Raw genomic sequence first — 72089 nt, 5'->3', positions numbered from 1 at the left:
ATACAGTAGAAGATTGCGAAATGTTTTGCTGAGGTCGCGATCTTGCTACTCTGAAATTGGAGACCGAAATTAATCGGCTTTGTTCATGCTTCAAAAGGTAACTTGCTAATTGTTTAATTTACACGTGAATATGATACTGAATTGCTTCCGCTGTGATATATAATACAACACTTGCATCTCCCTACAGAGGCACCGGCTCGCAGCTGCAAAAGGATTAAAAGAGGACGATATAGATCTAAAATCACATATAAAGAAAGTTGTCTCAAAATACCTACAAATTCTTGAAATCAAGTCTAGTTAGGAATAGACTTTAAATTTGTTAGAGAACTTTTATTATTATTATTATTATTTATATGTATTTCACTTATTTTCACTATTACTCTTATTTTGGCATGATGATAGTATGAGTTGAGCATAAACAAAGAAGTGAGGATTCATATCGTCGAGCTCAAGTTTGTTTGGGAAAAGGCATACTAGTAGTAGTTATTGTTGTTTTCCCGAATTTGTATTCTTGAAAGTTGATACTCTCTCTATTAATTTATTTGGTATAATTTGACTCGATATGTATGGTTTAAACATACTCTAGAAGTATAGAAACGTGTCAATCTTTTCCGGGCGAACTAATAAGGAGTGCCAAACAAAGTAGAACATAGGTATAGTACTTCACAAACTATGGGCACCAATCGGTAACGCTACCACACAAGGTGTAATTATATATAAAGAAAATGGCAAGGCACCAATTACGTACTACTCCCTCCATTTCGTTGTGTCTTATTTTGACTAGGTAAGAATTTAAGAATGTATAGAATTTTTTTGATTTTGTTGCCTTAAACTAAAGGTATGTATTATATATAAAAGTATTCTTTGAATTTTGTGGTTTTAAGCATCCATGTCATGGCATTCCTATAAGATAGTATCATCAAGTAAAATTAAAAGTACTGAAATTAAAAATTTACTAAATTATAAAAAGATAATATTCTTTGAGAAAGAGATTAAAAATAATTTAAGATACAAAAATTGAAATGGAACGAGTAAATTAAAATGTCATGTGGAGATGCGCCTATTTAAAATAGGCACTTTCACGAGTAATGGGTTCTTTTATATATAACATGAAAAAGTATATATGAAAGCATGTTCGACTTTTGTAGTCTAAGGATACGTTTGGCCATAAATTTTGTCAAAATAAATTTGGGTTTTATTTGGCAAACACATGTTTGGTCATAAATTTTGCCTACATTTTGGCCAAATCCCAAATCCCAAAATATCACTATTATATTTTTTTAAATGCCCCAAACTTTTGTATTTTATAAAAAAACTCACCATTTATTATTTTGTAACGATGTTGCTTCGTCTTCTCGGTCATCTGATAGTGTATCATGTAGTTCATTATAAAAATGATAATTTTGTATCAAATTTATTTATGTTCAGGACTATGGTTTGCGATAATATACTATTGGGTATTTGTGATAGATTTTAGAACTTGTGGGTATAAGTCATGTTTCATGTTTTTCCAAACCAAACTTCACCCAAATCAGATGTCCAAACACATTTTCATCTTCAAACCAAACTTCACCCAAATCAGATTTTTCAGAATAAATTTGGGAATTTATGGCCAAACGTTAGCTAAGAGTGGTTAGTAACCTACCAAAGAATTAAAGATTTATTTTAGACTCCTAGTACATTTTCCAGCTGGCTATAACCTGTTACGGACACACAACCCTAAGGCGGAGTAATCCTTCGTTATTTAGCCAATTTTTGTTTAGTAAATACTCCTTCGGTTTCGATTTATTTGAACACAAAATTTAAGGAAAAAAAGACATTTGAAACTTAGATCTAAAATAATTCATAAAAATTTGTGTGTCTATAAATATTTCATTATGGGTAAAAGAAAAATTTTAACATTAAATTATTTGTAAATTTAGAGATGATTCATTCTTTTTAAAATGGCCAATTACATAGACAGCATGCCACGTCCTTAGTAGTTAACTAAGTACACGTGTGACACTTGACAACTCGCTCACGATCTTGCATAATTTGCTCACGTTCTTGCTATGCCAAGTCAACCTTACTACACTCAAGATCGCTAAGAAAATGGTAGAAAGAACATAAGAGAATTGTTAAAGGAAGCTTTGTACTAGAGAGAATTTGAATTGTTTGCTTGGTGAATTACAAATGAATTGCCCCTTTTATATACTAGTCTCCTAGGGGCTAGTGTGTAAATATTAATTGTTATACAAGTCCTTAATATTTACAAGATAAGGGCTTTCTCTAGAATTTTCTACAAGCCTAGAAGATTCCAAGGACTTTCCTAGCAAATCCATAGGGATTTAGGGTCTTCCAAAGGAAATGTACATACTTTTCTAGAATCTTCTCACAAATGCTAGCATTCCTCCTATGTAAGCTTCTACGTGACTTTAATATATGCCAAATGGCACCTATGTGGCATGATGATATGGCGGGTCATCATACAACCACTTAAACTTGGCACGAAATTTTATTTTGGCACATATTCTTTGCATAGTACCTATTGAACACTTTATGTTACTCAACACTGTATCTATTAAACACATTCTCAGCACCTCTAAATATTTCAAGGAGCGTGTTGTTAATCGTCTATGACATGGACAAGGGAACAAATTAGGGGAAGATATGTGGCTCTCTAAACCTCAGCCTTATTCATTTTTTCTTCTCTTTATTTCCCTTTCTACTTATCTATTATGAAATTTAGCTTGCTGAACTCCATGTTGCTTCGCCGGAACTTACTGAATCCTTTGTCAACCCCTAATCTCACATCTGTTATTTTCTATGCTCTTTTCACTAAATAAATTAATCTAGATTAGTAAAGAAAGTGTTGGCTGGAAAAAGATCCAAACGACAAATATTATCGATAAAAAATATTCCCGACAACCCCATTGTTTTCGATCAAAAAAATTCCGGCAATTTTTTTGCAACCAAACAGATGGCCTTAGAGTTTCCTGATAGCTTTGTATATGTCTGTCTCAAAAAAATAATTGTGATATCGGAGATCCTTAAACCCGACGTTATTGGAGCAACATCAACAATTTAGCCGGATGGACCAAATCCATTGTGCCAACCGATTTGGAAATTAACCAAAGAAGAGTGGAATCTAACATTATATCTGCGACATCAAATCGTCCCTCATGAAAACAACTTACAACATTGACAACTCCGGCAAACCTTTACAGATCTTGCGATGGGCAAGAATTTAGTTTGTTCTCGTGAGTCTGGGCATGTGGATTCGAACATAGCACTTCATCTGAATCTGGTTTTTATGATATCAAACATGAAGGATTGCGTGGATTTTCTATCCACCATTGGTTATAACCCCATTAGAATTTCACTGTTTATGAGCTATGGCTAGTTTGGGGAGTTGCCTAGGGGATCTGAACTATCTATCGCTCAAAGAAAATATTGGGGACAGGAGGAACAACCTGGAGGTTCCTAAGTTAGAGAAGAAAAAGGGGCCCACTTACATTTGTCTATCTTTAAGTCATTTTTACGCGCTAAATGTAAAGTGAGAAACACGTAATATTCCATGTCACCTAATGTGTTTAATAGGTATAATTTTTCATAACATTAAGTGTTCAATAGGTATTAGGTAAAGATAAGGTGCCAAAATAGAATTTCATGTCAAGTTTAAGTGGTTGTCTATATATTTGGCCTTTTGAAATTGATTAAAAAGGAAATAATTTCATATTTTATGAAACAGATGGAGTATATATATATATGTACCTCATGATTTTCTAAACATCACTTGAAAAATAATAGAAAGAAAACATTAATTTTATAGCAGCCACATTAATAACAACCCCCTGGAACTAGTAGATTATTTCAGTCTAGTCCGCACAGTTCTAGTAATCTCTCTTATAGGGTTTAGGAGATGGATAGAATAACCATCCCATACAAGTTTGAAGTTCGGGTGAGCACTCTGTGGTGAGCACTTTGTGCGCACTGCGTAAATCTCCCCCTGTGTAATAGCCTGCAAATCACACAGGGGATGTAAATCACACTAGGCAAGCCCTGTGCGACAAGCTCAACCTAGAAGGCATTGAGAGGGAATCGATCCCAGGTCATCCGTATGGATGACCGCCCTCCAAACCAACTGGGCAACCCCGAAGGGTTCATAGGTTTGAAGTTAGGCTTACAAGTTTGAAGTTGCTTCTTGGAATTTCAAAAGATTCATATGCTTGCTTTTATATTTGTCACGATCTTAATTTTCCTCTGTAGGATGTCGTGACGTCACCTAGTCCCTAAGACTAGGTAAGCCTAACACTTGCTGAATTAATAGAAGAATTCAACCATCAACTGATAAATATGAAATAGAAATCTTTATACACAATTTACAATCCCAAAACCGGTAGTACAAGTCATAAGCTCTACTGAGTTTGCTGGAAAATCTCTAAATACAACTGATCGGAAAAGGATTAAACAATACAAGTACAATATCAAAAGGTGACTCCGAGGCCTGCGAATGCGACGGCAGGTTTACCTTGAGTCTCCACAGCAGTGCTCGACCAGCTAGCTAGTAATCAACAATAACCGTGGCACCTGGATCTGCACAAAAATATTCAGAAGCGTAGTATGAGTACACCACAGCGGTACCCAATAAGTATCAAGACTAACCTCGGTGGAGTAGTGACGAGAGACAATCAAGACACCTACCGGACTAAATAACCTAAATAAGTATGGAGGTGAACTAACAGAGATAAAATATTAATATAAAGCTAAGAACGATAAGGAATACAAAATAATTGTCACGCCCCGACCATGGGAAGCGCGACCGGTGCTCAACTGAGATATCCCGGCCGAGCAAGCCTGAACAATACCTCCTACCCAACTCACCCATGAATAAGAGAAGATATATTTATATCATTAATTACACCAAGAGGATTCATGAACAATACCAATTTCCATCACCATTAGTTACTTCATTTATAAAGTTTCAAAATATATACACTTTCATAGTTTGGAGTGAAACAAGTGATTAAATTACAACAAGATTAGTTTGACTTTCCCAACACCCATATATACAACCCACACTATGTCTGCGGAGCCTCTAATAGATACAAAAGAGTACAATCATAGTGCTGGCAACAAGGCTCCGTCTATACCTCAAAACATAATATACTCGGAACAAAAGATGCACGACCCCGAAATGAGGTGGGGCTCACCAACTCAACTGGGAAGAGAGTGTGCCGCTATCACTGGTCAATGCCTTCTGTTGTGGAACCACTTGTATCCATTAAAGATGCAGCGCCCCCAGCAAAAGGGACGTTAGTATATGTTAAATAGTACTAGTATGAAAACCAAACACCTATTCAAGGACTTGGAAATACAACATGAATTATGATGAATTATGATAACAATAAAAGGCTTAGTTAGCCGTTAAAGCCACAACAAATTTATTAAGAGGTTTCAATAACATTTATAAATTTCAAGTCGGGGATCCTTTACAACTATCTTTACACAGAACATCCTTGCCGCCTCACCCCAATGTATACGGGTGGAGGTGCAATCACAATGCCAGAAACTCTACACAAAGCGGCCCCGCCGCCTCACCCCAATGTATATGGGTGGAGGTGTACTCATAATACCACAACACTATATAAAGCGGCCCCGCCGCCTCACCCCAATATATACGGGTGGAGGTGTACTCATAATACCACAACACTACACAAACCGACTCTGCAGTCTCACCCTAATATATGCAGGTGGAGGTGCATTCACAATACCACAATTTAGGGTCCCAAAATGATAATAGTTTGTACAAAAGAGTTCCCTTTCAAATCAACCATTTGGCACCTTTGGCCTTAGCGAGTGTAAGTTCATAAGGTTTCATCATATGAGAAATAAGTTTTTAATCACATTGATTTCATACAATACCTTCTTCCCTCAAAGGCTATAACATAATTAAGTCACAATAGACATTCTTTAACACATGAGGGTTCAGACACGTTATGAAATTTAAGAATCAATTTACTAGCTTGAACATCCCACACCAATAACGTTTCAAGTTCGACTACACGTGATAGAATTTTATAAGGATTCGGGAATTCCGTTACTAGAAGAAGAGTTTAGGATTCATACCTCGAAAGAGCTTTTCGTAATGCAACAATATTGTCCCAACACTCCTAACGATGCCAATCTATAGAGGAGGAAAGAATTACAAGCACGATTAGAGAAGTCGTATGGCAAGGGCTGTTACAACTATGACCCAACGTTTTCCTCAACCAATTCAACAACAAAACCACCCAAGATTGTTCAACAACTTCCCCACAATCCCTACTTGCTCATGCATGTGATAAATCTACCCTCATCACCCATAATCAACCCTAAACTCTAAATTGAAGAATTGGAGAAGGAAATTTTTACCTCTTTGAAGCCCTAACAAGTTCCTTTTGATGATATCCCAAGGTTCGATCAAGGTAGAGTAGTGAAATCCTTAGTCCTCCCTTCCCTATCTATAGAACATCTCTTTCCTCTCTCTAAAATGTTAGGTCATCCCCCAAATATGAACCCTTAGGCTAGATAAATGAAATGGGGGTCGGGTTATAAAATTGGAAAAATAAAGCCCCGGCACAGATTTGTGGTCCCATATGCGACCGCATAACGCTTCTGCGGTCCACAAAATGGACCGCAAAATGGTCCTCCGGAAACTGGGCACTTCTGCCTCAGTCTGCGACCAGTTTGTGGTCCGCAGACCTATTTTGCGGTCGCATAATATGCCGTAGAACTTCTCTCTGGAATTTTTTTGTGATGGGATCTACGATAGGTATGCGGTCCAAAAAATGATTATGATATCGCATAATGGACCGCATAATGGTCCAAAAACTTGCCTAGATGTTCTGCCTCAGTCTGCGGCAGATTTTGAGGTCCGCAGATTAGTTCTGCGACAGCAGAATGGGCCGCAAAAAACATCCTGCACTTTCAAAAATTTTCTTCAACTCCCCAACGCACTGTTCAACCCAATAAATTCCGAACCGCGACGAGCAAGCTCGCTGCGCAGAATCCCTACAATCATCAACAAATAAGTCTACTTCGGCACCACGAAACTTCGAATTTTAGGAAATATTTTATGAGGCCTTACAATAATGCTTGCAATGATACACTAGTAACAATAATACTTAATAGGAATCAGTCAGGTAGTAGTGTTGTAGAGTAAACTGAACACAATCTAAGTCCGGTGATACCAAATAAAGAAAAACCAGCAACAACTCAATAAAAACAACCGCTTTCACACCAGATCTGTCAAGCATTTCCATGAGGTACTAAACCTCATAATCACAGCTCGCGGATTCCAATTCATGAACCCTAATTACTTGGTGTCTTGTGTCCGCATTACAACTCATAACCGCACAGACGACTCACGTGCCAGGAGAACAACTCTCACACAGAATGCAAGTAGACAAGAGTACATGTAATGGTCAATAGCACCAAGAGTCATCTTCTTAAACCGATATGGGTGATTCATCTACGTGTATGCTTGTGCTAGTGTTCTACCACAATTCAAGTCAACAAATGAGAGCAGAGATAACGAATGTCACATAAGAAACAATCACCATGAAATGTACAGTGTAATAAAGGCAGCAATAAAGATGAAGCAATGACTAACACCACAAGATTAGCTATATAGAACTAAGCAAATAGTGCAACACGGAGGAAGGTAATTAATAGTATGCTAAAAAGATAACAATCAAAGACAAGTACAAAAGAATGGGAAAATAACAACAAGAGCCCTACCGAGGTACTGCCTCGTAGTCTCAAATCATAAAATGAATCATATCTTTCCTTATATCACCGCAGGAGCCTTTATATTTAATTTTTAAAATTATTTTTCTAGAAATAGCATCTGGCGTTTTAGCCTACCTTATCACGCCGCATGGCTTCTAGTAGTTCCCCTACTAGCCACGCGTTTTAAGCCCACCTTATCTCACCGCATGCGTTTAAATACCTAGTCCTTATACCACCGCATACGTATCAATAATAACAACAACACGGCAGAAACCTTGTGCAAACACAATAACAACCACACGGCAGAAACCGCATGCAAACACAATAACAACCGCACGACAGAAACCTCGTGCAAACACAATAACAATTCGCTCCGCAACAACATGTGTGCCAAAATGTAACAACTCAAATAAATGACTTTCACAATATGTGCCTACATGCCACAATATTTCCTCAAAATAGTTTCAATATCACAACCACGCATAGCCCTCGGCTCAACAACACTGAATAAAATAGCAACAACGACAATAATACGAGAATACGGCAAGTAAATCAAATCAGGAACTTCAGAACACAAGGAAATGGAAGAACAAGCTCACAAAGAAAGACACAACATGGAGTAATGGTCTCAACAGGAATAGCTCAACAAGGAAGAGATAATGTGTAGCAATGATTCCACAAAAGAACAATTCAACGATAAGAGGAATAACATGAATCAATGATTCCAAATAAGGATAAGTCAACAATGATAAGGGATGACAAAACTTTATTTAGGGTTGAGCAATTACGGAAGAGATACAACAAATTCAATTAAGGATAAGCAAATTATGGAAAAGATAATAATAACTTCAATCAAGGATAAACAATTACAGAAAGGATAACATGCAAATAAGAGAGGTAACAACTTCAGCAAAGGCACATAAAGAGTTTAATCGGCAATAAGGGTTAAACATGAAGCAATCAATTTCAAATAAGACACATAAGGGTGAATTCAGTAAATGGAGAATTTAACATGACAAAATAACTTCATATTTAATGGACATAAGAACCTAAGAGCCCTAAACGGTCAAATTGCCACAAATAAGTCCGAGTACGTACTCGTCATCCCGCGTACACGGCCTTCACATGACACAATTAGAACAAATGACTAAAATCCTAAGGAGTAGTTCCCCCCAAAGTTAGGCAAGATATTACCTCAAATAAACTAGACCGTTACTCTAAAATGACCTTCTCGAGTGAAACAACCTCCAAACTGCTCAGATATAGCCAAAATAACTTTAAATCATAAATAAAACTCCTAGGAAACAAATTTCGGATAATAAAGCTTCAATCTTTAACAAGAACTAAAAAGTCAACCCCTAGGCCCGCACCTCAGAATCCGATAAAATTCACAAAACCCGAACACCCATTCTGATACAGGTTCAACTATACAATAATTACCAAATTCCGATATCGAATCGCCCTTCAAATTCTCATTTTACATTTTGAAAGATTTTTTCAAAAATTCCCATTTTTTCTCAACTCAAAACACTAATTTAATGATAAAAATAAAGATGAAATTATGAAGTATAATCAATTCCGAGTGAAGCACACTTACCCCAATGATTTGCTTGAAAACCCACGAAAAATCGTTCAAAACCGAGGTCTACAACTCAAGATATGGTAAAAATGGCCAAACCCTTGATTTGGAAAATATATTCTGCTGCCCAGGTATTTGCACACCACGATCGCGGAAATGCAATTGCGATTACGAAGGAGGAAATGACTACTGCCCATAAATTGTGCTACGTGATCGCGAACAGATACATGCGATCGCGAAGAAGGGAACACTGATGCCCCAAGAAATGTACTACGCGATCGCGAATGGCTCCAAGCGATCGAGAAAAAGAAAATAATGTTGCCCCATGAAAAGGTACTACGCGAACGCGAAAGGCCAAATGCGAACACGAAGAGGAAGTCACTCACACGCACGCAATCGTGGACTGACCATGCAAACACGAAGAAGAAAATATGGTAAATCAACAAATACACTACGCGATCGCGAAAGAGGTTATCAGGCACCAAAACTTCAGCATTCCAAAACATAAAAAAGTGGCCCGTGGCCCATCCGAAACACACCCGAGGCCCCCGGGACCCCATCGAAACGTGCTAACAAGTTTCATAAAATAACAAGGACCCGCTTGAGATCTCAAATCACATCAAACAATGTCGAAACTACAAATCGTACCACGAATCGAACTTATAAATTTTCAAATCTTCTAACTTTCAAAACTCGCGTCGAAACATATCAAATCGACCCGAAATGACGTCAAATTTTGCATGCAAGTTCCAAATGAAATAACGGAGCTAATGCAACTCTCGGAATCGCATTCCGAGCCCGATATCACCAAAGTCAACTCTTGGTCAAATCTCTCAACCTTCCAAAACTTTAATTTTCCAATTTTCGGAGTCGTCTACACAAAAGTCAAAGCTTTAGTCAACTCTTACCGCTTAAGCTTCTAAAACAAGAATCTTTCTTTCAAATTGACCCCGAATCATCCGAAAATTGAACTCGACCATACACGCAAGTCATAACACATAATACGAAACTGCTCGAGACCTTAAGCCGCCGAACGAGACGTTAATTCTCAAAACGACCGGCTGGGTTGTTTCAATATTTTTCGATAGTACGATTCCTATGTTAGTTATTTTCACAACATGATGTCATTCTTATTTTACTTCTCAGCAACTACTTTATGTTGTCTAGTGTGTTCAAAGGAGCTCCTGCAAAACAGTGACTGCAGCTTTGTGCATAGCTCTTCATTGTGAAATCATAAGAGAGAGGATAGAATATCATCATTCAACGAAAAGGAAATAGGAGTGTCTGGAATGAAGACTGATCCAAGATCCTTCCATTTTCTTTCGGTGTCTTTTTTCTTCCTCCTTTTTCTGTTTCTTTTTTCTTCTATTATGTGTTGATTCAATAATATTTTGTAATTTTCCTTTTGTTTTTGTTCTTCAACATATTTTCTACTTTACATATCTGTTCTGTATTTTCGAAGTTGGTTTTGGTTAAAAGTGATCAAATTTAATTTCTAAGACATTATGGAGTGATTTCGGACCAGGCTTCATTCTTTACACCCATTTCTTATAGCTCCTGAAGCTCAATTTGCCTCCGATCCTTGAAGAAAATAGTGAAGTGGTGTGTAGTTCCAGTGATCAAGTAAGTATCAGTTCTTTTACTTCTACTTTTATTTTATATTTTATATTTCTAATTTCTAATTTTAAAGTTCCTTAATTAAGTAGATCGTAAAGGATCGGTCTAACTAGATTACCTTTTTTGTTTTGGATTCATGTTTATCTTTTTTAGGATCTTATATTCTTTGATGTATATTTCAGAAACATGCTTTCATCTAAAATTTTATATTCTTTAAGTTTGCTTTTAGGGTTCCATTTTAGCCGTTTTTAGGGGTTCAAGGTAGTAGTATTCTTCATATTCAAGGATATTTCTTAAGCGAAATTCAAAATCTTGAAATTGATAAGGGAAAAAAATAAAGAGGTTGAAGATGCTTCTTTCTTTTTCCTTTTTTCCTTTAAGTAAAATAATACTAACAAACATAAACGTATACTCCATGAATACATAATAATATTCGTTTGTATTCTCCTCATTTATATTAAACCCAATTCATTGTACTTTTTTCCCTTCTGGATTTAGCGACAGGGATCTATTAAGGTATCATTCGAAATTAATGGTCCAATGTTTTCGGACTTCTTTATTGCAGAACCATCCAGGTTAGGCAAATATCAGATTCAAAGATTTGTAAAAAAGAGCCATTGAAAGTTAAGGTTAAATCACGGAATAAGGAAATGACTTGGCTCTAAATCCATAAAATTCTCATTATATTGACATGATTAATGTAACGATCCGACCGGTCGTTTTGAGCTCTAGCGCGTTGCCCGACAGTTTGATGACTTGAATAGCTTCACTTTATGCATTATGACTTGTACGTGTGGTCGGAATTGAATTTTTGGGAAGTTCGGAGTTGTTTCGGAAGGAAAATTCTCAATTCGGAAGATTTAAGTGGAAGAGTTGACTAAGGTTTGACTCTTAAGTAAACGACCTCGGAATCGGAATTTGAAGGTTCCAATATGTTTGTGTGGTGATTTCAGACTTGTACATATGTTTGGGTTGAGTATTGGGTGGTCTGGGAGCATTTCGTCGCCTATTATGGAAAGTTGGCATTTTGAAGGTTTTAGAATTTTCTATGTTTGGTTTGAAATAGAGTTTGGTGTTATCAATATCTATTTGGGGTTCCGAGCCTTGGAATAGATTCGTATCGTGATTTGTGATGTGTGCGTAAAGTTTGGCGTCATTCCGGGATGTTTAAGTATGAATCAGACGCGTTCGTCGAAGTTTGAATATTTGAAAGTTTGGAATTTTTCCTAAGTTTGACCATGGTTTGACTTTAAGGTTATCGAGTTCGGATTTTGGGTTCGTGACTTGGAATAGGTCTGTTTTGTCATTTGAAACTTGCCTGCAAAATTTGGTGTCATTCGGAGTTGATTTGATATGGTTCGGACGACTGGTTGCAATTCTAGAAGTTCATTGTGATTTTTATGCGTTTTGGCGTCCGATTCGTGATTCTAGAGGTTATTTTGGTGTTTTGATTTATAACGATCCGACCGGTCGTTTTGAGTATTTGCATTCCGTTCAGTTGCTTGAGGTCTTGAGTAATTTCATATGATGTATTATGACCTGTTTGAATCGTTGGTTTTGGTTTTCAGATGATTCGGGATCGATTCGGAAGATGGATTCTCATGTTAGAAGCTTTGAGTTGTAAGAGTTGATCGAGTTTGACTTTTTTGCATATTTGACCTTGGATCGGAGTTTTGATGGTTCTGTTAGGTCCGGATGGTGATTTTGGACTTAGGCGTGTGCCCGAATTTGGATTTGGATAATTCTAGAAGGTTTCGGCACGAATTGATGAACGTTGAAAATTTGAAGGCTTGGAATGTTCATAAGTTTGACCAAGAGTTGACTTTGATGATGTCGGGTTCGAATTGTGGTTCCGGGAATTGGAATAGCTTCGTTATGTCATTTGGGACTTGTGTGCAAAATTTGAGTTCATTCCGAGTTGAATTGATATAGTTCGGCATGTGTTTTGGAAGTTGAAAGTTCAAAAGTTTATTAAGTTCGATTCGAGGTGCAATTTGTAGTTTTGATGTTGTTATGTGTGATTTGAGGTCTCGAGTAGGTCTGTGTTATGTTATAGAACTTGTTGGCATGTTCGGAGGGGGTCCCAAGGAGTTCGGGTGTGTTTCTGATTGACTTCAGACCATTTCGGAGTTGTATGAGACTGCTGGTTTTCTGGTGTTTCCATTGTGCTTCGCGATCGCGAGAGACGGAACGCGATCGCAATGGGTATTTTTGTTAGTGGAGCTGTTTGTTCTTCGCATTCGCACTTCAGAGATTGCGTTCGCACTTGGTTGAAGTTTTTAGTCTTCGCGTTCGCGTCCATGGCTATGCGTTCACGTAGTGTTGAGCGGGGCTGGTCAGTCTTGATGGGTTCTTCATCGCGTTCGCGATGGTTTCTCTGTGATCGCGGAGGTCTGGCAGTGTGTTTCATCGCATTCACGAGGTTGTTGCCGCAAACGCATAGAGTAAAGTGTGGCATTATGAGTTTGTGCTTCGCGAACGAGAGGCTGCTACCGCGTTCGCGAAGGGTATTGATGGAGCAGTGATATAAAGTACTCTATTTCGAAGGTTTCAGACATTTGAGCATATTTTGAGCTATGGAGCTCGGATTTTGGAGGCTATTTTCATCACATGGATTGGAGTAAGTGTCTTCTACTCAGTTCTAATTATATTCCGTGATTTCATCTTCATTTTTGGCATTTGATTCATGATTTCTAAAGGAGAAATTGAGGGGTTTTGTCTAAACGTTCCTAAAGTGAATTTTTGAGTTTTGAACATCGATTCAGAGTCGTAATTGAGTGAAATTAGTATGGTTGGACTGGTAAATGAATGAGTTGTCGGATTTGTGAGTGTTGTCGGGTTCCGAGGTGCGGGCCCGAGTTTGACTTTTTGGTTGACCTTGAGTAAATGCTTAAAGATTAGACTTTTATCGATCGGGTTTACTTCCTATGGCATTATTTGATGATTTTGAATTGCTTTTGGCAAGTTTCGAGCCGTTCGGATGATGATTTGAGCGGGATGGCGCTTCTAATGTATCGATTTGGCTTGTTCGAGATAAGTGTCTTGCCTAACTTTGTTGGAGGAATATTTCCTACTAATTGCTATTGTTTGCTACATGCAGGGGTGATGCATATATGAGGTTACGAGCGTGTATGCATGTGCTAGGGTTAATTATGCTCGGGGGTAAATTATACGATTAATTGTGCGTTGTAGAAATTACGTGACCTTCTTGTTTCATGTTTTACTTGACTTCTAGATGATTAAGAATATGAAATTAAATGCTAGAAACCACGATTTAGGTTATTATAACTTGATTAAAATTTGACGGATTTTTGTGAAACTATTGATGTGTTTAATTCGGTCACACTATGCTTAATCACCAATACATCGTTACGACCGTTATTCTTGAGATATTGGATTCTATACTTGAGTTGAAGATCATTTTGAGACTTTTTGAAATATTTGAACAATAAAGTAATTGAGGTTTATTGAATTGTTATTGGCTTGAAAGCTGTGATTGATGTTCATTTGGAATATTCGCTTAAACACTCTCCTTGATGTTATTCATGCTTCCTACCTTGCTTGTCATTGATATACATATGTTTGGTGAGGAAAAGTGTAAAACACGAAGGGTGATGTCGTGCCATTGTATATACATTATCATGTGAGGAAGAGTGTAAAGCACGAAGGGTGATGCTGTGCCATTTTATTTACATTATCATGTGGGGATGAAAGTAAAAGCACGAAGGGTGATGTCGTGCCATTTTATTTACATTATCGTGTTCTCACTTACATTATCATGTGAGGAGGAGTGTAAAAGCACGAAGGGTGATGCCGTGCCATTTCATTTATATTATCATGCGTTCATGGCACGAAGGGTGTTTCCGTGCAGGCGAGGACGAGGGACATGCATTATGTTGTGATATATTTTTCTTGTGTATACATTCATGCCTTTACCTTGAATTGTTAATATTGCCCCTATGCTTTCTATGTGAATTGTCGTTGTTGTTCTGTCTTTGTCCTCTATCTCAATTGTTGTGTTATCCGTGCCTGCTAGCTATTTAACTTGCAAATATCATATTTTTCCTTCTTGTTGTTGTATCTACATCCATGTCGTTCCTCATTTATTGCACTATCGTATAAGCCTTCTACCATGTTAGTTATTCATGCCTTCTATTAGCTCATGAAGATCATGCTTTCTCTCTTATTTGTTATATCTACATCCAGGCCTTCTACCATGCTAGTTGGTGAAATTTTTATTCTTCTTTCCTAATAGCTGTCATTACTTTTATGCCTTTTACCTAGTCTGTTACCATTGTCCATACGTACTGCCTTGTTCGTTATAGCTACCTGTGTATTTCCCACTTTGTCATTACTATTACTAGCATTCTTTCATCTCGTTGGTATTGTTATTGTCACGACCTAATTTCACCTATAGGTTATGATGGTGCCCAACATCACCGCTAGGCAAGCCAACTAGTGAATTAGACAAATTATTCCTCTTTTGATAAGTTTTCGAGCAATTAAACTTTCCTTATTTGCAAGATTCAAGAAAATAAAAGGGTCAGTGGGCCTTGAAAGGATTTTTTATACAATTGGCCTCCCTTGAAGCTATATTGCACTACTTTGGCGTGCAACTGATAAGTAGGAATTTTGACTACTTATTTGCACTCTTTTACTTTCGTTCTAGCTCAAAATTGCTTAAAGTTATTCCCGAAAACTGACGAAATGTGCTTTCTTGCAGGAGTGTTAAAATATGAGTCGAAGAGATGAAAATTAACTCAAGAAGGAGTAATTTTGGACAAGGACCAAAACAAAGCTAAAGGGGCAAAATGCGGACCGCACAATATTGAGTGCGGCCACAGAACATGAGGAAGCCTCTGACAAAATTTCAATGCAAAGTGCGGACCACACAATTATTGTACGGCCGCAGAAGATGAGGTTCAGAGAGATGGATTCTGGGGTCATGAAGAAATGCGGACCACACCATTATTGTGCGGCCGCAGAATCAAAAGTGCGGCCGCACTCAAAAATGTGCGGTCCGCAGAAGTCTTGCATGTCCAAGCTAAAACTCGATAGTGCGTCCGCATTCAGAAATGTGAGGACCACGAAATTTGAAGAAGTGCGGCCGCAACCCAGAATTGTGCGGCCATAGAAGTCCATCCTGCCAGCTAGTGTCAAAATGCGAACCGCACACATAATTGTGCGGCCGCAGAATCTCCGTAGGAGAAATTTTGTCCGATAAGTTTAGCTGGGTAAAAATATATCTTTTTGTCATTTTTAGGTTAAGTTTGAACTCCAGAAAATAGATAGCCATTTTTCTTTACTGTTTTGGGCAACTTTGTAATAGTTTATCATTTTAACATTAGATTTTATTCCCTTAATCATCTATTATGAGTTTTATCTTAGTTTCTTCTTTAATTTCTTCATTTTCTATGAGTAGCTAAACCCTTAGCTAGGGTTGTGACCCAACCCTAGTATGGGTACTTAATGGGTGATTGAATTAGGGATTATTTATGATTGGGTATATGATATTTATCCTAATTCTTGCTTGAATTTGAGAATTTATGGTTGCAAACATTGATTCATGCCTAATTGACTTAGTCTCTACTTGAGAAAGAGAGACTAATTCTAGTAAAACTTGGCTAACAAGAAATTGGAGTGAACCCCGAAAATTGTCCTTAGATCTTGAGAACCGAAGACTCCTCCAACAAAGCCCTCAATCGAGGAGCCTCCCACTTTGGAGTTAAAGCCATTGCCTTCACATCTCAGGTATGAGTTTCTTGGCCCATGTTCTACTTTACATGTTATTGTTTCCTCTTGCTTGACTAACGTGCAAGTAGATTCTACTTAGGCGGTGCTTCAAAAGAGAAAGAAAGCTATCGGATGGACACTGGCGGATATTCGGGGTATAAGCCTCGCCTTTTGCATGCACAAGATTATTTTGGAGGAGGATGCCAAACCCTCCATTGAACATCAAAGAAGATTAAATGAATCAATGCAAGAGGTGGTGAAGAAGGAGATCATAAAGTGGTTGGATGTCGGGGTAGTTTACCCCATTTCCGATAGCTCGTGGACCTCTCCGGTGCAATGTGTCCCAAAGAAAGGGGGCATGACTGTGGTCATCAATGATAAGAACGAATTGATTCCTACAAGAACGGTGACCGGGTGGAGAGTGTGCATGGACTATCGGAAGCTCAACAAAGCCACTCGGAAAGATCATTTTCCGCTTCCATTTCTTGATCAAATGCTTGATAGGTTAGCCGGGCGAGCTTTTTATTGTTTCCTTGATGGATATTCCGGCTACAATCAAATTCTCATAACTCCTGAGGACCAAGAGAGGACTACTTTCACTTGTCCCTATGGTACTTTTGAAATCTCGCGGATGCCATTTGGGTTATGCAATGCACCGACGACTTTTCAACGGTGTATGATGGCCATCTTCACCAACATGGTGGAGGATTTTCTTGAGGTCTTTATGGATGATTTCTCTGTGGTTGGAAATTCCTTCAATGATTGCTTGAACAACTTGGATAAGGTCTTGGTAAGATGTGAGGAGACAAACTTGGTTTTGAATTGGGAGAAACGTCACTTCATGGTCGAAGAAGGCATAGTCCTCGGCCACAAAATTTCAAAGCATGGTATTGAGGTCGACAAGGCCAAAATTGAGGTGATCTCCAAACTCCCTCCCCCTACATTCGTGAAGGGAGTGAGGAGATTCTTGGGTCATGCGGGATTCTATCGCCGATTCATCAAGGACTTTTCTAAGGTGGTGAACCCCTGATGTAAACTTTTGGAGAAGGATGCCAAGTTCCATTTCAACGAGGATTGTATGAAGACATTCAAATTGCTCCAGTTCAAGTTGACTACTACTCCTATTATCACCGCACCGGATTGGAGCTTGCCTTTTAAGCTCATGTGTGACTCAAGTGATGTGGCGGTCAAAGCAGTTTTGGGGCAACGTATCAACAAAATCTTTCATCCGGTCTATTATGCTAGTAGGACCATGAATGATGCCCAAGTCAACTACACAGTGACCGAAAAAGATCTCCTGGCTATTGTCTTTGCTATGGAGAAGTTCCGCCCATACTTGATGGGTACAAAGGTGATTGTACACACCGACCATACGGTGCTTCGATATTTGATGAGCAAGAAAGATTATAAAGCAAGATTAATACGGTGGGTGCTTCTATTGCAAGAGTTTGATCTAGAGATTCAAGACCGCAAGGGTAGTGAAAACCAAGTGGCGGACCACTTATCTAGTTTGGAGGAGGAGGGGAGGCCACATGATGGCCTTGAGATAAATGATTCCTTCCCCGGCGAGCAGCTCTTAGCCATTTCAATGACCGGGATGCCATGGTTCGCCGATTTAGCCAATTATCTTGTGAGTGGTATCGTACCGAATGAGTTCTCTTCAAACCAAAAGAAGAAGCTCAAACGGGATTGCCTTGACTATTATTGGGATGAGCCGTATCTCTTCTGGATTTGTACCAATGGTGTGATTCGACGATGTGTGACGGGGGAGGAACAAAGGGAAATTCTTGAGGCTTGCCACTCTTCACCATATGGTGGTCACCATGGTGGAGCTAGAATGGCAACATAAGTGTAGAGTTGTGGATTCTCTTGGCCTACTCTTTACAAGGACGCTAGCGATCTCGTCAAGCTTTGTGATGAATGTCAAAAGGCCAGTGGGATTTCTAAGAAGAATGAGATGCCCCTCACCACCATCTTGGAGATTGACATTTTTGATGTGTGGGGCATTGATTTCATGGGTCCGTTCGTAAGCTCTTGTGGGAACACTTACATATTGGTAGCTGTGGATTATGTGTCAAAATGGGTTGAATCCGTGGCTTTACCCAACAATGAAGCTCGAAGTGTGGTGTCATTTTTGAAAAAGAACATCTTCACGAGATTTGGTACTCCAAAGGCCATTATTAGTGATAGGGTTTCGCACTTTTGTAACAAAGCTTTTGATACCTTACTCACAAAGTATAGTGTCACTCACAAAGTGTCGACTCCCTATCATCCTTAAGCAAGTGGGCAAGTCGAAGTCTCCAACCGGGAGATCAAGAGTATTTTGTCGAAGATTGTGAATGCCAACTGGACGGATTGGTCAAAGAAACTTGATGATGCTCTTTGGGCTTATAGGACGGATTACAAAACACCGATTGGTATGTCTCTATATCGGTTAGTGTTCAGGAAAGCTTGTCACCTACCGGTAGAACTTGAGCACAAGGCTATGTGGGCATTGAAGAAGCTTAATCTTGAATGGGATGTCGCCGCCAACTTAAGGGTGGCACAATTGAATGAGCTTGATGAATTCCAGTACTATGCATATTCAAGTTCATCCTTATACAAGTACAAGATGAAGTACCTCCATGACAAGTACATCCGAAATAAGGAGTTCAAAGAAGGTGATCTTGTGTTATTATTCAATTCTCGGTTGCGGATGTTTCCGGGAAAGTTGAAGTCCAAGTGGAGTGGTCCATTTGAGGTTGTGCATGTGATACCCTTTGGTGCATTAGACTTGAAGGAATAAAAATGATGAAATGTTTAGAGTCAATGGTCATCGGGTGAAACATTATCTTGGAAAAGTTGATGATGGCCATGTTGTGGCGTTAATTCATTTCAAGTGATTGATGGTAACCTCGCGACGTTAAATCAGGTGCTTCTTAGGAGGCAACCCATGTGTCTTTTTCTTTTTCATTAGATAGGCTTTGTTTTATGCTAACTAGTTTTGAAGTATATGCAGGAATGGATGTGCATTGCAGGGAGTGTGTCGTAAAAAAATAAAAAAAATTGGCTAAGTGTTGAAAATGTGTGGACCGCACATTAATTGTGCGAACCGCACAATTCTGAAGGTAGCAGTATAAATCACTCTGTGGCCACACAATTATATGTGCAGTCGCACAACTGGAAGACCAAAATTGCAAGTTCTCTGAAGTTGGCCTGTCAAAATTCATAGCCAGTCAGCGGCCGCACAAATTCTGCGGCCGCACGCACTTTTGTGCAGACCGTAGAGTTGCATCAAGGTCCAGGTAAAGAGTGCGGTTCGCACTCAAAATTGTGTGGCCGCACTCAACTTAGGTTTGGGGTGACTTGGTCAACCTATAAATAAACCCTCAATGCACTATTCACAACTTTACCACTCTGAGTTCTTGAACCCTAAGCAAACACAGTGCACGTTCAATTAGTTCACAATCTTCCTTCATTTCATCAGTGTAGATTCTTACATGCATCCTTCATAACTGGTATGTTCATTACATCTTTAGATTTTGCAATTTCTTTTAGTTTTTGTTCTTTTGTGGTAGAGTTATTGTTAGACCTAAAATGTCAATTGTTAGTCATGTGTGCTTAAAATCATGTGGGTAATATCATATATATTCATTGGGGCCTGGGTAGATCATTAATACTGTTTAATTGCAAATACCATGTCTAAATTGTGCAAAACTTGCAAAACACAGAGTCAGTGCTGCGTAATCTCAAATTGTGCGGCTGCACACAAATTTGTGCGGTCCGCAGATCTTAAACTTAGGGCTAAAATGTTACATGACAAGTGCGGACCGCACTCAAAATTGTGCGGTCCGCAAAAACATTGTGCGGTCCACAGAAAAATGTGTGCGACCGCACATTGGAACTTCAAAGAACCATGTTCTGGAATTAGGATTGTGTGGTCCGCATTTCAAGATGTGCGACCGCACTTCAAAATTGTGCGGTCCGCACATGGCAGTCTACGGCCGCACTAAAAATTGTGCGGTCCGCACTGCCTCTTGTTTGTTTTCCTGCAACTATTATACATCTGTGTACACTACTTTGAGCTCTAATTGAATTATGTGCCGCATATTGCAGACAATGGTTCGTTCATGAGGTAGAGGAAATATATCTAAAGGGAGAGGTAAACCCTCCCGAGGCCGGGGAAAAGGTACTCAACCTTTGGGGGTGCAAAATAAAACTTTGACAAAAAAGTAAACCCCGGGGAGAGGCAGAGCCACAAAACATTCTGAAGTAAGCTCATATGTCTCATCTAGGGAAGTCTCCGAAGGTCACTCAATGGGAGAACAGCCTGAGGCCCAATCCCAACCATCACACTTTCCAGGGAGATACCAACTCCGTGACGTACCCTCTACCTCAGCAAGTTCTTCTGAGGGTTCAGATGCCGACAGCCAGGGTTTAGAGCCCTCCTCTACACACACTCCTCCTGCACCAATTGATATAGATGATGATGATGATGGTAGAGGAGGTGGCACTCGAGTGGGCGGCCTAGAGAGGTCGAAGAAGAAGGAAGCATGGGAGGATCAGTTTGTGAGTTTGACAGCCTTCAATAGGTTCAGAGAGTGGTGGCTCCAGAGATCGCTCACACTTGAGCGGCAAATCTTACTGAAGGATTTGGATAAATACAATCCAAATATCCTTAGGTAGTTCAGGGAGTGCCAGGGGTGGATGTGGTTCACCCAGAGTGTCAAGGATGCCAAGGAGCACTTGGTACGAGAATTTTATGCCAGTGTGGCACGCATCAAGAAAGGTACCAAAGTTACCAAAGTGCGGAATTTAAAAGTTAGATTCGATCAGGGCACTCTAAACCAGTACTTGGGATTCGAGGAGTTAGAACCAGTCCAGTACTTGGAAAAGCTATCTAAGGGTGATGCAATTCGCCCTTGGCTAGCAGAGATATTGGCAGCCCCAGGACCACCACCACCGTGGGTCACAGTAGGGGTTCCCATTGATCGGGCCACCCTCAATTTTGAAGCAAAAGGGTGGAAAACCTTTGTGTGCAACCGCTTAGACCCAAGCAGGAATGAAAACAATATTCCCCTCCCCCGGGCAGTTTTGGTAGCATCCATAATGGCCGGGTACCCAATAAATATGGGTGCCATCATGTCAGCCAATATGTCGTTGGTGGTCTAAAGAGGTGAAAGTTCCTATCCATATCCCAACACACTCACATCATACCTCACAGATGCAAATGTGGAGCCGAGGAGTTTTGATCAAAAGGTGCGGGCTAAACATCCCTTCTCATGGTACTCTTTACAAGGTCCAGGAAACCCAAAGTTCATGGGTAAGGCAACTACCGCCGGTGGCCAGTCTGATGAGCCAACGGTGGTGGTTATAGATTCAGATGCTGAGCCTTCTACAGCTGCCATGCCTTCCACGGCAGCCATCCCTTCCACCGAGACAGCTGACATGCCACCACCTCCACCTTCTAGACCATCTACATCAGTGCCAGTGCCTGTCTCTTCCACATATCCACTCACTGCGCTGCGAGTCTCCCAGACATTGGCGAGTCTCAACAACTGGATGCAGACAGCTACTTCAAAGCTGTCTAATATATCCAGTGTTGTTGCAGCATAGTCCTCTACCCCAGCAGCACCTCAGGTATCTCCGTCAATGGAGGAAACTTTGAAGAAGATCATGGAAAATTAGAAGACTATCATGGGTATAGTGGTGGCTCACGGGAGAGCTATTGAGGAGTTGGGCAAACAGGTGAAGAAGATGCAGAAATCTCAGGCATCAAAGAAATCAGTGGAAAGATTACGCACTGAGGTGGCCAAGCTTACATCAGCTGGGGATATTCCCTTTGACCTTCTAATGGAGACAGCACCAGCAGCACCAGTAGTTCCACCAGTACCTGAGGCATCAGAGACAGCAGATGGCCAGTCTGAGGAGCCGGACCTTGCTGCCCACACCGCTGAGGAGATGCTCCAGATGTTCAGCCACCACATTATTCCCCGATCGGAGGACTTTAAAATCCAGTTGGAGGATCCAGAGGTTTCTGATGATGCCATGAACACTGAGACCACATAAGGAGTTCTCTTCACTCTCTATCCTTATTTTTGTTAAGCATTGAGGACAATGCTTTTTGGGGGGGGGAGGGGGGTGGTCTATTTTGGATAGTTTATTATGACATTGACATTGGCCTGTAATAACTTTAATACTCTTTTTCATTTATCTTTATTCTCTCTTTCGTTATGTATATATTCCTCCCTTTCCCTTGATGTATATATTCATTTCCCCTCGGTTTGTATATTTATTTGTCTTACTTTCAGTAGTTTATTTTATAGCTTCTGTAGTTTATTTTTCTTAGTAGTATAACTTCTTAGTAGTTTGTTTTTCAATAGCTTAATAGTTGATTTGGTAGCTTCTTGTTATGTTTAAGTGAGCAATAAGCCTTTGGTTTTCTTAATGCCACGGTTCTTTCCAAAGGTAGGTTTTGTGTGAACCGGGTGGCTCTTCCCAATGATGGATGGCGTGACAACCTTCTTAAGGGATTGAGTCCATTTTTATGATTATATAAAAATAGTAGTAATGAATAAAAGGGTCTCAAGCATGATTCACTTGGTACCAACACATTTACCTATGGCCTTATGGTTAAAAATAAGTTTTTGGCAGAAAATAGCTCTAGTTGTGACCTTTTGACTCTTGTGTTGACTTAAGCATTCATCGAGTGGTTCAGTCGAGCCATTTGTGATTTTGAATCTTAAATAGGGTTGTTGTGGGCCCTCGATTCTGTTTCCCTTAGCAATCCAGCAGCGTGAGAGGTGAGATATTTAGTTGCAAGTCCAAGTAATCGTGCTAATAGTCTAGAACTTGCCCCGAATGTTTTGCTAGGCAAAATTCTAAGTTTGGCTTGGCTTGAGAAATGATTGTAGGCTCTCTTTGATCCAATTTGAAATTTTTCATAGCCCACCAATGTGATATCCCTAGTCAACCCATTTGAGCCTAAGCCCTTTTTCATTTAATAACCACGTTACAAGCCTGTACTCGTCTGTAATGACCCTCTCTTGGAACCCGATCTTTCCTTGGCATTCTTGAGAAACAATTGGCTAAAACATAAGTTTGGGGGAGAGACGAGGAGTTTGAAAGTGATATAAAGGTACAAAGAAGAGTACAGAAATGAAGAAAAGGGAAGGCAAAGAAAAGAAAGAAAGAACAAAAAGAAAAATGCCAAAAAACGTGAATAAAGTAAAGAGTTGAAAGGATTCAAAGAAAAACAAGGATGAAAGGCATGGAATAAACAAAGAAGGAGAAAATGAATATCATGACCAAGAAAGAGTGACGTTAAGTCTCTCTAGTTCCCCCGAGGAAAAAGAACATGACTCAAAGAGTCGACAAAGTATGAGCCAAAAAGAGAAAATGGAGTGCTTAAGGAAAGATGATATTCCAACAAACCCTACCTTAGTCCAAAAGCCTTCATTACATCCCGAAAAAGCCCTACATGATTTCAAGTCGAGTGAGCTTGCATTAGTGGTGATTTACATGAAGGGCAAGCATATGGTACTTCGAGCCGTACTTGCGACATTCTTTTGAGAAAGATGAGCGAACTTTTCACAATCCTTGTATTGAGTGTTACATTCTAAAGTGAGATATGCTAACGGAGAGTAGATGATGATGAGTTTGGGATCCACAATGACCTACATGAAAGAGCGAGCTTCCTTGATGAATAAAGTCAACTCTTGATGCTCTAGTGTCACATTAGAACTATTGTACTTAAAACGTCAAATCACTGCATTGTTGATAATTCATAAGTGTTGTGGGTTATTGTTGGTCCCAATTGATGTGTGTTTGATTCACCTTAGGCCAGCTGAAATAGCTCTTTTCTTGTGGAGTTAGGAATTACCTTATTTGCTTGAGGACAAGTAAAAGCTTAAGTTTGGGGGAGTTGATAAGTAGGGATTTTGACTACTTATTTGCACTTTTTCACTTTCGTTCTAGCTCAAAATTGCTTAAAGGAATTCCCTATAACTGACGAAATGTGCTTTCTTGCAGGAGTGTTGGAATATGAGTCAAAGAGATAAAAATCAACTCAAGAAGGAGTAATTTTGGACAAGGACCAAAACAAAGCTAAAAAGGCAAAATGTGGACCGCACAATATTGAGTGTGGCCACAGAACATGAGGAAGCCTCTAACAAAATTTCCATGCAAAGTGCGGACCGCACAATTATTGTGCGGCCGCAGAAGATGAGGTTCAGAGAGATGGATTCTGGGGTCATAAAGAAGTGCGGACCGCACCATTATTGTGCGACCGCCAAATCAAAAGTGCGGCCGCACTCAGTAATGTGCGGTCCGTAGAAGTCTTGCATGTCCAAGCTAAAACTCGAGAGTGCGGCCGCACTCAGAAATATGCGGACCGCAAAATTTGAAGAAGTGCGACCGCAACCCAGAATTGTGTGGCCGCAGAAGTCCATCCTGTCAAGCTAGTGTCAAAGTGCGGACCGCACACATAATTGTGAGGCCGCAGAATCTCCGCAGGGGCAATTTGTCCGATAATTTTAGCTGGGTATAAATATATCTTTTTGTCATTTTTAGGTTAAGTTTGAACTCCAGAAAATAGATAGCCGTTTTTCTTTACTGTTTTGGGAAACTTTGTAATAGTTTATCATTTTAACGTTAGATTTTCTTCCCTTAATCATCTATTATGAGTTTTATCTTAGTTTCTTCTTTAATGTTTTCATTTTCTATGAGTAGCTAAACCCTTATCTAGGGTTCTGACCCAACCTTAGTATGGATACTTAATGGGTGATTGAATTAGGGCTTATTTATGATTGGGTATATGATATTTAGCATAGTTCTTGCTTGAATTTGAGAATTGATGGTTGCAAACATTGATTCATGCCTAATTGAGTTAGTCTCTACTTGAGAAAGAGAGACTAAGTCTAGGAAAACTTGGCTAACAGGAAATTAGGGTGAACTCGAGAAATTGATAGCCCTAATTAAAGGGTCGAATCTAGAGATAGTAAGACCCGACTTGAGCACCTATCACTTGTTTCGTGAGATACCCATTTGGACTTAAGAAAGTCAAATTGGGCAAAATCACTCAAACTACCGAGAGGTATAGAGTGAGTAATCGCGTGTGATTGCTATATTGTATCCCGACCAACCAAACATGCCCTAAAGCTCTCAATCCGTTAGGTAACCAACAAGGAGGAAGTTACAAACCTAGATCTTTTATAACCTTAAAAATAAAAATACCAAAAATATCATCCTTTAGCTTTACAATTACAACATTAGCATAAGATTTAGAAGTAGAAAAGAAACAACCGAATATGTGGAAGTGTAATCTTGGGCACATCATATAATTAGACTGGGTATATACCTAATCCAGCATAAAGCTCTTTGTGGAATCGACCCTGACTCGCGTTGGGTATTTATAATTGCATCGACCGCCTCACAATCCCAATTAGTGGTATGAGTTTGGGCAACATCAGCAACGCCCGGGATATTTTGGGGTCTTCAGGTAGCTTCCCATTTTCGAGATAATCGATAATTTCATTCCTCCAGTCCCAGACCAGATTAGTTGAATTTACCTCGTAGTAACCATCTGTATCCAAGGACTGAGTTCATCGGTTGTACTACCGACCCGAACTCTGATCCTTTTATTTCTGTTGATGATCCTAGGTTTGCCAATGCGTATGCTTCTACGTTTTCTTCCCTTGGGATATGAGTAATTGACCACTCCCGGAATCGTGCCAACAGAGCCTGAACCTTTTACCACGTATTATTGCATGTGCTCCTCTTTGGTCTCGAAGATCCCATAAACCTGATTTACCACCAGCTGTGAGCCGCATTTGATTTCGATGACCTCGGAGTCAAGTCCTTAAGCTAATTCGAGCCCTGCATTCAAAGCTTCATACTCTTCTTCATTGTTAGTTAAATGGACCGTCCTGATGGCTTGCCTTAGGGTTTCCCCCGAAGGCGTGATTAAGAGTATACTGAGCCCGGACCCTTTTATGTTGGAATTTCAGTCCGTAAATAAGGTCCAAACCCCTGATGTCGATTCCGACACCATTACTGCTTCCTTGGTTGCTAGAGGCAATAATCCCGGACTGAAATCAGCCAGGAAGTCAACCAAGATTTGTGACTTAATTGCAGTCCTTGGTTTATACTCTATGTCGAATTCACTCATTTCGACGGCCCATTTGGCCAATCAACCCTAGAGATCGGGTTTATGGAGGATATTTTGCAAAGGGAAAGTAGACACCACGGCTATCAGGTGGCATTGAAAATGGGGCCTCATCTTCCAAGCGGCGACTACAAGAGCTAAGGCCAGTTTTTCCAAATGTGGGTAACGAGTTTCTACTCCCGTTAAAATTTTACTAACATAATAAATGGAAGATTTCATACCTTCATCCTCTCGGACTAAAACCGCACTTATCGTAACTTCCGAGACCGTGAGATAAACCAGCAATATTTCACCTTCTTTTGGTTTTGAAAGCAATGGAGGGCTTGACAAGTACTTCTTTAAATCCCTCAAAGCGTGCTGGCACTTCGGGGTCCATTCGAAATTATTTTTCTTTTTGAGCAGTGTGAAGGAACGATGACACTTTTCTGATTATCGGGAAATGAACATGCTCAAAGCTGCCAATCTCCCCGTAAGCCTTTGGACTTCCTTCACGTTTGATAGTTGGTCCGGGATAACTTCTATGGCCTTGATCTTATCGGTGTTTACCTCAATTCCCCTCTGTGATACCAGAAATCCTAAAAACTTACCAGAGCTAACCCCGAACATGCATTTCTCGGGATTAAGTTTCATATTGAGCTTCCTTAGGATGTCAAAAGTTTCTTGCATATGTTTAAGATGATCACCTCTTCTTTGACGAATTTATTCCTGGCTTCGGCTATCGGGCGCTTCTTTTGTCTTACTGAAGGTATGTTGGGATCCAAGCTTAATTTGTATACGGCTACCTCTACCGGGATGCCTGTCATATCTTCATACGACCATGCAAAACAATTGGCGTTAGATTTTAGTAATGTAATGAAGTCGGACCTGAGTTCTGGGTAAAGTCTTGTCCCCAAGTGGAATTTCCTTTCTAGGAATTCTTCGAACAATGCCACTTGCTCCAGCTCTTCCGCTGTGGACTTTGTTGCATCGGTCTCTTTTGGAACTTGGAAATATCTCGGCACCTGATAATATTCCAACGCCTGGCTAACTTCATCTAGTTCAGGAGTAGGTGTCGGTCCCTATAATTGCTATGCCACGAGTTCCTTTCCTTTGCTACTAGAGACCGAAATTACATTCATCTCCCTTGCCACAGGTTGGTCACCCCTGCTTAATTCCTTCGGGCGTTGGAAACTTCAGAAATTAATGATATGTTGATGGTACAGATTTAATCTCGTGCAACCATGGCCTTCCCAGAGTGATGTAGTATCCCATATCACCATTTACCACTTCGAAAAGAGTTGTTTTCATTACTCCTTCAGCGTTCATGAGTAATAAAATTTCTCCCCGAGTTGTCACACTTGCGAGGTTGAATTCGGCGAGGAGCTTTGTGGCCGGAATAATGCTTCCGGTGAGTTTAGCTTGCTCCAATACACTCCATTGTATGATATTAGCCGAACTCCCTGGATCCACTAGAACACGTTTAATCTTAAAATCTAGCACATTTAAAGAAACTACTAGTGCATCTTGTGTGGTATCAGCAATCCATCTGCGTCCTCCTCTGTAAAAATGAAATCGTTGTCCCGAAGACTTTTGCTATGCGTTATTGATAATTTCCTTTTCTTTGCTGATGAAAAGGTGACCCCATTAATCTCATTCCCTTTGAAGATCATGTTGATTGTTTGACGTGGGGGATCTTCTCCTGCTTTCGAGGGTTCCGCGTTGTCTCGGTTACGACCATAATTGTTCTTAGCTCAGTCACTCAAGAATTCTCTGATCATTCTTCAATATTGCCACTTCTTCTTGGAGGTGTCGATAATCCCCTGTCCGGTGGCCATTCATCTTGTGGTATTCACACCACAAGTTGGGATCCCTCTGGCTGGAATCAGATATTATCGGTTTTGGGAACCGTGATTCTTTGATGTTTCTCATGGCCGATACCAACTCCACTATACTGACGTTGAAGTTATATTCTGATAACTTGGGGTAAGTAGGATCCCGCAATCCTGACACTTCTTTATCTTGTAGTGATCGATTATTCTGACCGCGGTCAGTCCTCCTATTAACGGCGAACCTGTCCGTTGTCCGAAAACCTCTACTGCGGCCTTCGGTCCGTTCATAGGGCAAAAACCGGCCCCTTGAAATCCGTCTATCCGCGTCATAATAATCCTTTGATTTTTCCCTATTATTTTCTCGTCCTTTGATCGACGATGGAAAACCAACCCGATCATCCTCGATCCTTATTTTTGATTCGTACCGGTTGTGGACATCTGAAAAACGATTAGGCTTTCCTTCAATTTTTGGGAATTGCCTGAACTCCTCGGATTCAATCCCTTGGTGAACACTTCAGCTGCCCATTCATCCGGGACAGCCGGGAGCAACATTCTCTTCTTATGAAATTGGGTAACGAACTCTCGTAGTAGCTCGGACTCTCCTTGCGCAATCCAGAATATGTGGGCCTTTCGGGTCTGTACTTTTCTAGCCTCGGCATGAGCCTTGGCGAAAGAATACGCAAGCATTTCAAAGGAGTCTGTGGAATGCTAGGGTAACAGTGAGTACCACGTCAAGGCTCCCCTCGTGAGGGTTTCTCCAAATTTCATCAACAGCACAGATTCAATTTCGTGAGGAGCTAAATCATTTCCCTTTATCACCGTTGTGTAGGTGGTACTATGCTCCTTAGGGTCTAAAGTTCCGTCATACTTTGTCACTTCAAGCATTTTGAACCGCTTCGGGATTAACTCCGGACCTTTCAGCACTGGTGGCGCGCCTGGGATCTGGTCCATGCGGGCGTTCACTTCCCTAATGAACCATAAAAGTTCATTCTTGAAAGGATCATTCTCGTTGTTGAGGCCGGATCTGTTCCCCCCGCCTCATCGGAGCCAATTTCATCCCTGGGAGTGTTGTTGTCGACCCTCCGTGTCATTTGATTCGTGGGAACCCTGGGAGGAATTGGATCTCGTCTGTTTGCATTATTTAAAGCTCCCGGCAGTGCCTACTTCAACTTTGTCATAACTTTATCCTGTCACGTGAGGTGGCCTATAATGATCACTTATTGCTCTTGCAAGTACCGCGTCAACGACATGTTCCTCATTAGAGTCATCGGGAGTGGTCTCACGAACATGTCGAGGATATTGCATGTCACGCACCGGTGTAGCATCATTCCCCTCATTATGGGTGTTACTGATTGAGTCCTCGGAATGAGGCTGATCGCCTCGAATCTCAGGGTTGTACATGTCGTTAACAGTGTTATCTGTCATTTCTTATGATCTTTTCTAAGACAAAATAATCAAAACACGTTAGTAAAAAAGGCAAGGATCAATTTAATTACACGGCTATCTAGGCCCCACGGTGGGCGCCAAACTGTTTACCTGTAAAATGGTACAGTTGAATTTATACGTGGTTTCTAGACAAGTGAATTAATTTGATTCTGAAATAATAAAATAATCAAAGAATTATGCAATACTTAGCCTTAGGATATAGACGAAACAGCAGAAGCAACAATTCTGGGAACAGGGTTTTCGAGCACAACAACAACGAAATCAAAAAGTAATAAGATAAGATTGTATTGAGTTTTGTATAGAATATAACGTAAGTTTGCCAGAAAATTCGTGTCCTTTACAATGACAACTGAGCTCACTATTTATAGCTATGAAGAAGGTCCTAAGATTATGCCCTTCTTTAATGTCAATTATGAGGGGTATTGATGAAGATATAACGGTGAACATAAATGCCAAATTCTCTTTAACGGGTAATTGCTCTTAATGCCATGGAATATTCTCTATTGAATGCTACCGGGCAAAGAGCATTTATCACATCTTTATGAGCGTTATTCTTTTCGATGACAAACAAAACAGTTACATTCGTTCTTTGGCCATCCCCCTGTCTTGGGTTCCACGTATCCCTTTTTGTACGGCCACGTGTCATAGCATATTTTACCCTATACAACTATAGGTGTTGTATTCTCTTCTTGAATCAACTTTTGGTGTTCAAGTTAGTGTGTAAACACTTGTAGTTCGCCTTGAAACTGTAATATATATGAATGAGGGACTGATTCTTACCTTAATCAACAAGAAAAACTCGAAACCTGGGGTTACTTCACTTTGAAAAATCCTCCAAAATAGCCACAAGATGAAGAACTACGATCTAGAAAGTACCACGGGATTTCTAGTATTGGATTCATGTTTTTATCTTTGGTATTCACTCTAGACCCATGGATATAGATGAAACAGCAGAAGCAACAATTCTGGGAATAGGATTTCCGGGCACAACAACAACGAAATCAAAAAGTAATAATATAAAATTGTATTGAATTTTGTATAGAATATAACATAAGTTTGTCAGAAAATTTGTGTCCTTTACAATAACAACTGAGCTCACTATTTATAGCTATGAAGAAGGTTCTAGGATCGTGCCCTTCTTTAATGTCAATTATGAGGGGCATTGATGAAGATATAACGGTGAACATAAATGCCAAATTCTCTTTAACGGGTAATTGCTTTTAATGCCATGGAATATTCTCTATTAAATGCTATCGGGCGAAGAGCATTTATCACATCTTTATGAGCATTATTCTTTTCGATGACAAACGAAACAGTTGCATTCGGTCATTGGTCATCCCTCTGTCTTGGGTTCCACGTATCCCTTTTTTGTACGGCCACGTGTCATAGCATATTTTACCCTATACAACTATAGGTGTTGTATTCTCTTCTTGAATCAACTTTTGGTGTTCAAGTTAGTGTGTAAACACTTGTAGTTCGCCTTGAAACTGTAATATATATGAATGAGGGACTGATTCTTACCTTAATCAACAAGAAAAACTCGAAACCTGGGGTTACTTCACTTTGAAAAATCCTCCAAAATAGCCACAAGATGAAGAACTACGATCTAGAAAGTACCACGGGATTTCTAGTATTGGATTCATGTTTTTATCTTTGGTATTCACTCTAGACCCATGGATATAGATGAAACAGCAGAAGCAACAATTCTGGGAATAGGATTTCCGGGCACAACAACAACGAAATCAAAAAGTAATAATATAAGATTGTATTGAATTTTGTATAGAATATAACATAAGTTTGTCAGAAAATTTGTGTCCTTTACAATGACAACTGAGCTCACTATTTATAGCTATGAAGAAGGTTCTAGGATCGTGCCCTTCTTTAATGTCAATTATGAGGGGCATTGATGAAGATATAACGGTGAACATAAATGCCAAATTCTCTTTAACGGGTAATTGCTCTTAATGCCATGGAAAATTCCCTATTAAATGCTATCGGGCGAAGAGCATTTATCACATCTTTATGAGCATTATTCTTTCCGATGACAAAAGAAACAGTTGTATTCGGTCTTTGTCCATCCCCCTGTCTTGGGTTCCACGTATCCCTTTTTTGTACGGCCACGTGTCATAGCATATTTTACCCTATACAACTATAGGTGTTGTATTCTCTTCTTGAATCAACCTTTGGTGTTTAAGTTAGTATGTAAACACTTATAGTTCGCCTTGAAACACCAATATATATGAAGGAGGGACTGATTATTACCTTAATCAACAAGAAAAACTTGAAACCTGAGGTTACTTCACTTTAAAAAATCTTCCAAAATAGCCACATGATGAAGAACTACGATCTAGCAAGCACCACGGGATTTCTAGCATTGGATTCATGTTTTTATCTTTGGTATTCACTCTAGAACCATGGAGGAACTCTTGGAGAGCATCTAGGAGGGTTTAGGAACTATTTTTGGTCTAGAAAATTGAGTTAAAATTAGTTAAAATTGACTTATATAGGAGCTAGACTTTTCCACCGACTTTGTGGACTCCAAGGGAGCTACTTGCGCAGTCTCACAAAAATGGGAATATTTCTTTACTCTGATGTTGTATCGACAAACGGTTTAATGCGTTAGAAACTAGACTCGTATATCTTCAATTTGATAGGTGGATAATTCCATAATTCTAAGTACATTGGGAGAAAACTCAGATACATTTGACCTAATTTTCAGCGCATTTATGAATATAACTTGTGATGACCTTTGCTAACTTTTGTTCCACAACTCGCTTGACTTCAAAACATAACACAAGACTATCATATGACTAAAATAACTCATAACATAACCTCCTTATAATGTTTATCACCCTAGTCTCACCTCAAAAAATATATGTTATAACATTTCTAACTTGTCGACTTCCGACGAAATTTATTTTGTTCAATTCGTTTAGCTTCTAAGCCTTCCAACCCCCTTGATACTTGCAGTTCATGATCTTATGTATTTATAACCTCCAAGTTAACATAATTAACTTACTTTATGTACTTTCAAAGATGATCTCATTTCTGAGCTTAAATCAATTGACTTGCAACATACTTTTACGTACGAAAATATGGGGTGTAATAACTCACTTCATGAGCTAGCTTTTATGGTTGTGTTAGGCCCAAAGTTTATTATTTAATTAGATGTAGGGTCCAACGGTTGGAAGAGCACCGTACTTTTGGTGGTGTCTGGTGCGTGCTCGACAACCCTAGAAAATTCGAAGGACCGATTGTCATTCACGTCCGGTCGTACTCATAACTACATCAGGTCTCCAAGGTGAACGGCCGCTGGATGATGGAATAATGTAGGCAAGAGAAGTCACCAAAATAGATCCATAACTTTCGGAAAAGGATTGACTCTGAAGACTGGACACGAAGGTCCTAGTCCCCAATCTGCCAGTTGTCGGTAGATTGCTTGCGCTGCTCCCGAAGCGAGAGTGGGTCGCCACATGTCATCCGGGGGAGCCGACTAGGAACGGTTTCTTCAAGGATCTTTCCCAGGCAACGAACCGCCAATACAGAAGAAAAATTCGACTGTTTAATTAAAATAAAGCATTGCGATGGTTCCTTTGGATGTTTACTCAATGTTAATTATACTTAATGCTCTAATACCATTATAAACAAATAGATTTTGGGCCTAACTCAGCCCAAAAGCTAGCTCATGCGGTGAGGATTTTCCAAGATCATGTAAAGAGTTTAATTCTCATCCCCACAACCGATGTGGGAACTCAACATAATCAAAAATTAAAAAGTCAAAATGAGCCCCTTCATCACTAGCAACCATCATTTCCAATCACTTCCATCTCGTAACCACCATTTGTTGAACACCTCCACCCCGGCCATTACCATCGGTCACCACCTCCGCCACAAACTCATTATTACAAACCAACTTATGCAACAACCTCCAACAACTATATCAACAACTAACCCCACCATCAACCACATCTACTGCCAGCAACTACGGTATAACTATATCTCTGGTCATCACCGCACAATCACAATCATATAGTCCCTACACGATCACGACCTCAAAACCATCACTCACTCCCCTTACCACCACTGTCGGTTGCTATTGCCACTTGATTTTAGAGCTGATTAATCAAAGAATTCATTTGTACATCATAATGCAAATAAAGATTTTCTATAACATTTTATATACCATATTTAATTGTTAATATATATTTGTTAGTTTTAAAATAAAAAAAGTTATACTCATTCTGTTGCTTTGGAAATAAATGGTTTTAGTTATTCAATCAACAAATTTAGAGATAATATCTTAATATTTGAATATTTAGTCGTCTTATTGTTTAATAAGAAAATAAGAGTTGGCACTTTCTAAGTTTGATAAGTACCATAAAATAATTAAGCTTTGATGGCCAAATATTCATAATTTTGAATGATAAAATTAACTTATCAGATAATTAATTTTGTATAGGAGTGAAGGTTTCAAAATTCTCCCAAGAGACCACGTCAAAATTCAATGGAAAGGTGTGTATCTTGAACAGGTCTTGACATGTTCTTTTAAAAATACCCAAAAGTCTCCATTATGACAAAATTATGATACAAAAATGATAATAACGAAGAAAAATGGAGTTGACTTTCTTGAGGCCCAAGTTCCTTCTTTATATTTAAGCGGTAGTATAATTAATTTTCTTCAAAGAACCATTCATCATTTTTCTCCACATAAACCTTCTTAATATTTTATCTACACCTTCAAGAAATTGGGTTTAGAATATTCAGAAAAAATCCATGGCATCAAGCAATGAAGCTTCCAGAACCCCTGAAATCAACTGGAGAATTGAAAGGGCTTTAAATTTGATACACAAGGAAAATCAAACTCGAGCTAAGATTTTTGAAAAGTTACAAGAGAGAAAGGTAACTAGACTTTTCATCCCCTGTTTTTATTTCTGTTTCATTTTTTCCACTTGTTTCTTGAATCTTGACTATGATAAGCTTAAATTTTACCACAGATTTCCAGATGTAAAACTTATCGTTACTTATAATATATACGTAATTATAACTTTACGAAGTTACAAGTATATCTTCAGAAGCCCCATTCACCTCTTTGTTATTTCACAAATAGTTGTTATTCCCAGAATCCGACGCGTTGGATGCAATTTAGACTTTACCATAACACATTGGGTGTGACATAATGGTTTATGGAGAAGATAAGAAACCTGAAGATAAGAAACTTGAGGTCTTAGGTTCAAATTTCAGCGAGGCAAATAATATTAGGTAATTTCTTCACATCTATCTAAATCTTTGTGGATAGAGTTACATGATACCTGTTGTTGGTGGGAGGTGGTAGGTATCTCACGAAACTAATTAAGGTGCGCAATCTAGGCCGGACACCACGGTTATAAAAATAATATCTTGGTAGTTTCTTATACATAAATTATTTAGAAAACTTATTAGTATCCCTTTTCTCGGAAAGTACCTTTATGAGCAAAATTGAAGAAAGTTAGTTGACCTTAAGGTAATAAAGAAAAATTGCGATTATGGGCAATTTCCTTTGGTGAAGCAAAGAACTTTGTATTTGACTTGTTGAATTTATTTTGAATATATTACGCAGATCGTTATCCCATAAAACTAATCAAGGTACGCGCAATCTAGGCCGGACACCATGGTTATAAAAATAATAATATCTTGATAGTTTCTTATACATAAATTATTTATAAAACTTATTAGTATCCTTTTTCTCGAGTAAGTACTAAAGAAAAATTGTGATTAGGGGCAATTTCCATTGTGGTGAAGCAAAGAACATTTTATATGAATTGTTGAATTTATTTTGAATATATTACGCAGATCGTTATCCTTGCAATGTTGCATCACAATTTAACAAAAAAGAAAATTGTCGTTACTACTAGTTTTCATAGCTGCTAAGCCATACTATGAAAGTTTGGGAAAGGGTGGTTGAAGTGAGGGTGAGGAAAAGTGTGGCCATTTCTGATAACCAGTTCGGTTTCATGCCGAGGAGTTCGACTGTGGAAGCCATTCACATTATAAGGAGATTGGTGGAGCGGTATAGGGAGATGAAGAAGAACTTGCACATGGTGTTCATTGACCTAGAGAAAGCATATGACAAAGTCCCGAGAGAGGTGCTCTGGCGATGCTTGGAGGCTAAAGGGATCCCAGTAGCCTACATTAGGATGATTAAGGATATATATGATGAAGCTAAGACTCGGGTTGGGGCAACGGGAGGAGAATCGGAACACTTTCCGGTTAAGGAGTCACACCAGGGGTCAGTTCTTAGTCCATTCCTATTTTCTTTGGCGATGGATGCATTGACAAGACACATTCAAGGTGAGGTACCATGGTGTATGGTATTTGCTGATGACATTATTTTAATTGACGAGATACGGGGTGGTGTTAACGAGAGGCTGGAGGTTTGGAAGCAGACCCTAGAGTTTAAGGGTTTCAAGTTCATCAGGACCAAGACGGAATACATGGAGTGCAAGTTCAGCAACGATACCCAGGAAAGGGATATGGAGGTGAGGCTTGGTACGCAAGTCATCCCCAAGAGAGGTAGTTTTAAGTATCTTGGATTTATAATACAAGGTAACGGGGAGAATGATGAAGATGTCACGCATCGTATCGGAGCAAGATGGATGAAATGGAGGCTCGCTTCCGGTGTCTTGTGCGATAAGAATGTGCCGCTGAGACTTAAAAGGTAAGTTCTACAAGGTTGTAGTTAGACTGACTATGTTGTATGGAGCAGAGTATTGGCCGGTCAAGAGCTCTCATGCCCAGAAGCTAAAAGTAGCTGAGATGAGGATGTTGAGGTGGATATGTGGGCATACCTGATTGGATAAGATTAGGAATGAAGTTATTCGGGAAAAGGTGGGAGTGACCCCTGTGGAGGATAAGATGTGGGAGGCGAGGTTGAGATGGTTCGGGCATGTTAAGAGGAGAAGTATAGAAGTCCCAATTAGAAGGTGTGAGCGATTAGCCTCAGTGGGCAGCAGGAGGGGTAGAGGTAGGCCTAAGAAGTCTTTGGGAGAGGTTATTAGGCGAGACATGGCGCAATTGGAGCTGACTGAGGACATGGCCGTAGACAGGAGGGTGTGGAGGTCCAAGATTAGGGTAGAAGGTTAGTAGGTAGTTGAGCGTTTCTCTTTGTCTTACTCAGTTCGCTAGTATTAGTGTTATTATGTTATCTTTTATTCATAGATGGCTATTACTACCTAGAGTTTGACTGCATTCTTGGATTCGATCTTATTTTATCTTGCTGTTATTCCTACTTGTTGCAATTACCTTTTCTTTTTTAGTCGTTCTTTAGCCGAGGGTCTATTGAAAACAGCCTCTCTGCCTTTCCAGGGGTAGGGGTAAGGTTGTGTACATCTTACCCTCCCCATACCCCACTCGTGGGAAACTACTGAATTTATTGTTGTTGTTGTTGTGGGGAGGTATGTTTAGGGAAATTGGACCTTGTGAGAATAGTGATATATCTCTTTCTTGTTTCTTAAAGGGTGAATGATATAATTACCCACAAAAATAAAACTATTTACCCCTACCTACCCATTTACTTTTATACCCATCAAACTAATTATATTTCCTACCCATGGTAGCTTTTGTAGATAATTTCCTCTTTTTTCTCCTTTCCTTTTTTATTTCTCTGCTTCTTTTCTTTTTTCTTTCTTTTCTCCTTTTCTTTTTTCTCGTTTTCTTCTTACTTTTTTTCTTTTTTCTCTTTTATTCATTTATAATAATAATAATAATAATAATAATAATAATATTATTATTATTATTATTATTATTATTATTATTATTATTTAATTTCACACTCAATTTTAGCTCCTTTATTTTTTTTTTATATTTAATTTTTTCTTTATTTGTTGTTCCTTTTCTAATTTCATTTAACTCATTTTTTCTTTTTTTTTTTCCTTTTCTCTCCATAATCTAATTTCATTGACTTTTTTTTTGCTCTTTTTTATTATTATTCTTTTTTTTATACAATAAGAAAAGATAACTGATAAAATAAATATTTTTTCACTTTTATTTTAATATAACTGGTATAATATCGATTTTGTGTTTTTTCTTATTTTCTTATTTTTAAATTCAATTATTAGAATAACTTATACATTATAACTATTTTCTCTTCTCTTTTTTGATTTTATTTTTTTTCTTTTTGAATTATTATTATCATTATATTAAGTCATTTTTTATTTCCTTTTTTTCATAATCTAATTTTGCACATATTTTTGGCTCCTTTATTTTTTTTCTTTGTATTTATTTGTATTTTCTATATATTAATTATTAAAAAATAACTTACTTTAGCATATAGTATACCAAAAATAATATATTAGTTACAGTTGAAGTATATTATTGCAGTATACCGTGATACCCACATGATATATATCATATACTGACTGGGTATATGATATCGAGAACTCTGTTAGAAAATTGAATACAGACACATTGAATTTTTGTAAAACAAAATACCAAATTTAACTTTATTGTTACTTTATATCACATACTATAATACAATTACAATAAATTATACACTATTGAATTAAATATTATATACTAAAGTGGTATATAAAATGATATTTTGGTATATAGTATAAATTAGTCTTCTTCGCTAGTTCAACTCAATTTCAACCTAAATTTCAAAAATCTACTCTAGAATGTTTACCAAATTGACTCAAACTTTGACCACAACCTCCAATCAAATATTTCAAACTAAATATTTTGGTTTAAGAAAAAAAATTTAAAAAAACAAACATGAGAACTCCATTGAAAAGTTGAAAAAGAACTCAATGAAAATTTTAAAAAAATTCTAAAAGGACCAAATTTTAATAGTATACCGTTACATTATATAGTATACTGTAACAGTATACCGTTGGAATGCATTATATACCAAAATGGTATATGATATACCATTTTGGTATATAGTACAAATTCTTCTTTTCCAGTTCAACGCAGTAAAATATACACTAATGAATTAAATATAATATACCAAAAAGGTATATAATATTTTATTTTTATTTATATATATTATAAATTAGTCTTTTTCGCTAGTTCAACTCAATTTCTAAAATCTACTCTAGAATTTTTACCAAATTAACTCAACCTGTAGCTAGAGCCTCCAATAAAATATTTCAAACTAAATATTTTAGTTTAAGAAAAAACAAAAAAAAATATGAGAACTCCGTTGAAAATGTTGAAAAAGAACTCAAAAGAAATTTCAAAAAATTCAAAAATGACCAAATTGTAATAGTATACTAGGTGTGTCAATGGTTCGATTCGGCCGGCTATTTTATAAAATTTATACCATACTAATTTTTTAGTTATTTTATTTTGTATAACCAAAATTAGAATTTTCAAAATCGTCTCAATCATGTCGGTTTCTCTTCGGTATCGGTACGGTTCGGTTAATTTTCGATATTTTTTTTAAATGTCATGTAAAAGACACTGGTAGAAGTTGAATGCAATAACATACGTACTAGTAGAATATAAGAACAAGTGTGGTGAAATAATTACTCAAAAACCATCAAATGTCTACTAGCATAATTCCAAGACATGGTGTCACAAGTGTATGAGCTACTAGTAGAATATACAAAACACTAAACTACTATCTGAAATATAGTAGACAGAAAGTAAATGCAAAAGAGAGACTCGGTTACTGCAGAACGAACTCGAAAAGCAGCTCACCAATAAGCCTCGGAGTATCAGGGGTGCGCGTCGGGATGACTGCCAGATGCACCTGCCTCAGATCCTGCACGATTAGTGTAGAAGTGTAGCGTGAGTACATAAACAACATTTACCCCATGAGTATCCAGTCTAACCTCGAAGAAGTAGTGACGAGGGGTCGACATCGACACTTACTATGGGCCAACAACAAAATACAGAAATTCTAAACAGGTATGGGACATGGAAATAATAATAATAATAACATAATGTCAAGCAATGAAATATGACTCATTAACTGATAATAAATTCCAAAATTTCTAGCCAACATCTACTAACCCCAAATCAATTTCTGTCATTAAATAAATTATAACCTCTCGAGCCATAAAGTAATTCATTCCACGTGGAAAATCGTCTGATGAAGAGTTATCAAGTGTAATCAGGCTCCGAGTATTATCACGCACGATTTATGTCGAGATCGTACGGCCCGATCCAAAAATATACTATGTGCACTACCGAGGGTCGAACGGTACGAACCATAGATGCATCTATTATATTGCTGAGGCGAACGACACGCTCCCATGAGAATAGAAAAGTTTACCTCGCTCGCGAAAGTACTTGCAACGTGAGAGGGCATGGATTTCTCAGAGATATTAAATATTCATCAATGACCCCAAAATAAGAATTCTAAATTGGAAGTTTTCAACTTTAAAATCTCTAGTCTCAACTCTATTCAAGATAATTAATATGCATAACAAATATGACAGTACAATTAAAGCATGATGTAAATCTAAGACTACCCGGACATCTCATGAAATATAGCTACGCACGAACTCTCGTCACCTAGTGCGTACGTAGCTTCCCACACAAATAACACACAACAAGATACACCTAAGGGGATGAGTTCCCTCTTACAAGGTTAGGCAAGAGACTTACCTCGTTCACAAGCTCACTTTCGGTCCACAAATACGATCTATAAATAAATCAATAAATACTCAAAAGTTCATAATTTAACTATTAGAGTAATTACCCAACCCAATTTGGAAGATTCCTAAAATTCACCCACGGGCCCGCGTGCCCGGATTTCGAAAATTTTTAAAGATAATTATTACCCATAACCTCACGAACTCAAATATATAATTTTTACCCAATTTCATAACTATTTTCGTGGTTAAATCCCATTTTTATCAAAACCTAGATTTTTCAACTAAACCTATAATTTTTACTATTTTAGATCTTAATCTATGTATTTAAGGAATTTATGTAAACCTATGTATTTTTCAACTAAACATAATCTATGTATTTAACTTACATTGGATAGGAATTACTTACCTTCAATAGCTAGGTAGAAATCCCTGTCTAAGAAGCTCCAAAAATCGCCCAAGAAGTAAAATAAATGAACCAAAATGGCCTAAGTCCCGTCTTAAATGGACCTCACTGCCTCCCAGCAGTTTCCGCTTCTGCGGAGATTTGGCCTCTTCTGCGGCTCCGCATCTGCGTAAAATGCATCGCAGATGTGGCCCTCTCCTAGCTGGCCTACTTCCACTTCTGCGGACAAAGGCTCGCTTATGCGAGCCCGCTTCTGTAGCGTACGTGCCGCGCCAGCGACCTTGCCCGCTTCTGCGATCATCTGCCTCGCACCTGCGCTTTCGCAGGTGCGCCCCTTTCCTCGCTTCTGCAACTACACACCCAGGCTACCCAAGCCTCTTCTGTGAGCTTCACCCCGCTTCTGCGAGGTCGCTTCTGCGACCAAACTTCCGCAGAAGCGGTCGCACCAGCAACAGAAAATTCCCAGCTCTTCAACATGGCCCAAATCGATCTGAACCCCGTCTGAAACTCGCCCGAGCCACTCGGGGACTTAACCAAATATACCAATAAGTTTGTAAACATAAGGCGGACTCGCTCAAACCCTCGGAACGTGTAAAACAACATCAAATTAAGAATCGCACTCCAAACTAAATCGAATCAACTTATGAACTTCAAGTTCTTCCAACTTGCTCCGAATGCGCCGAATCATACTTAAACTACTCGGAATGACACCAAATTTTGCGTGCAAGTATTAAATCACCATACAGAGCTATTCCCAGGCTCAGAATCCCAAACGGACCTCGATAACACCAAAACCTACTTCAACCCAAATTTAAAGCACTTTAAAACCTTCAATGTGCCAACTTTCAACTTTAGACGTTGAAACGCTCCTGGGTCATCCAAAACCGAATCCGAACACACGCCCAAGTTCAAAATCATCATACGAACCTATTGGGACCATCAAATCTCGGTTCTGGAGTCGTTTACTATAAATGTTGACCCAAGTCAAACTTAACCCCTTTTAAGCCAATAATAAGGAACTAAGTGTTCCGATTTCAACCCGAACCCTTCCAAACCCGAACTAACCATCCTCGCAAGTCATAAAATAGTAAATGCACATACGGAGGTCTTATTTAGGGGAACGGGGATCTAGAAAGCAAAATGACCGGTAAGGTCATTATATTCTCCACCTCTTAAACAAATATTCATCCTCGAACGGGTCTAGAATCGTACCTGGAGTGCCGAATAAGTGTGGATAGCTGCTCCGCAGGTCCTCGTCGGTCTCCCAAGTCGCCTCCTCGACTGGTTGACCCCTCCACTAAACTTTTACCGCAGAAATCTTCTTGGACCTTAACTGCAAACCTCCCTGTCAACAATGGCAACTGGCTCCTCCTCATAACCCAGGCTCTTATCTAACTGAACCGTGTTGTAGTCTAACACATGCGACCTGTCGGCATGATACTTCCGGAGCATAGACACGTGGAAGACTGGATGAACTCCCGATAGACTGGGAGGCAAAGAAAGCTTATTAGCAACCTCCCTAACTCGTCTCAACACCACAAATGGACCTATAAACCTTGGGCTCATCTTGCCCTTCTTCCAGAACCTCATGATTCCCTTCATCGGAGAGACCTTCAAGAGAACCTTCTCGCCCACCATAAATGATAAATCATGCGCCTTCTGATCCACGTAACTCTTTTGTTTGGACTGTGCTGTGCAAAGTTTCTCCTGAATCAACTTTACCTTTTCCAAGGCATCCTTCACCAAGTCAGTACCATATAACTTAGCCTCGCCGGGCTCAAACCATTCGATGGGCGAACGACATCGCCGACCATATAAAGCCTAAAATGGAGCCATCTCGATGTTGGATTGATAATTGTTGTTGTAAGCAAACTCGGCCAAAGGCAAGAATCGATCCCACTGCCCTCCGAAGTTAATCACACATGCTCTGAGCATATCCTCCAAGATCTGAACCGTCCGCTCCGACTGCCCGTCAGTCTGCGGATGAAAGGTTGTGCTGAGCTCTACCCGGGTCCCCAACTCACTCTGTACTACCCTCTAGAAATGTGAAGTAAACTGAGGGCCTCTATCTGATATGATGGAAACGGGCACACTATGCAACTGAATAATCTCCTGAATGTAAATCTGGGCCAATCTCTCTGAAGAATACGTGGTCACGACCGGAATGAAGTGTGTTGACTTAGTTAGCCTGTCAACAATGACCCAAACTGCACCAAACTTCTTCAAGGTCCGCGGCAACCCAACTACGAAGTCCATAGTGATGCGCTTCCATTTCCACTCAGGTATAACCATCTGCTGGAGTAGGCCACCTGGCCTCTGATGCTCATATTTAATATGCTGGAAATTTAGTCACCTCGCTACATACTCGACTATGTCCTTCTTCATCCGCCGCCACCAATAATGCTGCCTCAGGTCACGATACAACTTCGTATTACCTAGATGAATGGAATACCAAGAACTGTGTGCCTCCTCTAAAATATTCTCCCTCAATCCATCAATATTAGGGACATACAGATGACCCTGGAGTCGCAAAACACCATCTTCACTGATAATAACCTCCTTGGCACCTCTACGTAGTATCGTCTCTCTGAGAACCAATAAGTGCGGATCGTCGTACTAGCGAGCCTTGATCTGCTCGAATAGTGAAGACTGGGCGACAACACATGCAAGAACTCGGATGGGCTCTGAAATATCCAACCTCACAAGTCTGTTAGCCAAGGACTGAATGTCCAAAGCTAATGGCCTCTCCTCTGCTGAAATGAATGCCAAACTACCCATGCTCTCTGCCATTCTGCTCAAGGCATCCGCAACTACGTTTGCCTTACCCTGATGATAAAGGATGGTAATATCATAATCTTTTAGTAACTCAAGCCACCTGCGCTATCTCAAATTGAGATCTCTCTGCTTGAACAAATGCTGCAAGCTGTGATGATCGGTGTAAACCTCACAGGACATCCCATAAAGATAATGCCTCCAGATCTTAAGAGCATGAACTATCGCGGCCAACTCCAAATCGTGCACAGGTTAATTCTTCTCGTGGGGCTTCAACTGACGTGAAGCATATACAATAACTCGCCCCTCCTGCATCAATACACAACCCAGGCCAACGCGTGAAACGTCGCAATACACAGTATACATCCCTGAACCAGAAAGCAACACTAACACTGGTGCTGAAGTCAAGGTGATCTTGAGCTTATGAAAGTTTGCCTTGCAATCATTAGACCATCGGAACGGAGCACCCTTCTGGGTGCTTCTAGTCAAAGGTGTTGCAATAGATGAGAACCCATCCACAAACCGGCGATAATAACTTGCTAACCCCCAAGAAGCTCCTGATCTCGGTCGTTGTGGTAGGACGAGGCCAACTTCTGAACTGCCTCGATCTTCTTGGGATCTACCTTAATACTCTCTCCTAGTACAACATGCCCAAGAATGCCACAGAATCTAACCCAAACCCACCCTTAGAGAACTTAGCATATAACTTCTGTTCCCGTAAGGTCTGAAGCACCACTCTCAAATGCTGCTCGTACTGCTCCATGTTATGCGAGTAGATCAAAATGTCATCAATGAAGACAATGACAGCGAGTCAATATATGGCATGAACACTCGGTTCATCAAATCCATAAATACTGTCAGGGCGTTAGTCAAATCGAAGGACATCACTAGAAACTCATAGTGGCCATATCTAGTCCGAAAATCTGTCTACGGAACATCCGAATCACGAATCTTCAACTGATGGTACCCCGATCTCAAGTCAATCTTAGAGAACACCTTGGCACCCTGCAGCTGGTCAAATAAATCATCAATATGCAGCAACGGGTACTTGTTCTTAATGATAACTTTGTTCAACTGGCAGTAATCAATGCACATCCGCATAGTCCCATCTTTCTTCTTCACAAATAACACCGGTGCACCCAAGGCGACACACTCGGTCTGATGAACCCCTTTGCTAGTAACTCCTCAAGCTGTTCTTTCAACTTCTTCAACTCTTTCGGAGCCATGCGGTACAGAGAAATAGAGATAGGTTGGGTACCTGGAGACAAATCAATGCAGAAATCGATATCACGATCTGGCGGCATGCCTGGAAGATCAGAAGGAAACACATCGGAGAACTCCCGAACCACGGGCACTGAATCAATCGCCGGAGTCTCTACGGTAGTATCTCGAACATAAGCTAGATAATCCAAACAACCCTTCTCGACCATGTGTCGAGCCTTCAGGAAAGAGATAACTCGACTAAATGCACTGACAAACGAACCCTTCCACTCCCATCTAGGCAACTCTGGCATCACCAAGGTAACAGTCTTGGCATGGCAATCGAGGATGGCGTGATATGGAGATAACCAATCCATGCCCAGGATGACCTCAAAGTCGATCATATCAAGCAACAAAAGATCTGCTCTAGTCTCATAACCACAGAAAGTCACAATACAGGACCGGTAGATCCGATCCACCACAACAGAATCGCCCACTGGTGTGGACACATAAATAGGAGTACCCAAGGACTCGCGAGGAACACCCAGGAAATGAGCAAACAAAGATGAAACATGTGAATATGTAGACCCTGGATCAAATAGTACTGAAACATCACTACCGCAGACAGAAATAATACGTGTGATCACGGCATCTAAGGCTATTGCATCTGGTCTGGCCAGAAAAGCATAGAACCTAACTGGAGCACCACCTAACTGGCCTCCACCTCTAGGACGACCTCTACCTACCTGCCCTCCGCCTTTGGGTGGCCGGACGGCTGGTGCGGCAGCTGGTGCGGAAATCATAAGCTGATGACCCTGCTGTACTGCCTTGCCCCAAAATCTGGGACAAAACCTCTTTATATGGCCAGGATCCCTGCACTCATAACAACCCCTCGGAGCGGTGGACTGCTGACTTGAAGTCTGACCCTGATGGCCTGAATACCCACTGGAGGAACCCTGAATAGTTGGTGGGCGGTAGGAGCTCTCTGGTATGGCGCTGAAATAGGGCCGCACTGGAGCACCTCGAGAAGGTGGTAGTGCTGGATATGTGGGCCTGCTAGGCTGGCCTCTCCTAAACTGACCTCTGCCCCTAGACGGAGCACCACTGAACCCTTCAAAATAACGAAACCACTTGTCTCGCGGCATCTGCTATCGGCTCCACTGACGAACACCCTCGATCCTCCGATCTATCTCCACAACTAGCTTGTAAGAAGTCCCCATCTCAACCTTCCGGGCCATGGTGGCCTGGATACCATAGTGCAACCCTGCAATAAAGAATCTCAGAGAATCTCGCCTCATAGCCGGTCACAGACATTTGACCCTGATGGAGTTGCTCAAAATGAAACCGCAACTCGTCCCTCTGAGAGGGTAGAATATACTTATCTAGAAAGATACGTGTGAACTGGTCCCAAGTCAAGGGAGGAGAACCTGCTGGTCTACCGAGAAGATAGGATTGCCACCATCGACGGGCCCTACCCTTTAGCTGAAAGGTGGTAAAGTCCACCCCGTGGGACTCAAATATCCTCATGTTGCACAGTCTCTCCCTGCACCGATCAATAAAGTCCTGGGGGTCCTCATGTCGCTCACTTCTAAAGACAGGAGGATGTAGCCTGGTTCATCTATCCAATAGCTTCTGTGGCTCGTCGGCCGCAACTGGCATGGGCTCAGGTATAGCTGCTGCAACTGGCTGAGCTTCACCCATGGTTAGTGCGCCCGGGGCCTGATATACGACAGCTGCATGACCTGGAGCCTGAGCGGTAGGGGTCTGTGCTTCCCCTCCCACCTGAGATATGGTTGGGCCCGCTGGAAATAAACCAGTCTGAGTCATAGAATCCATGAACCGCAACATACAGCCCATGACCTCTTGGAATCCTGGTGCAGACATGAAATCTACTGGGGTCGGCTCTGCTGCAGGCACCTCATCCTGCTCCTTAATAATAGGGTCCTTTACTGGATCCATTGGTGGCACAACTAGAGCAACTCTAGGACGTCCCCGTCCTGTACCACGAGCTGGAGCCCTCCCTCGACCTCTAGCAACATGGGGAGCAGCTCCTCCATGATCAGGTACATTTTCCGCGCGCGTTCTCACCATCTGTGAGAGAATAAGAAAAAGATACTTAGCACAACATCAACTGCACGATATGAGATGAAGAAAGAGTAGTTTCCTAACTCCCTATAGCCTCTCAAAGATAAGTACGGATGTCTCCACACCGATCCGCAGGACTCTATTCGGCTGGCTCATAACTTATGGGACCTACGTGAACCTAGTGCTCTGATACCATGTTGTCACGACCCAATTTCACTTATAGGCCGTGATGGCGCCCAACGTCGCCGCTAGGCAAGCCAACGGTGAATTAGCCATGTATTTGTTCTGTTTAACAACTTCGAAATAGTTAGTTTTTATTTATTAAGTAAGTAAGAGGTGAAAATAATTTAATAAAATAAAGTTGAAACTAATATAAGAACAAGTGTGATGAAATAATTACTCAAAAGCCATCGAATGTCTACTAGCATAATTTCAAGACCTGGTGTCACAAGTGTATGAGCTACTAGTACAATATACAAAACACTAAACTATTGTCTGAAAATAGAGTAGACAGAAAGTAAATGCAAAAGAGAGACTCCGGTTGCTGCAGAAAGGACTCGGAAAGCAGCTCACCACTAAGTCTCGGAGTATCAGGGGTGCGCGTCGGGATGACTGCCAGATGCACCTGGCTCAGATCCTGCATGATTAGTGCAGAAGTGTAGTGTGAGTACATAAACAACATGTGCCCAGTAAGTATCCAGTCTAACCTCGAACAAGTATGACGAGGGGTCGACATCGACACTTACTATAGGCCACCAATAAAATACAGAAATTCTAAACATGTATGGGACATGGAAATAATAATAATAATAATAATAATAATAATAATAACACAATGTCAAGTAGTCAATAAATGACTCATTAACTGATAATAAATTCCAAAATTTCTAGCCAACATCTACTAACCCCAAATCAATTTTTGTCATTAAATGAATTATAACCTCCCGAGCCAAAAAGTAATATCAAGTGTAAGGCTCCGAGTATTATCACGCACGATTTATGCCGTGGTCGTACGGCCCGATCCAAAAATATACAGTGTGCACTGCCGAGGGTCGAACGGCACAAACCATAGATGCATATATTATACTGCCGAGGCGAACGACCCGCTCCCATGAGAATAGAGAAGTTTACCTCGCTCGGAGAAGTACTTGCGACGCGAGAGAACATGCATTTTTAAGAGATATTAAATATTCATCAATTCTTCCCCGAAATAAGAATTCTAAATTGGAAGTTTTCAATTTTACAATCTCTAGTCTCAGCTCTATTCAAGATAATTAATATGCATAACAAATATGACAGTACAACTAAAGCATGATGTAAATTAGTATTGTGACACTTTCTTCATAATTAGTCATTATCATTACCGAGAGTTACCGTATCACTTTTTTTATTATTTGATTTTTTATTTTATTTGTATAGATGATGTTTTTCCATTTTCTAAGAAAAAATGGGTTTTTTCTATAATAAAGAATTTTCACTCTTCACATTTCTTTGTTCTTTATAGTTAAATCGGCGAATCCTAAAGTTTGATATACTACAATAATCATGGTATACCACTATGTAGTATACAAAAAATATAAGAATACTATGATTCAACTGTAATTATAGTATAACAATATGTAGTATACCAATAATATTAGGTATACCGTTTAACATACTCAAACAAAGTATACCATGATTCAATACTAAGTATGGTATACCAATGCATAGTATACCAAGAATATGAGAATATCATTATTCAATAGTAATTATGGTATATCAATGTATGGTATACCAAGAATATTAGGTATATCATTTAACATACTCAAACAAAGTATACCATTATTCAACAATAATCATGGTATACCGACATATAGTATACCAAGAATATTGGGTATACTAAATAACATACTCAAACAAAGTATACCATGATTCAACATTGATCATAGTATACCACTGTACAGTATATCAAGAATATTAGATATACCATTTAACATATTCAAATAGAGTATATCATGATTTAACACTAATTATGTTATATCAATGTGGAATATACCAAATAAACTATTTAATATACTCAAATAAAGTATACAATAATTAGTGTTGAATCATGGTATACTTTGTTTGAGTGTTGGCCAGTCAAGATCGCTCATGTCCAGAAGATGAAGGTAGCAGAGATGAGGATGTTGAGATGCATGTGCGGGCACACCAGGTTAGATAGGATCATAAATTAGGTTATTTGCGATATGGCCGTCCAACGGGACGGGACGACATTTAGCCGGAACGGTGGCGGGATAGGCCTAAACGGGACAGGATAAACAGGATGAAATGGTAGGCCCATCCCATCTCGCTAACAAACGGGATAGGACGGGACGGTTTCACGGGCCTTAAGTGGGCTGTTTTAAAAATAAAATTAATTATTTAAGCGTTAAGTTTGGCAAAAAGCTAGTTTTTTGACAATGACTAAGTTTTTAAAGTTTACAACGGCTAGTTTTTTGACTTATTTAATAAACTTAAAACTTAATAAGTTATAAAAAAATTAGGAAACTAAGTAAAGATTTATAAAATATTAAAACAAAAGACTTGTAATGACTTAAAAAATTTTCATACAAGTGATATTTTGGGCTTTTGGCACGTTCACCCTTAGGCTTACCCATTATAGGAGGTACAGGAGGTATAGCTCCAGACCAAGATTGACTTTGAGTTGGAGCTTGTGTTGCGGGACTAGTGGGTGTTTTATCTAATTCTTCTTCCTCATTTTCTTCATCCTCATTTTCTTCGTCTTCAATAAAAATATCATTGCCAAATTGTCTTTGTAAAGTTTCATGATCTAGTTATTTTTCGAAATTAATATTATAACATGCGGGGGGTTGAAAAAATAAAGTTTCATCAACATGAGTCATTTCATCTATATGTTTTCTAATTCTAGGAGAAAGATTAGGATTAGAACTAGGATTAGGATTACTACTAATATCACCTTTACTACTTTTTTTACTACTTTTTTTAAATAGGCCAAATACATTTTTAGGTGCCATAATTTAAATACGAAATTAAATTAAAAAAGTTAATACAAAAATTAAACACACAAATGAAATACATAAATAGAACACGTAAAGTAAATAAAAAAATTAAGCACTAAAATGATACGCAAAAATTATATATTGAAATTAGGAGATGGAACGAGTGCACCGTGATTAAATATTAAAACTTGAAGAAATTTTCCAAATAATTGCACCAAATACTTGACGAATTAATTTGAAGCTTGAAAGTTGCTCCAAAAATTTGCCCAAATATTTGAAACTTAGTTGATCACTTGATTTAAAACTTAATTAAAAAAATACGCGGGAAGACGGGACAAACGGGACGGGACGGGATGGGATAAACGAGACGAAATAGGTATCTCATCCCATCCCGTGTACCGTTTAACATGGGCCCATCCTGTTTAGATTTAAGTGGGCTGGGACGGGACGGGACGGGACCGGGACGGGACGGGATGGCCCGTCCCATTGGACATCCTTAATTTGCGACAAGGTGGGTGTGACCCATATTGAGGACAAGATGCGGGAAGCACAACTTAGGTGGTTTGGTCATGTGAGGAGGAGGAGCACAGATGCTCCGGTGGAGGTATGAGAGGTTGACAATGGAGGGCATACAGAGAGGTAGAGGTAGGCCAAAGAAGAGGTGGTGAGAGGTGATTAGGCAAGACATGACGCAACTTCAGCTGACCGAGGACATGACCCTTGATAGGAAGGTATGAAAGCCGAGGATTAGGGTAGTAGAGTAGATAGTTTAGAGTGTTCATAACAGTAGTATTGGCACGTAGTCTCACTTTCTGTTAATAGTAGGTTTTTATGACTAACCGTTATTTTCTTTCATTGTTGATCACCTTACTATTTTGTTGTTTTTATTCTGTTTTTATATGATTTTTTGGTACTATCCCTCCTTGTCTATATTTTCATTAATGTGGTGCTTATGCTTTCCTGAGCCGAGGGTCTATTGAAAACAGCCTCTCTATCCTCACAAGGTAGGGGTAAGGTCTGCGTACACACTACCCTCCCCAGACTTCACAGCGTGGAATAAGACTGGGTATGTTGTTGTGTTGTTGTTGTAAATAAAATATACCATAATTCAACATTAATCGTGGTATACTTTATAGTATACCAAGAATATTGGACATATCATTTAACATACTCAAAGAAATTATACTAACCTATTCCAACTTTCGAAACCTAAATCCAAATCTGATATCGATAAAGTCAACTCTCAGTCAAACCTCTCAACTTTCCAAACCTCCAGCTTTCTAAGTTTAGCCAAAAAGTATCAAACTAACCTATAGACCTCCAAATTCAAATCCGGGCATACGCCTGATTCCAAAATCACAATACAAAACTATCAGAATCATCAAAATTTTGTTTCGGAGTCGTTTACACAAAAGTCAAATTCTGGTCAACTCTTCCAACTTAACTTCTAACCTTGGAAATAATTGTCCCAATTCGCTCCGAAACATCCCCAAAACCAAACCAACCACCCCGGCAAGTCACAAACCACAAATGAACATAGAAGAGGTGATAAATAGGGGAATGTGACTACAATACACAAAACGACCGACCGAGTCGTTACACTATTAAATCAAATGAAAAAGAAGAAAGAAAAAACAAAATATAAGAATCAAGCAAAAAAAAAACGAAAGGGAAATGGAGCATAATGTGATGACGGTGACAACTCGGCTCGTAGGAATGTCTACTTTTTTACTTTCAACTGATGTGCATTGAAAACTGTGCATCATCCTTTTTTATCTTTTTAGATATTTCTTTTATGTTTCTTAGTTTTTAGGAGTAATCCGGGGAAATAGGCAATTAGGGGTAGGCCTGAGTCATTATTTTGTTCTACTAGAGCATTTTTGTCCTTTGCTCTTCTCTTTTGTTGTCTAACTTATACATATTGATGATTCACTTATAAGAAATAGATATTGGTCCTAATTAACTCTTAGCTAGCGTTTGGCCATAGATTCTCAAATTTGTTTTAAAAATTTTGATTTGGGTGAAGTTTGATTTGAAGATGAAAATGTGTTAGGACATGATTTTTCAAAACATATTTCACTTTTTATTTGAAAAAATATGAAACATGACTTATACCCACAAGTTTCAAAAATTATCACAAATACTCAATAGTACCAAACAAACAAACTTGCTATCTTGTATATACATAACCTTCATTACTCAGATTACACATAGGAAGTCATTACTCATATTACACATAGGAAGTCATTACTCAGATTACAATCATGCCTACACCACGACGTACAACTAAAATAATTAGTATCAGCGTTTCATGCATTAGAGTACAACATAAAAAAATGAAAATAACAGTTAGCTCAATTTTTCTTTAAGTCGTTAAACTATTCGACTTGATTTTTTTCGGTCATATGAACGAATATCTTGCGAAAGCTGGGGTTAAGCAAGAAAGGCACTGCTGGTGAAAATTTTTCGTCAGCTAAACCATGTTTTTGCAAGACAAATTGCAAGTGGGTAGTCACAGCTTCCTCAGAGTAGATATCAATCTCAGTTTCTTTCGAGAGCAGATACAAAGAAAGAAGCATGAACAAGAGCAGAAATTGAGGTGATTATTTAAATGTGGGCTCTTTTACAAACTATAAAAGTTTGGGATAATATTTAAAAATTTTAAAAAATATAATGGTCATGTTTTGGCCCAAAATCAGCAATTGAGGTGATTTTGGGATTTGGGATCTTGCCAAAATGTAGGCAAAATCTATGGCCAAATATGTGTTTGCTAAATAAATTCCAAATTTATTTTGGCAAAACTCATGACCAAACGGGTCCTTAGAGTTAGCTCACGATGTAAGGATTGTTTGAAATCATATAAGAAGATTAAATTCTTATCCCGCAATTGATATGGGATAAACTCAATACCTCCTTCACCCCCAAAACACACACTCAGGCATGCTAACTAGAGCGTGAATAATATAACATGGAAGCTTAATATTGAATAAATCAAGAATTGAAATGAGTCTGACTCTGATACTATATCAAATACGAGAAAAACTCAAAGAAAATAAAGCATTTTTAGGTTTAACAAAAAAAAAAGGATAAAAAAAAAGATCTGATTTTTTTTATTAAAATGAATTGGTTGCTTAAAATGTACAAGTGTTCCCCCTTTTATACTTATGGGAAATAAATCAATGAAAATTGAAAAAGTGCAAATTACAAAATTGGGCTACATCTACTAATTAGCTAACTACACTACGTTGAGGGAAAAATCAAAAATAACCTGATTTACAATTGATAATTAAAAATTAGCTACAGTTTTAAAAGTAATTCAAATTTATCCCTTTTTTCATGTAAAGATAAAAATTTGAACAAAAACGCCATTAAAAATTCGGAAAAATTCCAGCATATATGTTGGAATTTGAATTTCTTACATATGAGACTCCAATATAAGGTGCTGGAATTTCATAATGTGTTGGAGTTCCAGCATAATATATGCTGGAAGTTTATACGCAAGAGCTTCAAAATCCAGCATATTATGCTGGAACTTTCCGTGTTTTAGCTAAAATAGTAGCTATTTTTCAATAACTTTACAAACACTGGCTATTTTTTTATTACCGATCTGAAAAACTGGCTAGCCCATGCTTTTTTCACCTACGTTGAGCATTCATAGTGTATTGGGCTTATATCTAGAATTGGGTCTTGGTCTTTAATAATAAATTAATAATAATAATATAAAATAAAGTCTAAATAATTTTAGAAAAATAAAATAAAATAATAATAATATAAAAGAAAATCTAAATTATTTTAGAAAAACAAAATAAAATAATATAATATAAAGTCTGAAATAAAGTTTAAATAATTTTAGTACTAAAATTATATTCTTCTTAAATGATATGATAATAATAATCTTATTAAATAAAGTTGTTTTTTTTTATGTAAATCGAAGCAATTTTTTTTAATTTTTTTTCTAGGTAAATAAAATGTACTGCTAAGTCTATTATTGAATAAAATCCTGTATCTTTATTGAATTTAAATTCTTCTAGATCTATACTCAAACTTTGAGCAAATATTTCTGAATTGTTGTTCGAGAGATTAATTGACATATATTATCGGTAAATAGTGAGTTTTTTAATATATTGTAAAATCTTACTCGGTACTCCCCCTCTCCTTCATGTTCTTAATTTTGTGGTTCATATTTAGCAAATTTAAACTATATCTTGTTCTATGATTCAAGATGTTTTCCCTATACACGAGATTTTAAACTTATTTACCCGATTTTGTCTAAGTTTTCATATTTACAGAAAATAACTAAAGTGTTTTACAAAATATATACATATTCGGTCAAAATCTACGATTTATCTACAACTTAAATACACATTGTTTTGTACAGAATCCGTTCATAAACAATAATTTACATATAATTTATATACAAGTTGTATACAATTATATAATTATAGATATTTTGTATACTCGGCATACAAAATCTATACAATTTGTTTATGTTTTCTTTTTCGAGTTTTAATATGAAATTTCAACCAAAACCACCTCGAATCTTCACCATATTCTCTCAAAATTAAGATATAAACTCCAAATGATATTCTCAATCATTTGCAACAACACCCAATCCAAACAAAAAATAATTTTGTAAATTTTAATTTTCGAATTCAAAGCTTTTAAGCTTTCTAATAGATTAACATAGTTTTCAATTCAATCTACTCGCTTATAATTAATACTATTTTGTTTATTGATTCCAAAAAGCTAAAAGAATTTAACGATCTTCCCTCGTTCAAAAGTGATAATTCGTTTATTGTTTAACATAGCAAAAACAAAATAGAAAATAAAAAGAAAGAGAAAACATAATAGAATTGTTTGATGCCAAATCTCTTTGTTCACATAAAGGTATAGCTGAAGTTGACAAGAAAGAGGACAAACATTCTTCTATTAATTTATAAGTTTAGTTTTGGGGTGGAAGAGGGAGAGAAAATATGGAATATTAGAGTCTAATACATTATTTTGTATAAAATTGATAATTTGTATATTGACTTATAATTAAGTTAAAACCTCAATAGTGAAGGTAAATAAATTTCAAAATTAGTATAGATAAGTAAAAATCTCTAACCATAATCAATACTATTGGAGCTATTTCCATAAAAAATATTATTATTATTATTCATTTTTGTTACTATAACTTGCGTTATTCTACATTGTTTTGACCGACTTTTTTGCATTTTGGTATGGTCTTCACTCTATATGCAGCTTGACAGAGACAAATTATCTGAAAACATAAGAAGCCTACTACCGTACGCATATTCTTATGAGTCAAGACGACGAAAATTTGAATATACAGAACAGACTTTCTTAGGTGTCTACAGTACATGTGAAGCAAAGCTTAATGAGCCTCTATCGGTAAGACACTTTCCCAAGATTAATCTCCTTTTGCTTCTTATGGCAAGGACTTGGGTGAGAGGTGCCCGAAACGCATCCGTGTTTGTATTAGGAACGCTAAGTTGTCCAAATTAAACTACCGACGTCCTAAATCTGCAGATTATTATGTTGAGACTAACCATTTACCTTTTGTAATTACAGATTAAGACTTTGTGTTGCAAGATAAGACACGGGTGTAACTCTTTAGCTGATGAGAAGAAGATTTTTCGGGAGATAACTGCAGCAATAGATACAAGAGAAGACGTTGAAAGTGCTAAAGAGACCAAATTGGTTCACAATAAGGTACGGGAAACTTTACAAATACATATAATTGGGAACAGCGTGAAAATTATCAAATTTAAATATGCATTTGTCTTCTGCATGTCCATGGAATTTTGAAATTTTATTTTTGCATGCGTTTTTTCTCAAGCCATCTCGCTATATATTTTCGAAGAGGAATATAGTCTGGCTCTGCCCCAACCCAACAAAGCTTTTAAATTAAATTCGTATTGTGCCCCATATCCGAGTTGAACAAATAGTACTTTACTCTAATTAATTGATCCCTAATTTGTAATGTGTGTTAATATCTAATTTATTAAGTTCCCAGCATATACATCTCTTTGTGGATAGAGATTTACGTTTTTGACGTTGTAGCAAAGGCATCATTAATTGAAAGAGAGGAACGAAAATTCAAAAAGCATGAACATCTCAGGAAAATAACGAATAACTAACGAAAGATGTCTTACTATTAGTTTAGCTAATTGACTTTAATATCTTGGCTTCCGTGATCTTTTGCAGGTTCTCTTCAATCAAACACATCCCATCAAAATGACCTCCAATGCCAATGTGGAGAGGCTTAAACAGAAAATGCAAGTCATTACAAAAGACATTAGATCTATCGAGAAGCGTTTAAATAGAATAAACCAAAAGAAAGACCAAATTTATGCACAAATTCTTACACTCCAGAAAGCAACATGATTTTTGTGATTGCTTTACCGACTACTTAATATTTTTTACATCAGAAATCACTCACTTTATTACAAATTTTGACCTGCGGTAATCCAAGACATCAACAGGTTCCCGCAGGATTTCTTTAGCAGAAATTCCATAAACTAAAGATAGTGTCATGACTATAATAGTGGTCATATTGGAGTAACTACAGCTTCCAGGAGTTCAATGAAGTCTTGAGTAATTAGGACTCCTAATAGATTCCCTCTGCATCTATCTCTTAAAGTTATTCTATATCTAGAATACTCAAATGCTAATGTACTGTAAACGGGGCGGAGCTAGAGTATTAAGTGTGGAACGAACGAATTCAATCGCTTTGCTTAGATCCTGAATTTGTATTAAGAAACGCATTACATATGTATAAATGCATAATTTTAAACCAATTAATTAAGACGAGCTAAGAGTTCGGTGACAAGTTCAGAAGGGTGATTGACAGGAATGACCCTATAACGAGCCGGTCTTTAAATATTGTTCTCCTTTTTGAATGTATTTAAAAATGACCTCCGGACCGTACAACTCTTCAGGGATTTCTCTACCGGATTGGTAGAGTATATGCTATATTTACTCTATCTATATTGTTAATTATTTAAAAACTCTACCCTGTTGGAATGATTTTGTGTTTGTTCAATTGTTCACCAAACTCTACCAAATTGGTGTAACTTTGTGTTTTATGCAATTGACGTATTTGTTAAAATGTTCATCAAGTCTATCCGATTGATATAGTTTTTTTGTTGTTCAGCAAAATGTTCTTCGCATTTGCAATTCCAATTTCGATCAAATCTGCTCCAGATCTCAAATTTAAAATAAAGCCTCAAAATATCAATATTGACGATTTTCAATCACCAATTTAGTAAAATAATACGAAATCAAGAAGAGCCATTTTGATTTCTTCAACAGTTTCTAAAGATCAATATTGGAAGTTTTGAGACTTTTAATTAAAGTAAATAGCTAAATCAATGTTTAAACTAAAAGTTTTGAGTATAAATAATTAATACTCAAACGATTTTAACAGTAATTAACTATTAACTTCGAATTTTCAATCCCAAGTAAGAATTTAATCTTCCAAAATTAAAGAATTATGGTGTTCTTGGTGAAGAAAAAGAGATGGAGAAGGAGGAGTTGAAGGGGCAAAAAAAGCGGAGTCCATTTATTAAATATCGCCAATTACGAGGACATTCAGCTAAGACCAGTCTCATTAGGGGACACGTCACGTAATTTTCTCAATTCAAAACCCATAAACTTCAAATCATAGCTCTGTGTATTGAATCATGACTATATCCCATTCAAATATTTAAATTTGTAGAGACTGAAAGTTGAACATGAGCAGTTTTTAAAATTTCATTTTCTTCGACTCCAACTCTAGCTATAACTACATGGAGTAACATTGAATGTAAATGAACAAAAAGATTCCTATTATCTATTCTTTAAGCGTGTGATTTACAATAATATGTCATTAGAGTCAATGTCAACCTCTTCTTCTGCCACAGCCCTTCCAATTCTTCAACTCTTCGTCTGCCACATCCCTTCCAAGTCTTCAAAACTTCAGCCATGTCCCTAAGGCCTTCTTCCTCTTTGAATTCTCTTAGCCATGCTTGTCATTTAATCTCTATTATATTAAACATACTTTCACATATTGTTAAAATGTATGAAAGTGTGCATATATTGTATTAAGAATAATTGTGTGTTGGTTATTATCGTTTTAAGGTTGGCCCAAATTAAAGTGATCTACTAAAGCTTAAAGTTAAATGAATACCTCATAAAGTATAGGGTCTTATATGTAGATATCCGGATGTAATTTTTAATTTAATAATAAACTAATTAAAAATACATAAATTATGTTGAACTATAATTAGGGTTACGATCCACAAACCAAGTTATTTTCTGATATCCCATCATATGAAAAGTGAGAGTTGCTTCTCTGCAATTCTTACGCAGGGGCGGCCCAATCTTAAAGCAAGTGAAACACTTGCTTTAGGCCCCAAAAATTTAAGGGCCCCAAAATTACTAGTATTCTCTATATATAGTAGTATATTATTTATATAATTATCTTTTATTATTGATAAATTTATTTCTTTATTGTCATATTAATTTTTAATAACTCGATTTTTTCTCTAATTAATATAACTAAAATAGTTTTCTGTCAATCTTATTTTACTTTTTTCCTTAATTATATTTCTCTATTCATTAGTTGGTCACGTAACTATATCTAATAATCTAACTTATTATTTATTTTCCTTACATAAATTATACTCTCTCCGTCCCAATTTATATGAAAGTGTTTGACTGGACATGAATTTTATGAATTAAAGGAAGGCTTTTGAAACTTGTAATCTTAAATAAATCATAGAAGTTTTTGGGCTAGAAATCATCTCATTAATGGTAAAAAAAAATCTAAAGTTGAATTGTTACCAAATATAGAAAGGGACTTACTAAAAAAAGGAGTCACTTATTTTTCTGGGTTCTCCCATTTCAGTTGTGATGCAATCAACGTTAAATTCATTTAATTTTCTGTATTTTATAAAACTAAGTTCTCATTTTTTTTAATTTCACATCCTCACTTGTCTAATTTTTTTAAAAACGATATTAATAAAAAATTTAATGCCCCTCATAAAGTTTGGCTTTAGGCTACGAAACTGGTTGGGCCGCCCCTGTTTTAACCTATATGTTTTTTAACCATCTTAATCATATTATCATCATTCATATCTTGCACTCATTCACTTCTGGTATGTTTTATCATCTTGTTAATTCCTTTTAATTTTTATATTTTTATAATAAAAAAAAGGTCTTCATCTTTAAATTTTAAATTCTAACAATTGATATCATGAGCCTATATCGTGTTAAATCATTGAAATTCTTTAAATTAATATGTTAATGTTAAGAAACTTAGCTCAAAGCAACAATATAAAACAAGAAAATAGACAAGAATGTAGAGAGAAAGAGAGGATAGATTCTTATTTCTTCCATGTATTCAAGTGTGTACAATGTGATGATCAAACCCTCTATTTATAGGATGATATTTAGGTAATATAAAGGAATGCCATGAACATGGTATTAACTATCGAGATCATAGGGGAAGATCATGGAGGTGTTGGAGTTACAATCATAATGGTAAGAAGTAGTGGGAGGTTAACGGAGAAGAGTAGTGGGTGTTACTCCCTTAGGAGTTATGGACATCCACCATAATCAAGTATTTCATAACACTCCCCCTTGGATGTCCAAAGATAATGTGCCTCGTTAAAACCTTACTAGGAAAAAATCCTGTGGGAAAAAATCCTAGTGAAGGAAAAAGAGTACGCATATCATGTAATACGCATTGTATGCTGCCTCGTTAAAAACCTTGCTAGGAAAACCCATTGGGACAAAACCTGTGCTAAGGGAACAAGAGTACAACGCGTATTTGCCTCCCCCTGATGAAAATATCACTTTATTTCTTGAAGATAATGCATTTCAATCTTGTATTTCAACTTCTCAAACATTGAGATTGGCAATGCCGTAGTTAACAGATCAGTGAAATTATCACATGAATGAATTTGTTGAATATCTATTTTACCATTCTGTTGAAGATCATGCGTTAGAAAAAGAATTGTGGTGAAATTTGCTTTATTATGTCTCCTTCGATATATCCTTCTTTCAATTGAGCTATGCAAACAACATCATCTTCAATATTATTGGAATCTTCTCTTCAAAGAAAAGTCACACGCCTGTTGTGTATTGAGTCACTTGCTTTATCAGTTGCTTATCTTGGCATGACTTGAATAGGTATCAATAATTAACTGCCTTGTAGAATAATAATATGGCAACTCTCACTTGGTATAAGAGATATTGACTTCTGTATTGATTTAGCTCGGGCACTCAGCCCATTTCTATCCCACCATACCGTATGGCCCCGCCGGAGTTGAAAGAAATGAAGGAGCAGTTACAAGACTTGCTTGATCAGGGATTCATTAGACCTAGTGTCTCGCCCTGGGGTGCACCAGTATTATTTGTAAAGAAGAAAGATGGTTCTATACGGATGTGTATAGATTATCGACAGTTGAATAAGGCCACTATCAAAAACATATATTCGTTGCCAAGAATTGATGACTTATTCGATCAGCTTCAGGGTGCCAAGGTATTTTCGAAGATCGATTTGAGGTCTGGTTACCATCAGTTGAAGATTAGGGCATCCGATATCCCTAAGACAACTTTTCGGACTCGGTATGGGCATATACGAATTCCTAGTGATGTCATTTGGGCTGACAAATGCCCCAGCAGCATTTATGGATTTGATGAATCGGGTGTTCAAGCCTTATTTGGATTCCTTTGTGGTTGTGTTCATTGATGATATCTTGATTTACTCCAGTAGTCGAGAGGAGCATGAGCAGCATCTTCGGAGTGTGCTTCAGACTTTGAAAAATAATCAATTATACGCCAAATTTTCAAAATGTGAATTTTGATTAGACTCAGTTGCCTTTTTGGGCCATGTTGTATCGGCAGAAGGTATAAATGTGGGTCCTAAGAAGATTGAGACTGTTCAGAATTGGCCTAGACCTACTTCAGTTACAGAGATTCGGAGTTTCCTGGGTTTGGCAGGTTATTATTGTCGGTTCGTGGAGGGGTTTTCATCTATAGCAAGCCCATTGACCAGACTGACCCAGAAAGGTGTCCCATTCAGATGGTCAGACGAGTGTGAGTTGAGCTTTCAGAAGCTCAAGACCGCTTTGACTACAACGCCAATATTGGTATTACCCACAGGTTCAGGATCTTATACGGTGTATTGTGATGCATCTCACGTTGGGCTTGGTGCAATATTGATGTAAGATGGCATGGTGATTGCATATGCGTCACGGTAGTTAAAAGTTCACGAGAGAAATTATCATGTTCATGACTTAGAATTGGCAGCCATTGTTCATGCACTGAAGATTTGGAGGCATTACCTCTATGGTGTCTCGTGTGAGGTATTTACTGATCATCGTAGCCTTCAATATCCGTTCAAACAAAAAGATCTTAATTTGAGGCAGAGAAGATGGTTGGAGTTATTGAAAGACTATGATATCACCATTTTGTATCACACCGGAAAGGCTAATGTGGTGGCCTATGCTTTGAGTAGAAAGGCTGTGAGTATGGGCAGCCTTGCTTATATTCCGGTTAGTGAGAGACCGTTAGCTGCAGATGTCCAGACTTTGGCTAATCAGTTCGTGAGGTTAGATGTTTCAGAGCCTAGTAGGGTTCTAGCTTGCAGAGTTACTAGGTCTTCTTTATATGAGCGCATCAGAGAGCGACAGTATGATGATCCTCATTCACTTATCCTTAAGGACACGGTGCAGCATGGTGATGCCAAACAGGCCACTGTGGGGGAAGATGCAGTTATACGAATGCATGGTCATATTTGTGTGCCTAATGTGGATGGGCTTCGTGAATTAATTCTGGAAGAGGCCCACAATTTCAGTTATTCTATTCATCCAGGTGCCGCCAAAATGTATCAAGATTTGCGGCAACATTATTGATGTAGGAGAATGAAGAAGGATATAGTTGCATATGTAGCTCGGTGTCTAAATTGTCAGCAAGTTAAGTACGAGCATCAGAGACCTGGTGGTTTGCTTCAGAAGTTAGAAATTCCTGAGTGGAAGTGGGAGCGTATCATTATGGATTTTGTTGTTGGGCTCCCACGGACTCAGAGAAAATTTGACGCAGTTTGGGTCATTGTGGATAGGTTGACCAAGTCAATACATTTCATTCCAGTGGCAGTTACCTATTCTTCAGAGCGGTTAGCTGAAATTTACATTCGTGAGATTGTCCGCCTTCACGGTGTGTCTGTGTCTATTATTTCAGATCGAGGTACGTAGTTTACCTCACACTTTTGGAGGGATGTACAGTGTGAGTTAGGCACGCGAGTTGAGTTGAGTACAACATTTCATCCACAGACAGACGGATAGTCAGAGCGCACTATTCAGATATTGGAAGATATGCTTCACGCTTGTGTTGTAGACTTTGGAGGTTCTTGGGATCAGTTCTTGCCACTTGCAGAGTTTGCCTATAATAATAGCTACCAGTCAAGCATTCAGATGGCTCCATATGAAGCATTGTATGGGAGGCGATATCGTTCGCCAGTTGGCTGATTTGAACCGGGAGAGGCTCAGTTGTTGGGTACTGATTTGGTAGAGGATACCTTGAATAAGGTCAAGGTTATTCAGGATCGACTTCGCACAACTCAGTTTAGGCAAAAGAGTTATGCCGACCGTAAAGTTCGTGATATTGCATTCATGGTTAGAGAAAGAGTATTGCTCCGGGTTTCACCTATGAAAGGTGTAATGAGGTTCGGAAAGAAGGGCAAGTTGGGCCCTAGGTATGTTGGACCATTTGAAATTCTTGAAAGGGTGGGTGAAGTAGCCTACATGCTTGCACTACCACCTAGTTTATCAGCAGTTCATCCGGTGTTCCATGTGTCTATGCTCCAGAAATATCATGGTGATCCGTCCCATGTATTAGATTTCAGCTCAGTCCAATTGGACAAAGATTTGACTTATGAAGAGGAGTCGGCAGCTATTCTAGCCCGGAAGGTCCGACAGTTAAGTTTTAAAAGTTATCTTCAGTTCGGGTGCAATGGAGAGGTCAACCAGTAGAAGCATCTACCTGGGAGTCCAAGTCGGACATGCAGAGTAAATATCCACACCTCTTCACCAGTTTAGGTACTTTTCTAATTCTGTTCGAGGACGAACGTTTGTTTTAGAGGTAGATAATGTGATGATCCAAACATCTTTAAATTTATTAATTATTTCTGTATTATGAAACCTTAAATAGCACTATTCATCAGTCCTCAACTTGCGTGCACAGTCCGTAAATTTTTTTGGAAAGTTTTTATGTAAAACATTGATTAAAATATGAAATAGAGCTTTAAAACTCAAGTGGGTTGACTTTGGTTAACATTTCAAGCAAACGGGACCGGATCAATATTTTGACAGTTCCGATAGGTCCGTATCATGATTTGGGACTTGGGCGTATACCCGGACTTGTGCGTATGCCCGGAATCAGAGGTCCCTAGCTCGAATTATTGCATGTTGTCGAAATTTTGAAGTTTAAAGGCTTAATGACTTTAAAGAATTGGCCAATATTTGACTTTGTAGATACCAGGTCCGTATTTTAGTTCTGAAATCCGATATAGCTCCATTACTATATTTATGACTTGTCTGCCAAATTTGGTGAGAAACGGAGTTAGTTTGACGTGATTTGGACGTCCGGTTGTTAAAATAGAAATTCTAAAGGTTTCTTAAAAATTTCATTTGATTTGGAGTCCGATTCGTAGTTCTAGGTTTTATTTTGGTGTTTTGATCATGCGGGTAAGTTCGTATGATATTTTTGGACTTGTGTACATATTTGGTTTGGAGCCCTGAGGGCTCGGGTGAATTTCGGATAGGCTACGGGTGGTTTGGAACTTAGAAAATCTGGTTTTTACTTAGCTTCAGCTGTCATCTAGTTTCCTTCTTCGCGTTCGCGAAGGCACAACTGCGAACGCGAAGATTGAACGGGCTGGGTGGGATTTTACCCTACGCGAACGCGAAGGGCTGTATGCGAACGCGAAGGGCTGTACGCGAACGCGAAGTGGAAGGGGCTGCCCTTCGCGAACGTGACAGTGTATCGCGAACGCATAGCTTATGGGACCTGGGGGAGAGGAACTAAGTAATACTCTTCACGAATGTGGCACAAGGCTCGCGAACGCATAGGCTGGTGGGTGAAAGCCTTTGCGAACGCGAATGGTATCTCGTGAACGCGAAGGCCACTTGGGCTGCTACACATCGCGAACACGGAGAAGGCCTGAAGCCCAGTAATTAAAACAGACACAAACGAGATTTTTTCCATTTTTCACAAACCCTCAATTAGAACTCGGTTTAGGGGCGATTTCAAAGGAGTTTTTCATGATTTTGAACTGGGTAAGTGTTCTTTATCATATAGTGATTATATTTCATAAATCTAAGTCTATATTCATCATTTATTTCGGATTTAGATGGAAGAAATTGAAATTTTTGTAAAACTTCCCAAAAACAAAAATTTAAGATTTGAAGGTCCATTTGATATTAGAATTTGATAATTTTTGTATGGTTGGACTCCTCTCAGAACGGGTGTTCGGATTTCGTAAATTTTTCCGAGATTTGAGATGTGGGCCCCACTGATGATTTTTGAGGTGAATTTCGAATTTTAATCCGAAAAATTAGTAAATTCATATGAAATTAATTCCTACGATTTGTATTGAGTATATTGAATTGTTTATGACTAGATTTGAGGATTTCGGACACGAATATGCGAGGCAAAGGTTTATTGGATTCTTGAATTTGGTTGCAAAGCGAGGTAAGTGTCATGGTTAACCTTGATTTGAGGGAGTAAGACTTATTTGTCTATTTTCTACGTGATTTAATGTGCGGGTACAATGTATATGTGAGGTGACGAGTACTTATGCATTGTGGTTGAGCAGTTATGCGTTATGCGCCTTCCTGAAGTTCCTTGGAAGGGCGACGTAAGGCTAAGCAACCGATGTTAGTGCGGTTGCTATGCGCCAACTGAGGTCCTCGCCGTACGCTAGACTAGATTGTCAGTGCCGTACGGGAAAACCAATGTCGTGAGCAATTGAGCAGCAGAAAATGAGCAATTGATGATGAAAGCTGATGATTGTATTGATGATGGTGAAAGCTATTACAAGATGCAATGCGGTGTCGGGGGAGAGGGGGGAGACACCAGTACAGAGAATTGTTTGAATGCTTGAATGTTTGAATGCTTTGGTCCCCCTTAATAATGCTTAAAAAAAATAAACCAAAGTTATGAGTTGACCTAAGAAAGCTGGAGAAGCACACTGAAAATGAATGAAGTAAAACTACTCTATAATTACAATGAAAATGACTTAGTCTTCTATGGAAGCAAGTCCGATGGCAGCAACTTTGTCTTGAGCATCAGGGTCTGCACGCGCATTACTGTTGGCGCGCGCGACACTATTTGGATCTGCCAGCGGCGGGGCGCTCGTTCTTGGCATTGGGTCTGCGCGCGGGGCACTGTCTGTGCATTCGATGTTATTGGCAACATGATGGTTTGTGCGCGCGGCATTGTCGGTGCGCACGGCATTGATGGCATTCGCTAGCCGCTGGGCACTGGCACTGATTATCGGTAGGGCGACAGAGGCGCATGCGCGCTTGTCACTTGGCGCTGCCGAGACCACGGGGCCGACCGTGGCGCTAGGCGTTGGGAGGCTTTCCAGGACGCCACGGGGCACGTCCAAGGGTTCATGGGTCGATGATGGAAAGCAGCCCATGACATTCTCCCCCACCTGAGTTGGCGATGTCCTCGGAGCCTTACCTGCTGGATGATGATGATTGGTCAGGCTCTTGTTGGCTGGGAGGTCTATTCCCCTCGGTGTTGTGAGATTTCTTTCTTAATGATCTTCCATGCATTTCTAAAACGGCCTGAGGTGGCTAATATGGAAGACTGGATGGATTTTCCACCAGGCTGGTGTGTTCAGCTGGTATGTGGATTTCCCGATGCGCCTTTCAATGGAAAAAGGCCCGATGTAGCTTTGCAATAGGAGAGGATCTTGGGTCCTCTTTGCAAATAAGTTCCGCCTCGGGGTTCTTACTATCACTTTGTCCCCTGCTTGATGTTGGTCAAAGCGAAGGTTTTGTTCAGCATACCTCGTTGCCCTCTCTTGGGCTTTGACAAGATAGCTCCACACTATCTTCAAAGTTTGCTCCCATTCTGTCGAGAAACTGGCAGCTCGATGAGATGATGGCATGTTTGGTGCATTCACATTTTGTGGGAGTAGCGGTTGTTGTCCGGTAACAATTTCAAAAGCGCTTTTGTTTGTATGGGCGCACTTTTGTGAATTGAAACACAGCTGAGCAGCATCCAGAAGCTTCACCCAATGTGTTTGTGATCCAGTTGCAAATTGGCGGGGATATTCCTCCAGCATGTCATTGAACTGGGTCTGTTTGATCATATGTTTGTTGCTGATGATGGCTTGAGTTGTAACTCAATTTGGATCCGAGGCAACTGAAGAGTTGGGTCCAAATTTGCTAGTGAAGCGTGGGTCACAGTCACTAATGATGTTGCTGGGCATACCCTAATGTTTGACAACATGAGAGAAAAAGAGTCGAGCTGTATCTTCTGCCGATATGTTTTGTGGGGATGCGATGAAGGTAGCATACTTGGAAAATTGGTCTACTACCACCATGATGGTTGCATGATTTTCGACCTTGGGTAATCCTGTGATAAAATTCAGGGAAATGCTTTCCCAAGGTCTCTGTGGGACATGTAGCAGCTCCAAGAATCCCGCTTGTGCTGAGTGATCCGACTTGTCCTTTGGGAATGCTTGACAAGTCTTTACACAATGAGGGGCGACATGAGCTGTTGGACCCCGATGATGTGATGTCTGTTTGATGATGTTGAGGGCAGCCGAAACCGTAGGTTCAGGTCTGTTGGTTCCCTCTTTTAACTGTATGGCCGTGATGTTTCCAGCGGCCATCTTGATGGGTATGCACGGTATGGTGCGGGGTTTGGCCCCGTTGTCTCCCATCATTAGGAGCATGTTGGCATATGGTACCGGGATGGTGTTGGTTTGCCTGAGGAATTCCAATCCTACTATCAGTTCGAAGTCATCGATGATAGCTATGCGTAGGTCGAATATTCCCTTGTATGGGCCAAGCTTCATTGGAACTTCTTTAACTATTCCACTCACTGGCTGAGATGGAGAATTGATAGCCTTGACACGACCCTTGCATTTTTGCACTGCTAGACCGAGGCATTGCACCTGAGTTGAGGCCAGGTAGTTGTGTCTAGCACCCGTGCCTATCAATGCCCGAATAGGTTTGCCGTTTACTTTCATGTCAACGAACATTAAGGTCCTCTTTTGTGATGTGGGAGGCCTCTCGTCCGCCTTTCCTTTCCTTTTCTTGTCGATTGGGAATGTGATTTTCTTGGGGTTGCCAGCACTGGTTCCCACCAAGGTATCATGAATGGAGCCAACAAATGCGTTGAAGGCCCCTACCTGTTCTTCGCCGACTGAGTCGTCCTGATCTGACTCATCATCGTTAATAGTTTATTGAGCATTGATTTGTGTATTGAGGCATTGATTGTTCCAATGTTCCCCGCCGCAATGATGACATTCTGATGGGAGCTTTCTCCCCTAATTGTTGTTGACTGATGCAACACTGTTGCTGCTTGAGGAAGGAGTCTTAGATTTGGATGCACCTCGATCTCCTCCGTTTCTGTTGGGACCACCATTGCTAGGTTGGCTCCCGTTGTATCCCCCTCGGACAGGCGGCTGGGGCCTATCCTTCTGAGTTTCCAACTGATAATCCCCAAGGCACTCTGCAGCTTGAATGGCCTTGGGCAGGGTATCTACCCGTTGTCTTTGCAGCTCCATACGAGCATGAGATTTCAAACCTTCTATGAATGCGAACAGTTTGTCTTTGTCCCCCATATCCCGTATGTTTAGCATGAGTGCGGAGAATTCACGCACGTAGTCCCGCACTGACCTGGTGTGGCGGAGTTCACGCAACTTTCTCCGTGCATTGTATTCCATGTTTTCGGGGAAGAATTGCAGGCGTATGGTGGCCTTCAGTTCTGCCCATGTCTGGAGAGTATCTTCACCGGCCCTGATGGCTTCGTGTTTGACTCGCCACCAGAGTTTTGCATCACCCTGAAGATACATGGCAGCAGTTGCTACCTTTTTGGATTCTTCCAACTGTCCCACGACATCAAAGTATAGTTCGATGTAGAAGATGAAGTTTTCCACTTCTTTAGCATCCCGGGCTCCGTTGTATGGCTTGGGCTTCGGAATTTTCAGCTTTTGTGGCATGGGGGCAATGTTCATGGCACCCCTGATGTGGTTTTTGCCTCCTTTGAGCAGGCTTTGAAGGGCAGCGTTGACAACATTGAGCTGGCCTGTCAAGTTGTCTATGGTTTGCTGCATGACGGTCAGTCTGTCTGCCTCTAGTTCCCGATGGGCTAAATCCTCGGCACGCTCCTGTTGGAGGTCCTCAAATTTGCCATGAATTTTGGTTGCCTCGACGGCAGCCGTTTCCCGGTCTTCCTCAGAGTCATGACTGATGTTTGCTATGTCAATTTCTGCCTGCCCCATTCTGCGGTCCAGGTCATCCAACCTTTGCACAAGGTTGGCTTTTAGATCAGGCAATGTATCCACGATGGGCCGTAATGCGTCAACCGTCTGTTCTAGGGTCGTGATGCGATCCCCGTAATTCACCATGGTCAGAAATGGTGATGATGATGGCAATGAGTTCCCTCATCCGATGTCGAGTCTAGGCTCTGATACCAACTGTTATGCAGCGCCTTCCTAAAGTTCCTTGGAAGGGCGACGTAAGGCTAAGCAACCGATGTCAGTGCGGTTGCTATGCGCCAACTGAGGTCCTCGCCGTACGCTAGACTAGATTATCAGTGCCGTACGGAAAAACCAATGTCGTGAGCAATTGAGCAGCGAAAAATGAGCAATTGATGATGAAAGCTGATGATTGTATTGATGATGATGAAAGCTATTACAAGATGCTGTCGGGGGGGGGGGGGAGGGGAATTGTTTGAATGCTTGAATGTTTGAATGCTTTGGTCCCCCTTAATAATGCTTAAAAAAAATAAACCAAAGTTACATGAGTTGACCTAAGAAAGTTGTAGAAGCACACTGAAAATGAATGAAGTAAAACTACTCTATAATTACAATGAAAAGGACTTAGTCTTCTATGGAAGCAAGTCCGATGGCAGCAACTTTGTCTTGAGCATCAGGATCTGCGCGCACATTGCTGTTGGCACGCGCGGCACTATTTGGATTTGCCAGCAGCGGGGCGCTGGTGCTTGGAATTGGGTCTACGCGTGGGGCACTGTCTGTGCGTTCGGCGCTGTTGGCAACATGATGGTTTGTGCGCGCGGCACTGATGGCATTCGCCAACCGCTGGGCGCTGGCACTAATTATCGGTGGGGCGACAGAGGCGCATGCGCGCTTGTCACTTGGCGCTGCCGAGACCACGGGGCCGACCGTGGCGCTAGGTGTTGGGAGGCTTGCCGGGACGCCATGGGGCGCGTCCAAGGGGTCATGGGTCGATGATGGAAAGCAGCCCATGACAGACTGTACGCGAACGCAAAGGGCTGTACGCGAACGCGAAGTGGAAGGGGCTGCCCTTCGCGAACGCGTAGATTATGGGACCTGGTGGAGAGGAACTGAGTAATACTCTTCACGAATGCGGCACAGGGCTCGCGACCGCATAGGCTGGTGGGTGAAAGCCTTTGCGAACGCGAATGGTATTTCGTGAACGCGAAGGCCACTTGGGCTGCTGCACATCGCGAACACGAAGAAGGCCTAAAGCCCAGTAATTAAAACAGACACAAACGAGATTTTTCCCATTTTTCACAAACCCTCAATTAGAACTCGGTTTAGGGGCGATTTCAAAGGAGTTTTTCACGATTTCGAACTGGGTAAGTATTCTTTATCATATAGTGATTATATTTCATAAATCTAAGTCTATATTCATCATTTATTTCGGATTTATATGGAAGAAATTGAAATTTTTGTAAAACTTTCCAAAAACAAAAATTTAAGATTTGAAGGTCCATTTGACATCGGAATTTGATAATTTTTGTATGGTTGGACTCCTCTCGGAACGGGTGTTCGGATTTCGTAAGTTTTTCTGAGATTCGAGATGTGGGCCCCACTGATAATTTTTGAGATGAATTTCGGATTTTAATCCGGAAAATTAGTAAATTCATATGGAATTAATTCCTACTATTTGTATTGAGTATATTGAATTGTTTATGACTAGATTTGAGGATTTCGGACACGAATATGCGAGGCAAAGATTTATTGGATTCTTGAATTTGGTTGCAAAGCAAGGTAAGTGTCGTGGTTAACCTTGACTTGAGGGAGTAGGACTTATTTGTCTATTTGCTACGTGATTTAATGTGCGGGTACAACGTATATGTGAGGTGACGAGTACTTATGCGTTGTGGTTGAGTCAAAGCATGCGAATGGAATTTGTTTATTGTGAATAATTGCCTATTTAATTAAGATATTCCTGCTTAAGTTTTTATTGATTATTTGATCATTATTCTTGAAATTATTATTTATTTAATTATTGTTGAATATTTTGGAAGGTGAAGTTGATATTCTGGTATTGAATTGATTGATAAGTGTATATCCCCGCATTTAAATACTCTTCCGAATCTGTATTATTATTTTCATGGTAAGGAAGAGTGCAAAATCACGAAGGGTGATGCCGTACCATTTTTATTATTTATAATATCATTGTCATGGTAAGGAAGAGTATAAAAGCACGAAGGGTGTTGTCATACCAATTGTGAGTGTAAAAGCACGAAGAGTGATGCCGTGTCATTTTCAGAGAGTATAAAAGCACGAAGGGTGATGCTGTGCCAAAAGAGAGTTAAAGCACGAAGGGTGATGTCGTGCCAATTATTATTATTTATTTATCAGTTTATGGGAGGAATGATAGTAAAAGCACGAAGGGCGGTGCCGTGCCATTTTTATATTATCAGTTGCTAATTTAATTGTTGAGGAATTAATTGGCTGCTAAGTGATAATTCTCCTGCAAAAAAAATTATTACATCAACCCCCTTCGCATGTTATCTCCTAAGTTTATAAAGTGTTATTTATTGTTTTATTGTTGCTTCGTATTTGTATATACTTGTACAAGTTGGTTACGTACGTGTCCTGTCATAGCCTCGTCACTACTTCATCGAGGTTAGGCTCGACACTTACGGACTACATGGGGTCAGTTGTACTCATACTACACTTTGCACTTTTTGTGCAGATTTTGGAGTTGGTCCCAGTAGCGTACCCTAGACTTGCTCGGATTCAGCTACTCAGAGGAGACTTGAGGTATAACTGCACAACGTTCGCAGTTCTGAAGTCCCCTTCTATCTTATCTCAGTTGTGTATTATCTTTCAAGCAGCTTAAATTTTATTCAGACCTTTATTTATATTATTCTAATAGCTCGTGCACTTGTGACACCAGATTCGGGGATGTATTTTGATAATTCGGTATTTATTGTCTTCCGCACTTTATTTCTGTAATTGACTTCTATTTAATTAAATTTGCTTAAAAATAGTTAAGATTATTTTAACGTTGGCTTTCCTAGCAAGTGAAATATTAGGCGCCATCACGGTCCCGAAGGTGGGAATTTCGGGTCGTGACAAGATCTCAAATCAATCTTCGTAAACACTTTGGCACCCTGAAGATGATCAAATAAGTCATCAATCCTCGGCAAGAGATACTTGTTATTGATAGTGGCTTTGTTCAACTGCTGATAGTCTGTACACATCCTCATCGAACCATCCTTCTTCTTCACGAACAACACGGGCGCACCCCAAGGTGAGACACTAGGTCTAATGAATCCCTTATCAAGCAAATCCTGCAACTGCTCCTTCAGTTCCTTCAACTCAGGTGGGGTCATACGGGCCATACGGTATGGTGGAATAGAAATGGGCTGAATGCCCAGCGCCAAGTCAATATCTCTGTGGGGTGGCATCCCTAGCAGATCGGCGGGAAACACCTCTGGAAACTCACGCACAACTG

General features: G+C 39.2%; 1 protein-coding gene across 2 annotated transcripts; it reads left to right on the top strand.

Moving 5' to 3' along the window:
* The first annotated feature begins 34664 nt into the window (after nt 1-34664).
* Nucleotides 34665-57235, top strand: LOC107778579 (uncharacterized). Of its 2 annotated transcripts, none has more exons than XM_016598870.2 (4): nt 34665-34978; nt 55363-55512; nt 55693-55833; nt 56329-57235. In XM_016598870.2, the coding sequence occupies exons 1-4, from the start codon at nt 34853-34855 to the stop codon at nt 56506-56508; spliced, it is 597 nt and encodes a 198-aa protein (XP_016454356.1). In that variant the 5' UTR covers nt 34665-34852; the 3' UTR covers nt 56509-57235. The 2 variants fall into 2 exon arrangements, 1 of the variants encoding a protein (XP_016454356.1); XR_001646406.2 differs by lacking the exon at nt 34665-34978 and adding an exon at nt 52562-52717.
* Nucleotides 57236-72089: the final 14854 nt, after the last annotated feature.

This window comes from Nicotiana tabacum, chromosome 19 (genome assembly GCF_000715075.1).
Source record: "Nicotiana tabacum cultivar K326 chromosome 19, ASM71507v2, whole genome shotgun sequence".
In the NCBI taxonomy this organism is placed as follows: domain Eukaryota; kingdom Viridiplantae; phylum Streptophyta; class Magnoliopsida; order Solanales; family Solanaceae; genus Nicotiana; species Nicotiana tabacum.
Note: the sequence above shows the minus strand (reverse complement) of the source record. Positions and strands in the feature narration are given on the sequence as shown.

Excerpts from the sequence above, each read along its gene's own strand:
- LOC107778579 (XM_016598870.2), top strand. The coding sequence starts at position 34,853 with ATGGCATCAAGCAATGAAGCTTCCAGAACCCCTGAAATCAACTGGAGA. Across the intron at positions 34,979-55,362 it reads AAAAGTTACAAGAGAGAAAG|CTTGACAGAGACAAATTATC; the intron begins GTAACTAGACTT and ends CTCTATATGCAG. Across the intron at positions 55,513-55,692 it reads AGCTTAATGAGCCTCTATCG|ATTAAGACTTTGTGTTGCAA; the intron begins GTAAGACACTTT and ends TTGTAATTACAG.